The 72089-nt window shown below is 31.6% G+C and overlaps 1 protein-coding gene across 1 annotated transcript; it reads right to left on the reverse strand.

Annotated features, from left to right (window-relative positions):
* Nucleotides 1–18442: 18442 nt before the first annotated feature.
* m (zona pellucida domain-containing protein miniature) lies at nt 18443–57817 on the reverse strand. The gene is made up of 9 exons (XM_085945583.1): nt 57779–57817; nt 57210–57357; nt 44986–45084; nt 35105–35281; nt 27939–28061; nt 26606–26714; nt 21735–21980; nt 20139–20370; nt 18443–19090 (listed from the first exon to the last, which is right to left on the reverse strand). Exons 1-9 carry the CDS (start codon nt 57815–57817, stop codon nt 18446–18448), a joined length of 1818 nt encoding a protein of 605 aa, XP_085801709.1. The 3' UTR covers nt 18443–18445.
* Between the last annotated feature and the right edge of the window lie 14272 nt (nt 57818–72089).

The raw sequence follows: 72089 nt of genomic DNA on the forward strand, positions 1-72089 counted from the left end.
ATTGTAATGTCGTTTAATATTTTAATATACTAGATATGTTCACCGTTAGCTACTAACACTAGACGACCATTTTCCTATACAACACCTCATGATGAACAACACAAACATGGACCCTCTAAAAAAATCCGCCCTGCATTACACTTGATTTTAATAGAGCGTATCACGAGGTACTACGTTTGTATGTGAATCATTAGCAGTTGTTTACGCGTGGGAATGTTTTAGGAGTATATATCCAAGACTGAGGTCACCACGCACTTAAGTGTATTTTGACTGAGTTTATAGTTTCATAATTTAATTTTAAAAAGTGCCCGTGGGAGAGAGGAGAACGGTGAACTAACAAAAGTAAATGATTTTTATTAATTAAATAGGTACATATATTTAGGGATCGGAGATCCTGAGGGAGTGGTGATGAGGTGATATAAGCAGCAGCGATGTAGATAGATATAGATGTGTATTGTCTTGATGCAGAGTACAGAGAGGTACAATGGTCAAAGTAAGTTAACGGCGTAGAGTGATCGGGGTGAGCTCGTGCTCAGACCGAGCCGCGATCTGGTAGCGACGACTACCTATCTACTGTTAAGCAGATGACTGTGTCGAGTAACGAGTCAGGAGTGGAGTAGTGGTGGAGTGACGGACTCGAGATGAGTGGTGATGAGTTATAGATCGTCCTTGCTATTTATACAAATGAACTCAATACATTAGAAGAGTCAATGTCGCAATTAAATAAATCGTAATAGATACTGTTGATCTAGGTTATGATTGAGAAAATGCTGACAATCGCTTCTGCCACTCTGTTTTTGTTTTGACAGCAAAATATAAATATCGAAGTATGTCACCCTTGTAATGTTATTGCTACTTTTATAATATTTTTTTTTTATACTTTTATAATACTTAATAATATTTAACATTAACTTTTAACTGAACTGTGATACTGCCGGCCAACTGCATATGTATTAATAAATTACCAAGCACATAAAAAATTACACACATCCCTAAAGTAATAGTCTAAACTATTTTAATAATACTGTCGACTGAAGGTACTTGAAAGAATTTGAATTCTAATGGATTTAAGTTTTGCGATCCGAATTTCGCCTTTCGGCATCTTCAGGCACTATGTACACTCACCAAAAGTCAAATACACACTGACAACGAATACAATTAACTCTAATTTATACCAAATCAATACAATAAAGTAGGTAAAAACTTTATCACCTACCTACCTATTAAGTCAAGGATTACAATAAAAAAATATATAACAAACAAATCTGTGTGCGAAAGGAAGAGGGCGATGAGTCTGAAATTTGGTAAAATGAGTTGAGTATGCAAAACTAACCTTAATGCATATATGCGTAAAGCAGAAAAGGGACCAGTCGAATTAACGCCGCTATGTAAGTAAATTTTGTATATTAACAATATGCGATGATTTATTTTTCGTAATATTTCGAAAGCATAAATGCGTTGAATGTAATCATCTCGCAGGGAAACTTTAGTTTTTGTCACACGCCGAAAGGAAGACAGCGTTGAGTCGCGACAACGCCGTATTGCTTTCGACCATTGGCTCTGTTCACACCAGTTCGAGTTAAACGTCATCGAGTCATCGCTATTTGCTGTTCCCGCTTTTAGGCTGTCAAACGTTAAAGTTGGTTATTGTTCTATCTACAGTTCATTTTTGATAGTAATAATATACTTATTACTATGTCTCGTGAAAGAATCGAATTAATCATGAGGCTCGCGAAGGAAATGTCTCAAAATAATACAGGTAAGTAAACGTCATAACATAACCTCGATATTATTGCAATCATTAAAGTGATGATAATTCTTTAAACCAACAATTTCAACGAATATTTCAATTTACTCAACAGTGCTGCACATATTATCATTAGCATTATTTTATAGTTTCAAATTACATTATCATCTTCCATTAGTACAGTCATAATGAATTGATTTTTGAAGTGATAGTATTACGGAAGGTTATTTTAGGTACCTATATTTATCTTTGTTTACTATTGATTATGTTTGTGTTATTGCAGTTACTAAATTGGCTACTAATTATGATATACTGAATGCTTCTCGGACCAGTAGTCTTACTGAAGAACAGTTGAAAGTAGCCCACGAAATAGAAGCTACGATGCCATTTTCTGATTCAGGAGATAATAATTTAGCATTATTATATTGTTTTAAATTACAATATTATATTCCATTAGTAGTAAATGACATGCAATGGGTGAAAGGAATTGATTTTTTAAGTACCTGTCTAATAATATTTCGAGGAAGAATGCTTTATATATCTTTATTTACATTGATTGTAAATTGCAGGTACAGAATTGGGTACTAATTATTATGATATTATAATGAATGCTTCTCGGAGAGAAGAACAGTGGAAAATAGCCCAAGAAATAGAAGCCATGATGCCATTTTCTGATTCAAAAGATAATATTGAAGATAAATTTAATGGTATTAAACAACTATGCTATTTTAGAGAAATATCAAGACTACTCGAGGATTATTCAATTGTTTAAGTTGCGGAGATTTGTATTCACTATCAATAGATAAATGATTTCTTAGTACATCAACCAAAACACAAGCACTTCTACTTAATGAAAGTTCGAGAGACCGAGAGACTAGTACAATCTAGTTAAAAATTGTACGAAAAAAGATAATAATTTTGTAGTTAAAGTAATGTACAACGACATGTTTTTAGATTTTGCCTGTCTCTTGAAGGGTCCATCCAGCAGGTGAAGTGGTTTCAATTTTTAAAAAAAAGTGCCGAGGCTAATAACATCCTCTTTAAAAATTGCCTGGATGATTTGCAACAATTCCAGTCAATATCTTTTAGTCGCCGAGGAAGGCATGTTATCCTTGAACCTCCTAAATGTTACAGTGGTCCAGTGCAAATTAATAAGGAGAAGAAAAAAGATCTCAGTATTCTACATATTTAATCGATAAAAACTCATGAGTTTTGCTTGTCAATCCCCGATAAATGTACCATATATAAATCCGGATAATTTTCATGAAAGACTTGACAAGTAGTAGGTATTATGTCTAACTGTGTCAAATACGTAACTATAATTTACAATATAAAGTAAAAAATAATATAAAATCATATGTCCTAGTTATTATTTCTAACTGCTGTCAAATATGTAATGCCGCAAAAGAGTGCGACACGTCGTACCCTTGTGGCACAGCCTCAAGAGTTCCGTCGTCGTGGCCGGTCCTCCCTCACCCTGCAGCGGTGCTAGAAAAGCGATCTACGCGCTGCAGGTCTGGAATGGCGGGAGGCGCAAGAGTTGGCGATGGATCGAGAGAAGTGGCGCGATCTTGTGCTTGCCTTATTCCCCAACGCTGGGTCGTGACAGGTTGAAAGAAGAAGAAGAAGATTTACTATGTAAATGTATTAAAATAAAATGATATGTCCTTTGGTTTTATTTTTAACTATCTATCAAATTTATACATATTGTTTCAAATATAAATGTATTAAAATAAACCTATTTTTTTTATTAAATAATAACTTTAATCCAGCTACGTATATTCTATGAAAGTACTAAACTATTACATCTTACACCTGCAATAATAAATGCCAGATTACATTATTGACATTATAATAATCCATATGCTCCGTCTGGAGGGGGAAAATAATTTAAATTGTCACTAAATGATAAAAAAATAATAAAATCACACCTTTTGTACCTACATGTCAAAAGAGATAAGTTGTCAATTTATATTCTTTGTTAAAAAATACGAAAGGAAGAAAGGGATATGTCAAAAAAATATAGTAAAATCCATAACTATTGAAAATCTGATAAATTTATGCCATAGTATATCAATTTTAATAGACAAGTGCAAAAAAAAATTTCCAAAAAATTAATATTTTCGGTTTAATTACAATTTTAAGAATATTTTCAAAGACGCAAATTTTGTTTTGCCTCTCCTGAAAAGTACCGATTTTCGACTCATCGCCCTCTTCCTTTCGCACACAGAAATAGTTATGAATAGTTGAAGTGTTTGTAAAAAACTCCGTACTTTACCAATAATAATACAACTCGATAAGCGTAAAATAAATTGTCAAAATCTAATAATAGATCATTACTAAATTATAAACAATAAAAATACTAGACTAAAGATTTTTATTGTTTATGCCGAAAGGCGAAACCCGGGTCGCAAAAAACGACTCAAATAGAATAGTAAAAAACTTAAATCCATTAGAATATAAACTATTTTGGGCACTGTTCGGTTAAAGCGGATACAGCGGAAAACGCATTTTGAAAATAGCCGATAAACTGGATTATTTGTTAGTTTGGGTTAGTTTAGGTTTGGTTAGGTTGGGTTAGGTTAGGTTAGGTTAAGTTAGGTTTGGTTAGGTTAATCTAACAAATAATCCAGTTATCGGCTATTTTTAAAATGCGTTTTCCGCTGTATCCGCTTTAACCGAACAGTACCTTATTTTGTGTTAAAATCCATGACAAAAACGAATCTCAAAAAAGCATGTCTCAAATTCAAGCGATCAATTTCGTATGAGAAAAAATACATCGATAGTTGAAATAATAACATAATGACTTACGGGTACGGTATGTAGTATGTAGCCCGTACAGAGTCAATTACCGAAAAGATGATGTCGGTTTCCTAGCCACGTTTGACCTTCATTGATTTGGTTCCAATAATTATGCAAATTGTGAGTAACGGCTTTGAAGCATCAACCTCTCATGAAGGAGGTGTCAACAATTTGATGGTAACCATGAATTCATATCAATTTAAAAATACTTATTATTATGAATTACTTCGGAAAACGTCGGAAACATTAGAAAAATCATAACGAAAAAAATTAACCAAGTAGAGTTCGACCCACAGAACAGATTAGGGATGCACCAAGGTTAGCTGCCGCCCGGTCCCAGATTTAGATTCCCAAATCCCAGATTTAGATCCACATATAATATCAGGATCTCTCCAAGTTTTGACGCCCTGCGAGGCTATTCTAACATATCACTTAACATCCAAAAAGAGCTACATGTGATAAATATATCAGATTTATCACTTTCCGTATTCAGCCGGTTAATTATGTAAATAAGTTAACCGTTTAAACCTAAACTGTCAAAAAGTGTTATCTTTTAAGGGGGGACATGCTCGTCGTAGGTCAAAATTGAGTTTTTATTGTATTTTCAAACCATGATCCTGACACTCCTTAAACGTTGTAGATAATCTATTTATATAATTTCGAAGCCTTATAATCCTTTATATTTATTTTAAACATTTGATGACTGCATAAAGTATTTTTGTTATATAAAATAGTATTCTTTTAAACCTCTCGCTCTAATGTTTTAGAATATAGTCATATTTAGGTACATGAATGTGCAGTGGTGTTAAGATTTTTTACATTTATTAATTTTTAATCGCATTTATAAAACCATTAGTATAATTTATGACGAGATAATTTTAGTAAAATATTTACGATAAAACATTATATTGATAATCTCTGTGATCCCAAATTTGACAAGAATTAGGCATTTATTATTCAAAAAATCGGCAAGATTAACACGTCATTTGAAGATGATTCTAAAAATACTTATTATAAGCTATGTCTTTAACCATTCAAGTGTGATAAACATCTTATGAATAATGATTGCTTTATAATAATTATCGACCTAAGAATAAGGTAGTGTTTTTTTGAAATACGCCATTTCTTTTGTCATTCCCCAGTGGTTAAGGTACAACATATGGCCGTAGCTATAAATTGACAAACTATAATTGAAGTAGGGAGTAAAATGATATTGAGCAATCATTATCCATAAGATGTTTATCACACTTGAATGGTTAAAGACATAGCTTGAAATATGATTACGTCACGGCCGGCGTCTTAATTAAATTTACAGTTCCCCGCGAGCTGTCAAATATCGAGTGGCTAGTAGGTAGCAGCTAGTAGTAACCTAATATTTGTTTTACTGCAATTACATTTTGCGCTGCAATCTCAATGACATGACTAATAAAACTGTAATGTGCTGCGTATCCGCCAGCACGAATATATCCAAATTTGATCGACATGTCTACCAACCTAAATATTCCCCGTATTACAAATTTACCAACTATTGGAGATAACTGCTTTGTTTATGGAATGTGTTCCGTGTTAATTTGGACCAATGAAAATAACGAAAACGTGCTAAAGTTATAACTGTTAAAAGCAGCTGCGCTGGTACTTGTTAATAATTATTAAATTAATTAATTGTTGTTGAAGTTTAAGACACAAAATTTACGAATATAACATTCTTCATTGAACATACGTAGCTTAGTAATAGATTCCACTCGGTCCAAGATATTTTCTGTGGTTACTTAATTAATAAGCATATTTTTCTGAAGTTATTCCAGATTATGTAAGTTCAATAAAACATCTAACATTCTTTGATACATATTGAGTCTTGAATAGAAAAAATCTTTATATTTTCTTTTAAACTGCAAACATAATATTTTATACAGCCCCTTCAAAAATTTTCGCATATGCATGGTCACAATATGTCATTGTAACCGTTGTGGTGGCAATAATAAAAGTAGTAATGTGTAAAAAAAAAAAAAAAACGACCTGGTAGTGGATCACCAAGTTGGCACCAATGTAGTTCAAGGACGATAGTAGAAAGCTGTGGAATCTTGATTGGATTAACTGGATCAATAAGCTTAAAAATGCTAATTGTCTTCGTAATAAACGAGTTTCTCAGAGTTAGATAAATGCTACTTATAATAAATGGTTTAAGTTCTCCTAGGAGATCTCAAAGAAACCCTTCTTATTTATTCGCTTTATTAATTATCAATTTTGTACATCTATAAGCCTAAATACTATTCAAAATAGCAATATTATTTTTCAATGACCACCAACGTAGTGAAATACCTACCAGTGGCGAAGAGTGGAAGTAGGCTGTGGATCAGTGGTGAATAGTGGAGGTAGGCTCTTAACATCCGACATAAATAGTACACACTCAACTTTGTCAGTCAACTTATTTGATTTCATTGAACTAAGACTACATTGTGTCGATAGTGTTTGTTAGTTTTTAAAATTCAATGTAATCCTGCCTAATCCATGCCATAGTAGATAATAGTCAAAAAATATTCGTTTATCTATAAAATATCTAAAATTATCCAATCAACGCATACGTCATAAGAATATTTTTATCAATTATGGTTTGGTTCAAGCAAGGATTAATGAAATTAAAAAAACTAACCTACACCATCTGTAACATGTATTCTTAATTCAACGAAAATAAATAAGTATGACTGAAAAGATGTACATTTTGTCAGATCGCACATAGCATACCTATGGTTGGACTTAAGCAAGGTTTAATTGAATTTTAAAAACTAATCAGCACCATTTGCAAATTGTATTCTTGGTTCAATGAAAACTAATAAGTATAACTGACAAAGTTCCGTGTTCACTATGTATGTAGAATCTTAACAGTTTACCTCTATACCCTTTGCCACTGCTGTAGATACCGACATAAATAGTACACACTAAATTTGTCAGTCAGAAGTCTTGACTACATTTTCGCATCCGTTAGCTAGATGAACGCATCACAGTGCAAGCGTAGCGTGCGCATTGTCTTCCTCAAACCGGTTTCAAAATTGCCATTTTCGTGATGAAAGTATTGCCAACTGAATGATTCCGCAAAAATTGAATTATACTAAACTACTAGATATTTACGCCAAAAATGCCGAAAATACTATAATTTTTACATCATTGTATTAAAATCAGCATTAAAAAAGATGACAACATTATTTCCCGTAAAGAATTAAAAACTATTTTATGTACAAGTGTAGATAGTTGGCACACAGCGCTCTATACATTCAACTTCAAGCATGCGAAAAATTGCTCGCTCAGAATTAAAATTTTCAAGACAAGTGGAAGATGAAGTGATCAAATGGTAAACATTGCTTATTTATTTTCATTGAACTAAAAATACAAATTTCATATTGTGGTGTTCGTTAATTTTTTAAATTAAATTCAATATTACATAATTCAAACCATAATTGTAAAAATAAGCTGTGAAGATCGGCAAAAATAGTGCAAACTTTGTCTGTCATACTTATTTATTTGCATTGAACTAAGTTTACAAATTGCAAAAGGTGTTGAATAGTTTTTAAAATTCAATTAAAGAGATTTTCCAGGTGTGCCGCGAAAGAAGGAGAAAAGCATTACAATGTATAGGCAAATTTAAATATTTTGCGGACATTTAAAACTGTCGACCAAAAAAGTTAAAAACTCATAGCTTGGTTGCTTCTCAGGCGTACACGTTATCTTATATTAAACTAATTTAAAATCAGTGAAAAATACAATAGAAACCCTCTCTACTAATTTTATAAATATTTTCCATCAATTGAGTATCAAATGTACAAGTTGGCCATCAATTCTTTTGCAAGATGCAATGGTAAATATCTGACATTATTAACAGGGGAAGAAAATTTTACAAACTTGACAAATGATTTGGTGTACAATGCCTTATTTTCTGAGCTATAGTTGTCAACAAATTGAAATTCAATTTGGAGTCAATATCCTCAATTAGCTACTACATCCATTAAATTTCTGTTGACCTTTAATCGACATATCTTTGCGAATTAGGTTATCTGTCGGTAATGTCCGTAAATTTATCCAGAACTGTAGAAAACCTTTTTGCAGTATTTTCCGTCACTTGATTATTAAATGTACCTACTAGTGGGCCATCAATCCTTTCAGAAGATATGACGGCACATATTCTACATTAACAGTGAAAAAAAATTGAAAAACGGTCCTTTGCACAAATCCTCATTTTCTGAACTTTTACTGTATGATGTCCACGGTGACCGCGCGGCTTAAGCGTTGGACTATCACGCCGTGGGTACCAGGTTCGAATACTGGGTCTGGCAAGTACACATATTGTTTTTCAATTTGTGTGTGAGTCAGGGTATGGACCTAATAGGTTGAGCAAGTGGCTGACATCCATTTCTCGTTAAAACAAAATCTGTTAATACAAACCTCTACTCTGTGGAGGCTCATATGATCCTATTAGGATCGGATATGGTCGGATAACATAACTGTATGACGGCATTTGTCCAGCAGTTGTTTATTCGCCGAGCGTCATGTCCAGCCCATTACCATTTCATCTGCTTAGCGACCTATATCACATCGCGTACTAATATTTGCTTCCTTATCCATTTTTTTCGCGATCTTTACGGGTTAAGGTCAAAATGCACGTTTCATGCCACGTTGCGCTACAGCTTTGTTTATAATAAAATAATATATATTTAATTATTTTATAATGCTAGTCATTCGATTTTCATCCAGTAAAAATATTCCAAAGTTTTGCCAAGTAATCTTAGGTTTTCGGTTTTTTCACGTGAATATTCTGAAGTAATGAATAAAGTCACATGTTAATAATTTAGAATTATATGTACATATTCTTACATACAACATGTTTGTTTTGCTATTCGTTAGCGTTAGACCGGGGGTAGTCAACCTTTTTATACCTACCGCCCAATTTTGTATCAGCTGTTAGTAGTCAAATTTTCTAACCGCCCACCGGTTCCACAGTAATGGTGATTTATAAGGTAGGAAAGTAACTTTACTTTATTAAATTTATAAAGCAGAGTTACAGCAAGACGAGTTAAAGCATATAATAATAATTACTAACCAAATACTTTATGTCAGACTTTCGCTAAGTTTGGCAGAAAAAATCTTTATAAAACAACTTACTGTAGTTAAATCTATCTTTTTTATTTATACTTTGCATACATTGAAGCATGAAGTCTGATAAAATTATATTTAATTAATTAACTTATTAATGAGATCCCTGAGACTGATAGACTGATGCAGGCACACCTTAAAATTCAAAATATCTTGAAACATTTTCCATGTCCAATTTAAGTTCGTTGAGGCTGAATATGTCAATATCCTCTGGAGTTACATCATCTTTTATAGATGACAAAATTCAGGAAAGTGATGAAATTTTCTCTTCAATTAGATTATAGTGAAGTAGTTCAAGTTTGCCAATAATTAATGACAGAATACTTTGGCAACCTATAAGAGTTTTATAAGCTCCTTGAAGCTGCAAATTGACATAATGATAATGTTTTTAAAACCCATACCGCCCACTATGTAAGTTGAAACGCCCACTAGTGGGCGGTAGGGACCAGGTTAACTACCCTTGCGTTAGACAATCGATACATATTTATATCAGAACATCAAAATAGCGATATAACTATTCGTGACTAAACAAAACTCGAGACATAAAAAGTCTTAAAAGAATGTATTATTTTACAGTGTCATTTTAATGAATTCTATTTCTGAAGGCCCGAATATTATGTATTCTGCCTTGCTAAGTAAAAAGGCATGTCTTTGATTTTAGTGAAATGAGAACCCAAGTTTTTAAACTACTTTTTCTGTTATATTATGTAAAATTATTGGTTTGTTTTGACTTAATCTCTAATTCGACAGTGTCGCCTAGAATCATACTCACATTTTTCAATTTTGTCATTTTACAATTACAACGTTTTTATTAGATCGTATTCTTGTTTGTCCGGTGGTTATTTATCCAGTACAAATCTTAAAATCGATTTTTAACTAACTTCCCGACTGGCTAGACATTTGAAACTTTTAGAAAATATCATAACACGATACCAATGCATACTTTTAATACTTTTAGCCATCTTTAAGTAGAATTGAATTCATTTTCAGTTAATTCCGTTTTGTATGGAAAGTTATTTCGGAAGAAATCCGTAATCCAATCCACTATTATTGGTTGCTAAGGGGTTACTATGGAAATCAAAATGAAATGTCAAAATGACATTAGAGTATTCTATATTTGTGTGTTTGATTGTTTTTTTTATTTACGTCATATCAAGTACAAGTTTGAGCATATTGAGCATAATAATTCAACAGAAATTTTAAAAACGTTCTTTTTCTCTTTCTAATTAATCTTAATTATTTTAGTTAAATATACCAAGTGATTCTAAATGCATTAATATATAATAATATAAAAATCAAAAGTCACTTGAAATTGTGTGAAAATCGTTGATAAAGTTAACTGTTGGTATCACAACTCAAGCTTTTCAATTATTAATAATGTGAGTTCTATCATCATGGCCTTTCTAACCAATCAAGGAACTTTATTTCTCATAGTGTGCTTTGTATCTGCAGCCTTAAGAGTATTATATATATTTGAAAAAAAAATTAAATCGATTCACTCACTCATTAATATTCAAGGGAGTTCAATACTTTTCTTATAATTAAATATAATTACATTGCTTTCTTTGTGACATTTTTTTATTGATGATAAAATCAAATAGGCAAACAATTTATATAATAATATAAACTCAATAAGAATAAACTAATCGAAAAAACTGTTACAATTAAATAAAAATAAATAAAACAAAAAAATAAATGAACGAAAACAATATTCCCGTTACCATTTTAATTAGATTTATCAGTTTATTTTTCGGTATTTAATATTAGTCTACATATTATTAACACTAATTGTAACATGTTTTATGAAATCAATTCGATTAATTGAAAATACACTTTTTAAATGTTCAAATACAACCATAAATAAATAATAATAATTATTAAGATTATTATATTATACTATTACGTTATACCGAATTTGTTAAATTGCATTATTCTTGAAATTTTAAGAATTAATATAAAAATACTAAAGGTTTTCTTTATGATGATTTTTAAGGCTAATTTCTCCAATATTATTATTTATCCTATTAACTACTTAACAATGTATCTGATTTTGATTTATTGCGAATCTCTTTATAATAATATAATAAAAGTGGAATACAATGAACTGAATTGTAGTAGAAAAAACGCATTAATTTACTTTATTATAACATAGATACGCCAAAAACGTATCTCAAATATTGTTTCTTTATATTTCTGATATTTAAAATTGTTTGGCGAATTATGGTTGCGCTAATACCACACAAAGTTCTTGCCTACCTGCCACAGTGATTTTAGTGCATCCAGACATGTTGTAAAGAATTCAGTTACCTCCAGACCATAAACGCGCCAATACTTGCCCTAGTTTGACCCTAGCGTCATCAAGTAATTCAATTACCAGTTACGGTTCGCACAATGTCGCGTTTATGGTTTGGAGGAAACTGACTAATTTATAACATGCATGGACGCACTACAATTATTTTGGGAGGTGGGTAAGAAATTTGTATTGGATTAGAGCTATCATAATTGGCCCAAACAAAAATTAATATTTCACAAATTATGTATTTTGACGAATTCGGCATGATATAATAATATATTACATATTATATGTAAATTTTAGTACAATATATAAATTAATATGCAACTTTTTTCTTACATAATATTTAATATGAACGATTTATAAAAGGAGGGAAAATAAATATAGGCGTAAGAATATAAATGGCAATCTTAAAACAAAATGGAAATGCATATTATTATTATCATTTAAGTTTTACTGCAAATCTATTATAATGATTCATTGTGACACATTGATTATATCCAATAATAATATATAATAATATATGAATTTAAAAAAAAATACATTTGAGTCATTGAGAATCAAAAATCGATTTTCGCGACTGTCAAATTTTAGGCATTTGACTATACTCATTTTTTTTTTAAATATTTTATATCATAACCAGTATAATGTTTCAGAATTTTGATAAATTTTGTAAATGGGCTTCAGCTTATGGATGAAAATAATTTATTTGATTATATTTTTAAAATATAAACAGAAAGTATGTTTATATTTCATTTATTATTTTGCATTAACAAATTTATTGAAAAATTAATAAATATTGTTTTTAGATAGAATGTGTGAAAATGTAATCAGTCATTTTATATTCTTGTAGAAATTATGGTTAGGTATATATTTTGGAATTAACAATTCATTTTTTATGACGCTTACAAAAATTAATATTTAAAATATGTTGTATGTAATCATAGATTGATTGTTCAAAATTACTAACAACCACCTTGTACGAAAAAACAAGGATATGGTTATTGATAATTCTAAAAAAAACATAGAGAGAGAGAAGAAACAAAAAATAATTTTAAATTTACTGTAGTTTCTGTACAGCCATTATTTTATAATAAATATTTTTTTATATGAGCACCATTATGTTCAGCTTTCAATAGGTAGTAGAAATTTTGAAGAAACTGAAATTATATTATTACTATAATGATCGAACATCTAAATAAAACATATTTTTGAGCAAATCAACAGGTGTTCAACAAAGATTCAAGCTTCATTGTAAAAACTAAAAACAAAAATTTCCTTAAAATAAATACAAAATATTTCAATCGACAAGCCACAAAAGTCGAAAATATCTTTGATATCCATTTTGTAAAATATCCTGGGAAAAACGAATAATTTATTTATAATATTTTCCAATAAATAATATAAAAAAACTTAAATAATTACATTAAATTGTTCGATATTTTAAATGCAAAAAAAAAAACACCGAAAGAACCTCTTTATTAAAAAATAAAATCCTTTCGCGAAATTCGTTTATCTATACTAATTTAAGCATTCAATTACAGTCACTTAATTTATTCTGACGTAATATTATGTACACAATTTTTGATGAGTAAAAATGTATTTGTTTGGTATAATACCAGCCTAAACGCAGTAGATGTCACGTGAAAATGTTAAATTAATAATTGTGTCTACGACATTAATCAAATACATATGTATTTCTCGGACTAACTACATTTTAATTATTTGTCCGTATGTATTTTAATACTTCGTGCAAACCAAGATAGATATTTTAAAAACATTGCACATAGGTACGCTCTGTTATAATCTGCCCCAATACAATATAATGTCCTTGCACAATTCGCTGTTTGACACTTTCGTAACTCAACTCAATCATTGCTAGAAAATTAAATGCAAATTGGATCAAAACGATATTGCAAACGAAACCAAGCATCATTATTTCCAATAAAACTTATTAAAACATTGCAATATTGTAAATACAATAATTAAAAAAAACAAAAACACAGATATTTGTATTCAAAACATTTAAATGTTAATTATTATACAAACTGAAGCAATCAGTTTGTATGCAATATTGCTTTGTTGACACACATACCTTAGTCTGTACTAGGCATGAAAAATACTAGATATTATGTCAAGTTGATAAAGTATCCACTGCATATAATATATTATTTAGTGTATGGTGTGGAGTAGGCCTTCGCGTACCCTAACATATTGTAGGTAAAATCTTTTATTACAATAATATTTTAATAGTCAAATTTACGTATTTCATTTGGCGTTATCCGTCATTCAAAATATTTGTCAGAATATAATATTATCAATGCTGACAACTGAATGTTTATATGTTAGTTAAATATATAATAATATGACATTTTTAAACATTTCATTTTCATCAAAATGTCTGCCCTGACGATGGAGTATTATTTAAAATTCTCCTTTAAATTTTAAGAACCACAACCGTTTAAATAAACACATATCATTAAAATATTACAATAATAATAATTAATGAAGAAATAAATAAAAAATCAATAATAATATTAATTCTACACTACTTTAAGCGTTGGAATATAATATTTTTAACGTTATAATGGATAGAAAATACTTATTGCTTTAAAAACCGCTTTTCTTTTGGCATTTTGCTATGCATATTGTTATGGAATATTACAACTTATATAACTATTAATGTTTTAAAAACTATTCACAATCAATAAATCTTGTTTTCAGACCAAAATCATAAATACTAGAACCTTTTATCAAGTAAATTTTCCATTGGGGCTTATGTTCCAACTTGTTCTATATTATGTAGTTATAGTAGTATTTATTAAACGAATTATTGTATAACTCTATCATTATTTAAACGCTGTAAAGGAAAGGGAACATTTTATAGACTGTTTTAAGTCACACAACACTTAGAGCCTTGTTACATCATAGTCTTGTTTTAAAGAAAATATCGTGGTGTTGCTGCCAAAAGTTAGTAGGTATGTTGATAATTTAGGTATTTAGAGTTAACAACGGATTATGTGTATATATATAAATCGGTGTCGTTTGGGCATAACCTGTTAACTGCAAAATGTTGAATTTATAGGAGAGGCATTCATCAACTTTGAATTGCCCACATAAATTTCAGTTCATTTTTTGTTTAAAATTGAAAAAAACATTTAAAAATAAATAACTGAAGAAGAATATGACAATACTTAGATTGTCAATTATTTCACTAATTAGAAAAATAAGGTCATTTATCACTGACCAAACTATGATAAGGTTCTTGCTCATGTTTTGACCAAACTAACCACTGTGTTTGTTCACATATCATCATATTATTACAATAGAGTTTTGAGCATTTTAAGTGAAATATAGATATCGGGTTATTACCAAATGGAAGATAATACTATAGTGACCCAATTTTTACTCTTAACATAAAATGACCAAAACAACGGTTATCATGCTATGCCCAAAAGCCACCGAAATATATATACTAGGAAAAATTCAAGACCATCCAATATAATTATAGAACACGCACATAAAGCACAGAGAAATTAGCATTATGCCTGATTTTATAGGGCATGTCAAACTTTAAAATTGCAATTATTACTCCATAACATGATGTCGAGACTTACCACGTTTTGGCAGTAACCCTACGATATGAAGATTAAAGATATTATATTGACTTATTTTTTCCTCACCTATGAATTCACAATAATGATAAAGCGGTATAAAAATATGGTTATAATAATAACCGTGACGTTTCAAATTATTTAAAAAAAATATTAAAAAATTTAGTTGGAAGTATGAATTTAATGTAGCTATGTTTTATATTTTCATTGTTTCATATCGTTTTCTGAAATTCAATTTTATTAATAGAATTATATATTGGTACATTAAATTATTTATGATTGAATTTTTTAACTACAATACATACATTACACATTATAATAAAAGATATTTTAAATAAGATTTATGTATCGTGTTATTAAACAATCAATATTATTATATAAACACGTATAAATCTATAAATAAATAATTATAACACTTAGAACAATGTTACTTCTAATTTAAAAGTAATAAAAAACTCAATATTTCATTAACTGTTTTCATAACATGAGAGTCACGCGCAAAATCGCCTTTTCAATCGCACAAGGTTGTATGTGACAATTCTGTTTTTTAGATTAACAAAGTTATAGCGAAATAATAACATATTGATTACTATTACTGACAGTATGACCAAACATATACTGGGGTAGATAGTACGTTATACTATTTAAAAAGCCTTTACTGAAAAATTGGATGGACGATTATAAAAAACCATGACTGGAGCAAACAGTTGAAGCCTATTTCCTGTGATAAAAGGTGATAAACGGCTGAAATGTTAATGGCAGTGAAGAATTTTAATACTCCCATCAACTACAAGAGTCTATATGCCAATCTGCATTGATAAAAATATTTTTGTATCTTAGTGGAAATCTTTTTATATAAACAATGTAGCATATAACCTTGTTACATTGAAATTCGTTAAATTAATAATAATTGTTTCATTGTATAACATAAGAAAAAAACTATAATCATAGTATTTTTTGATAAATTAAATATGAGTTACCTTTTTCTATAAGTAATTAAATAAGCTTTTTAGTAAAACCGATAACAACAACCTTCAATATTTTACTAAATACCTAAGTATATAATTTACGAATTAATTTTCAGGTCATAATATAATAGTCATGGTTTTCAAATTAATAATAATAAAAGTTTATTGCATTCAAATTAAACTGATATAATCAGATAGCTATTTCCAATTATTGTTATGGTGTCAACTGTCAATTATTGGCGAAAAATTATAATATTAATTTAAATAAAATACGTGTATAGTAATTATTTTAAACAATTTCATAATGATCAAGACGAGTTTCATCCGTTTCTATGTATTCTTCAGTCAAGAATGTCACACTGATGCGGACGAAACCGGTCCTATCATATTGAATTATTTTAAATAAATAAATATGTACTACAAATTTGTTTAATTTTTTTATGTAAAAGCCTAAATAACTCCTAAAAATCAACTATTATGAAATATTGTGAAATGGATTTTAAATATGAATTAAACAAAATTTTAAAAATCATTTTGAAAAACTAAAGTTAAAAAATGTTTAAAAGAACAAAGTAATATGCCGTTTATTTTTATAATATTATATAATTATAAATAGCATTAAAAAATATCTACCTACTTATTTATACCTAGCAAAGTATCTAGCGTACCTATAGTTATAATATTTATTGCAAATTTGCCCAGATTTAATGTTAAGAACTAAAAAAAAATCCGGAATGTTTTTTTTTTATTCATCACAAAACGTCACACAAGTTTAGTTTAATTTTATTAAAATAATTATTCATTTCTTTTCACTTCACATCACTGTGTTTTTCAGTTTTTTTAAACATCATTGTTTGTGTCACTGTTTTAAATCCATTGTTTTATTACCATGCCTTATAATAAATGACTTCCTTTGAAACTACATCCTCAAACTCATTATGTTATTGATTTAAATAATACAATTCAGAAATGTTTTTTTAAATTTAGTTTTAAAACTTTTACGTTCAGCGATTTCAACAGTTCAAACAAACAAAAAATTAAATTTGAAAAATTAATGAATAAAGGTTGAAATAAAATTATTTCAATTATCACTCATATGTTTCGGAATCGCATAATTCATTGAATTTGTATTGTTTTAAAATACCCCCATGTTATAACTTATAGTTACGTCACTGGAGTAAATGTATCATATTAATATGACACTTTTTAAGAGGTGTATAGGACTTCTAAGTGTGGAATTACAGAACATGCTTTTAATAACCTTTGTTTAAAAAAAATATATAGGTACTTTGAAAATAATAAAAAAACTACTATTTTAAAGAAATGAAATGTAACTTAGATGTATTTTTAGATTTTATAGGACATAAAAACTGAAATATAAATTTCGGTTGTCATACTTAAAAAAACTCACCCAAAAAATATTTATTATTTAATATAATCTTTATAATGTTGCTATATTAAAACGGCAATATTTTTTACTTACTTCAAGTACAGACTTATGAATTATATTAATAGAGTTTTTATTTAGCAAAAATTCAAATTTTAATTGTGTAAAACAATAAATAATAATAAACTGTACTGGCAGAATATTTACTAAGCTTATTGTTCCTATTAGTTATAAATGTGTTAAAGGTTCCCTGAAATTTATTTAAATCCATGTAATATAATCCAACCACTAGGTGTCTCTAATACCAGTTATAATTACTCTTAAGTTATTGCTTTCCAATCATCAAATAAGATGTGCCAAATACTAACACCACACAATAATCATTGAGCTAGATTACTACACAAACACTCGCATTGTAAAAACACGGAAGAACTTGTTCAAGATCCGTTCTTTCAATGCATATTTTTATATTGCAATATATTTGCTTGCCAATCAATTTTCATCGCAGCGCACCGGAGTTGCTGGCTCGACGGGCCTAGACCTCAACAGGCGAAGAGCCATCCAAGAAGCCAGAGACTGTGCGGCCATTGCAGTGGGAGCGGTCCTGGCAGCCCTTTCCTTCTGCACCTGATACCGATACAGCAAAGCGCCAGCAACTAGCGCCGAAACAACCGCTGACACCGCCACCAAAACAAACAAGGCACTAAACCCTGGAACTGGGAGACAGATCCCATATACAACTTCTTCTCTTATTCTCCCTTGGAATACAGTAACAGCTTCTGCTTTACTGTCTGGACTAAACGCTAGATCTGCTTCAGATATAACTTCATAAATTCCACTGACCCCAACATCAGCGCTTCTTACTTTTCTATCTGACACTACAACAGATCTTCGTTTTCTTTGGGTCTTTGTCGTTTCGAATGGTGGCATTTCTGCGTCTAGGTCAAGATTTCTTGGTCCTGCTACTGCTGGTAATGGTGCAGGGAGTGGTGACGGATCTTCGTCGTCCTCTGCATTGATATCATCAGCATCTGTTTCGTTGTCTTCATCGTTTTCAGATCCATGTCTGGATTCCAGTTGGCGTGGGCCATGGGGGAAGCGTTCTTGGCCATCGCGATGACTGGGTCTTGGTTGGTCCTGGAATTATATAATGGTTTTTCTTAAATAAATATATTATCAAATAACTTCCTAGTCATCTTGTGCAGCAGTTAAATGTAAATAAAAGACCTTTTTCTTACTCATAGTACTGCAAAGTGTACTATAATCTAAATAGAAAGAATCAGACATTAAATTTAGAAAATCTACATTGCTAAAATATTGAGTAGAAATTTGTATAAAAGCAGAAACTATGGCATAAAAAGGGTCATTTTTAAGATGTTGAGCCACTTTCTCACTACCAAATTTACCCAGGAGCCTTTATATTTTTAAATGGTGGGAAACAATCAATTTTACATTTAAATATTTATCTTTAATATAAATGTTAACAACATTATTCCTGAATACTAATTTCAATTTAAACTTGCATTTCGAAGCCAATAAAATATTAATATGGTGGCCAAAATATAAATGTTCAATAATAATTACTGCCTGATTTGATTTATTTTCAGTTAAAACATGTGTTTTATGATGGTTTAACGTGTACTAATACTATTTTTAACTAAGAATATACTTGAAAAGCGATTTTAGATAGTACTCAGTAGGTATTAAAATTGGTAGATATGAAAATCTAAAATAATTCTCAGCGATGTCAGTAATTTAAGTATGTCTCTAGATTCAAAAAGGAAAATTGCAGCATATTGTTGACACCATGTTTTGATTACTTATTTAAATCCAAATTTAATGATGATCCATTATATAAATCACACATGGTTTAATCGAGTGTGACTATTACTTAATATGGTGAATTCGTAAAGCGAAATTGCAAATAATTTAATTTATATACTTTGATTTTTTTTTCCGAACCACTATCCTATAATATTATTATATAAATGCAATAGGTATCGTTATTCTTTTGTGAAAGCTCTGAAGAGTATCATAATATAATATTAATCTCTTCAAAATAAGCTCGAATTACAATAAATTTTCACAGGAGGCGTAAAAGAAGGTGTAAAATTAATGTAGGTAAATAATTTTACATATAATTTGAAACAACCTCAGATTGGTATGTTATTTTGTTAAAATTTACCGCAAACGGTCTTGTGAGCATTTCTGCGACAGCCTGTTCCGCTAAAGCTTCTTGGCTGATCTTCGACTTGGACTGTGGCGGAGGAGGAACCTTCCTCTGCGCTTGGACGCTGATCGGTGATGGCGGAGGACCACCGATGAGAGCCATCTCGTCTCCTTCCTGGACGATGTCATCATAGAGAACGGAGTCATCGTTGGAGTTCAGGTTTGTATTTTCGATGTTTTCTGTCGGCCTGGAATTATTAATGCAATTTTATAAGTAAACAAAAAGGAATCAAGGATTATTACGATATAAAGTTAACGTTTTTTCAATTATTCGACATTAGTACAAAATATAATTTTTAAACAAGAAGCACATAAAAATAGTTTAAGCAAAATACAGTATGATACTGGTGCCATTTTTGTATGCAAAAAGTAAATAACTATTTTATCAGGGGCTCTATGAAAATTAATAGTTCTTTTTGTCATCACTTTTCCATCCATCTCTCTAGAAGAAAGACTTCTACAACATCTTTCGATGAAACCAATAAAAGCTTTGTTTTATTTAACTATCCTGTAAATGTTTCAAATATTATTTTAGACTCAAAATCCATGTTTTTTTTCATAATTAATTATAAATTCTATTTTTATTTAATCATATATGATGATATTTTAGAAAATACGTTAATAAAACGATTAAAAATTAAGAAAATAAAATGTTTTGATATGGGAAATAAACCAATAAGATCAATAAGTACAATTTTTGACCGTGTAATATTTGAATAAAGAATAGATTCCATCTAAATGTTAACCGGTGACTTACCAATCGTAATTGTGTCATCGTCACAGATAAACGTTACTTTGTACATTCTAAACTTCTGTATACAAAACAAACACTCTTATTTCAGTACACCTAACAGAAGTTGAGTTTTGGACAACTTTAAATGTGATTTTTCGTCTATGTGGCCTTTTTTCTTTATACCGTATAGTACATTTTACATATTCGACTAATTTTAGTATTTTTAAGATGTACTGATATTTTTCTTTAGCTTACAGCATTGCTTGCTTCATATAATATTAGGTTATTCAATTCATAGTGTTTATTAAAATTTCAGTACAACTTTAAATATTTTTATTACAAAAAGTGCAAATGCAACGAAAACACAATGTTTAAAAATAACTCTAAATAAAAAAAGCTTAGACTAACTTAGCAATAAAGCAAAACAACGACATTTTCTTTAGATATATGTATACATCAATATCGCTTAGTCACTTTTTGGCAAAAAGGTGATTATTATAGATTCAATTGTTATCTTCGCCAAAAGAAGAATTCACCAGCAACACTAAATGTTGCGTGATAGTTACAACTATGTTTTTGTAGACTATTGAAAATATAATTCAAATTTCTCTTCTGTAATGTTTCACATTATTTGTTATATATAATAATATAGCTGTGGGTCTTTCTTACACCCTATTATCTTAAAAATATCGACATAATAATTATATTATAATAAAAAATATTAATGCATGCAGTTAAAAACTGTTTGTTAATTATTTTTGTGATGATTTTGAACGTTTGATTTAAAATAAATACAAATAAGTATCAATTATGCAATACCTCTCGTGGTTTCTATCCGAATCGTGGTCATCCTTCCTCTCTAGCGGTAGACCATAATGCGAATGAGGAGACGAAGAATGCGATGCTCCGATCTGAGCAGCCTGGCAGTGCTCCAAGCAGCCGTGCCTGCAGATCTCAACCTTACACTTGATGTGAACGCTGAGGGCGTCCGGGAACTTAAATGCGTGGAAGAAGGCGTAAGTTATCACCGAGGCTCTGTCATCTGCAGCCTTCGCCTTCAGGAACCTGAAATAATAACAACAAAATATAAGCTGCAACTCGCCAAATCGTCATAGCAGTTAAGAAATATCCTGACTGGAGTTGACAACATCTTTAAATCGGTAACACTGCTCTACTCACATTTTGGAGAAGCGATAAACTCAGTTTTTTCATGTTTTTCTTTCAGATTTGCAGATTAAAATTCAGTTAAAGTTTAAATACTTAGTTACCCCTGTTGCCGACGATAACGGTATTTTCAGTGAAATTATAGTCCGCGTGAGCATGGCGGAGTCTATATTCAGTCAACTGCATGAAGGTCAATGCTACATTTTGTAAGGACCAAATTCCGTTTCTTCAACACGTGCATGCTATAAAGACATGGCATCGTACCAGGCTCCAAATGACCTTACTTTTGAGCTTTAAGAATCAATGCCTCGTCTAAATTTTAGTCAAATTCGTGATCACATAATATACCAACAATCTGTAATTGAAGTAGTAGAGGTACGTCACGTAGCTTGAGCATGTGTCCCGGATGCTTCTAGACTCTAGAGAGTGCAACCCTCTATCTATCTATAGTATAGTGACACAACCTCAAAGATTCCATATTCGTGGCCGACCTTCCTTCACCCTACAGCGATGCTACAAAAATGATCTACGTGCTGCAGGTTTGTATCCATTATTTTGTGTGCCAATGAAATATTAGTTTCATTTTTTTTTTTGACCATGTCCAATCCTAATAAGGTCATATTATTATGAACCTCCACGTAAAGGTTTGTATTAAAAGATTTTGTTTTTACAAGAAGTGGATGTCAGCCACTTGCTCAACCTATTAGATCCATACTCTGACTCATACACAAATTGATAAACAATATGTGTACTTTCCAGACCCAGGATTCAAACTCGGGACTCACGACGTTATAGGCCGACGCTTATGCTGCGCGGCCATCGTGGGTGTTTTATACTGGGGGTTAATTTCACTACTTTTTACTACGGTTTTACTATTAGAGACTACGGTTTTACATTGAGTTACTTTACAAACTACTAGCTAGCGAATTTACAATCTGCTTGTAAACTCGCCCAGTGTCATCATCGAAATAGCTAACAAGCAGATTGTAAACAATCTACCGAGAAAAATTGAAAGCCGGACTACTTTGCTCGCTACTCGCTGGCGTGTGGGCCGATATGCGTCTGCGCAATAGAGCGATAGTGGCGACCTCCCGGTAAAAAATGAACTACTCAATATTTCTTGGCAAAATAGTACCAAAAATGATAGTTTCAACTCGCTAGCTTATTGGCTTCTGAGCGAGTGGAAAGTTTTGTGTGTCATCATCACAATCGCACTAGCTGACTTGTCCTCTTTTAAACTCGCCGACAAGAAGCTTGTAAAGTAACTCAATGTCATCGACGCTTTACTCTGTTAGCGCATTTACATACATATTTTCTCTATAATATATCTGTATAATTCAAACAAATTAATAATTACGTGGTAATATTACTATTCAAATCTCTCCCACTGAGTTCGTAATAATGTTTCCTTACAATTACCGTTCCGCGTATTCGAGTTAAACGCTTAAATGTTTAATTAATCGATTCAATAACAGGTGTTTTTCTCCTCTACGGTGAATAATGAACAGGCGATCATTCGCTCAAACCACTCAGGTAATGGCACTTAAAACGCACAAAAGAGAACCGTGGGAAAAACGTTCAAGTCTTTCGACAAACAAACGCCTCGCCGTTTGTTCTTTCCAACATCAATACGGAATCGTAAGAACCAGCTTTTTGTTATAACTTGTAACAGTTATACTACAACTATACTGTCTAACTAAATAATCAGTTTTACGGACTACACAGACCAATTCGAAACATTCACACCGTCATCGCTGGTAAAAACTCACAGCAAATTTCGCATGTCACAATATACCTGCGCATTAGTATTGTTGACGAATTTATAGGTTATAAAACGACAACTCTCAAATAATTAACTACCCATTGGAAACAATCGACGCTAATTCGACGCCGCTGTCGACCAGGTAATTATGGAAAATTTGCGTCAATTTGATGCCGCTTGTCATTAATAGAAATGTTTTATTTATTAAAAGTTAAAAAGTGGTCGCAGTTTTAGTAAATAAACCCTTGTCAAATTTATTAGAAAATTTGATCTGGCCATTGGTTGACATTTTCTCCATTCAAGTCTATATTCAGTGGGTTTAAATATGTTTTTACCATGTTTGATTCTATGATGATCATAATATGGGCCTTCACGTGGTGGAGGTTGTAGGTATTAACAAAATTAGGGCTTTCTTACGAATAATCTACATAATTCTTTTTTAACACTACAACAGGCCTAGAGGTCTAATAAGAGTTGTGTATTTATAGTAATATAAGTGAAACAATTACAAACACCCAGGGTTTGAAAAAATCACATAACTATACCTATTATGTCTTCACCGGGATCAAACCCAGAGCTTCCAGCAGAGCAGATGAAGTGCCAGCGCCTTATATACTACACCATGAGAGCGCTAATTGATGTTAGTCACTTGCTCGACATATTATTAGACCCATTCCAAAAACACATATTGAAGAACAACATAAATGAATTTTCCAAACCTGGGGTTCAAACTACGACATTATACATGATGCAAACGCTAACTAATCTATAATAATACATATAATCATAATCTATAAATAATAAACTAAAACAATAAAGTTTAAATTTTAATATTATAAATGTGAATTCTCTTAATTGAAACAACGATTTTTGACGACTACAAAAATTGCATTGTCGCAAACTGTCACAATCGACAGTGAGAAAAGATCACTAAGAATAATATTTGGCACACAACTGTACCTACATAACTAGGGATTCCAATCCCGGGATCCCGAATCCCGGGATCCCGGGATCCCGAGCTATTTTCGATACCTATGAATCCCGGGATTGATAAACATAATCCCGGGATTTCGGGATTGATTTTTTTATCAATTTTTATGGAAAATAAAATAAAAGCGAAAATATAACAGAAAAAAACACTTTTAATAAAAAATAACTACATTAGAAATAAACTGAGTTTGAATGAAGTTTGATTTATACCCATGTGTAGGTTGCCGATTCATTTTATTTTTTCACATATATTATTAAAAATGGAAAGATTGGAAAAACAATGCTTCGCACTTTTAAAAAAGTAATTCCACCATGATATCATACGTTTTACGGCAGTTTCATATTTTGCTGACTAATTAGATTTATGAAACGGAAAGGCCATAAGTACGCCATGATTATTTGCTTTACTATTTTAAATCTCGCTAATCCATTCATTAAGTCTTTACTATCAGAAACAGCAATCTCCTATTAAATTCACATTATTATTTATATTACAATATTATTTACTCCATTAAACTTGTGTATTTCCAAGATTGAACATATACAATATTAACAATAAATGTCTTAAATAGTATAAATTATACTATTTTTGACCGATTTTATCAATGTTATTTGTAAATATAAAAAATTTATATTAGCAATGGAAAAAATGCCAATCCCGGGACCAGTCCCGGAATCCCGGGATTGTCAAATTGTAATCCCGAAATCCCGGGATCAGAATTTTGGCTCGGGATTGGATTCCCTATACATAACATGTCATATTATATTATTTAATATCATATTTCAAACTATTTCTATTAAGTTGATTAAATTAATTAAAATTTGCACTGTATTTTATTTCGCAACGATTTTTAACGAAAATTACACGCTTGACGGAAGGCTGTCGCAGATATTTGATCGGTAACCGGACAAAACAGAATAGTGACAAAATAGAACATGATAAAACAGAAAATGACAAAACAGAACATGACAAAACAGAAAATGATAAAACAGAACAATGACAAAACAGAACAGACAGGGGAAATATGAAACATTAATTTTTGTGGAATCTATTCAGGTAAAGTTAGGTTAGGTCATTATTTCGTTGTACTTAGTCACCCAATCATTTTGAACATTATTATATTGATTAAGATGGGATATCCTAAGCTTGCCGGTAAAGTCCCGTTTATTTGAGGCTTTCTAGCGATTAGGAATACAGAAATTAGGTACATAATTTGATTTATTACGGCGTATTGAAAATCTGTGCTATTAAAAATCTATCAACATAATAGAGATAGGACAATTTTAATATTAAATTTATATTTTTCCTGAAAGGTCATAGTTATATTTATCGTTGTTCTGTTTTCTCACTGTTCTGTTTTGTCATGTTCTGTTTTGTCATGGAACTGTTTGATCTTGTCCGTAAGTCAATACAAACGTCACAGGAGTACTGCGAAACATTTGTAAATTATGCGAATAGATCGCATTGATCTGTGGCATCAGTCAACCATAACTACTATATACGTCCCTTAATAATATATAAATATTATATATAATCGAAAAATAGATACTATTATAATGATTAAAATATTCAATAATGATAAATTATTATAATTAAAAATATATCATTTTGATAATACCTCAGAACATAGACCCAGTGGAACTCGAACCTCACATCTTTTCACTAGTCTGCCTAAAAGGTAGATCAAGTATTGGATCGATATCTCAAGTACAAGACCAGTCACCCGAACAGTGAAAAGTGCAACGTGTAACTGAATTGGAAAAGTTTTATTACCTTGATATCATTTTGGGTCTTAAAACGCAACCAGCTTCATCGGACAGGTCTATGACATGACCAGCTCCGTCAGATGCAGCACATGACTTCACCCGCATGTCAAATTCACCTGAAAAATGTGGAAAAATTGTTTTAATATAATCGCGATATTCCATTTACGGTTGTCAATTCCATACAATTAATAAAATGAGTGACTTAGATGCATTTCATTGATGGATTTAAATGCATTTGTATCATTGAATAAATTATACCATTATAATAAACATATTATACATATTATATTAATTTAATTTAGTTTTTCGCTTAGCATTAAATTGCTGTGACCGCTTCATAGGTTACATGAATACGTTATAATGTCGCTGGATTTCAAAATCAGCTAGGTCCATAATGTATGAATAGGAGAAAAACAGCTTTTTTGTTTTCTCAAGTACACAGTCATGAGGGTGAACGTTTATATTATTTATATAAAGCAGTAGTTCTTCAGTAATGCACAAAAAAGTTTAAAAAAAAATACCTAAAGGTGGACTTGGCTCATTTTGAAATCCAGCGACATTAATTATTAAGACGGTACTTCAGTGAAACGGCGAAATTTCGGACTGGCTGGCAATCGGAGAACGAAAGTCGAGCTGTGAATACGTCAATTTGTTTTGTAATGGCGACGGGGGAATTAATTCTTAAATCGTGTAAAGATGACTAAATAACGTTACCCATTTACTTGAAAAAGAAAACATGTCAATAAATATATTATTATTATTAGTAATAAAACAATAAACATAACATTAAATGTACGCATGACTTATTATGACATACTTTTTATGACAAATTATGTTTTGTTCTGCACGCGGCATTTGCACAATCTTCGCGTCGCGTAGTCACGATCATTTTATACCGTGCCCCAGCTGAAGTATAGCCTTAATTAATTTGTACGCATGAATTTAACTTTAGTGTTGAAAATCAATGGGATCACCAGTATGGGATATTTTGACATGCTACAAAAGATGAGTTTTTCAAATCAAAACATTGAGTTCGCGTTTACATAATTTAAATTATTCCAAATAAAGCTAATAGTAATTTAGTTAACTTCAATACATTAATAATACGTGTAAGATCATAATATAACGTATTGCAAGTTAAGTAACTGAAATTGAGTCCAAAAATAAACACTAGATAATATCCTATAGAAATCTCGTCGTAAGAAACATTATGCTTGACTTTTATGAGCCTTATAAAATATTACGTTTATAAATTACAAAGCTCACCAACATAATATTATAGTAATAATGTATGTTTATTGTAGATATTTTATGTATTATTTTACGAAGCAAAATTTTACCTCTATAATCGTTGATGGCAACGACCAGCGTCAGGGTGGATCCCAGAGGAACAATACCGCTAACTGGCGGCGCCCATGGACCCTTTCCGTGCTGAATTTCCATCCAGCAATCAACGTTGTCTCCTAAATAAAACAAAACAAACAAGCCATCTTTAAAATAATTACAAGATAAAAAGAACTTTTTTATATACCTACCTACAACGTTTTTAAATTTGTTGTTGAAACATATAAACTTGACTTGACTAGCTTAAACGATCAAAAATATTGTACTTGATAGAAATAATACTGAAATGTCATTTTGACATTTCATATTAATTTCCATAGTAACGCACGTATATATTAATAATTTAGTTGCTAGGACCCCAGACACCTAGCAACCAATAATAGTGGATTGGATTACGGATTTCTTCCAAAATAACTTTTCATACAAAACAGAATTAACTGAAAATGAATTTAATTCTACTTGAATATGGCTAAAAGTATGTAAAAATGCATTGGCATCGTGTTCTGATATATTCTTAAAGTTTTAAATGTCTAGCTAGTCGGGAAGTTAGTTAAAAATCGATTGCAAGATTTGTACCGGATAAACAACCACTGGACAAATAAGAATACGACCTATTAAAAACGTTGTAAAATATGTTCAACTCAACCGAAAAATCTGTATATTATAAACAGTCAACAAAATTTTCGTTTACGCATGATGTTTGTGGGTACTTTAAAATCTCTTACTGATATTAGTATACATGATAATTATATATTATATTAGAAACGTTTTCATTTATAAAATACTGCAATACAATGAATGTCCTATTGAAAGCGTTATATTCCCTACGGTTGTAATATAATTAACAGTAATAAGAAGATGTCTCCGCATTAATGATAAATACGTAAAACAAAGTAAGTAGCTGTAAGCTATAAATATCTCTAAGCTTCGTGACTTAAGTGACGTCTTGAAAGGAACGAGCTTTTTGACGTGTCTAGGTCATCTATTATTACGCTAATAAACTTTACGCATAGACAAGCAGCTGCGATGACAACCTCGTTATGAATTATTATTATTATCATTTGCATGTCAGAGCACGACACAATTGTGCTTACACAAACCATAAACAAAGCTACACATTATAATGAAGACTAACTACTAAGCATGTAAAAAGATGTCAAAGAAAAACACGCATTGTGTGTTTGAATTGAAACGTTTTGTTATTTTTAAAGCGCGAATATATTTGGCGGTAGATGGTGTGGAGGAGATAAAGGTCATTGTTTTGTGGTTATTTGGAGGAGAGTTTATTTGTCGGTACAAGAATACAATAGTACTTTTACACTTTAATAAAGATAGTAAAGATAACAGTGTGAGATTATAATCGCGGGTAATGATGTACTGGTGAGATCAATGTATTCAAGAGATTGTTTGTGTTATTGAACTGAGAGACTTGATTTGAGTAGAGTGATGGTTAACAACGTCGCGTGGTGGACTCAATGAGTTGAGTGAGGATTTCTGCATTTTCCTTCCAATTTATACAAATACAGTACATATATTTATTACAAGAGATATTGTCGCAATTACCAATCGTAGCAAACCCCACTGATCTAGTAATGATTGAAGAAATGCTGATGAATATTATCGCTCTATTGTTTTGTTTTGGCAACAAAACATACATATTGAAGTGTGTCACTCATTTAATGCTGAGTGGTATTATTGCTACATAATATACCCTCATCCCAATTTGACAGACTCACAAAGTTTAAGCTAGATGGCATGGCATAATTGAACAAAATATATCTATTAAGGTCTGCCTCAACCAAATTGATTGCCAAAGTAGCTTGATTTGGAAGAACACTGATGAGTAGGTATTAAAAGTGACCAATAGTTAAAGTTTGTCGCTATTAGTATGTCACCTCGTAGCATAATGGTAATGCAGCGGATCAGGGCGTAAACCGGTGAGATACGGAGTTCGATTCCCCGTCGGGTTGGCTTATCTTTTTTCAAAAAAGATTTTTTCTATTGTTTATAATATATGCTCTCAGAAAGTGTTATTCTAAATTATATATGTTCAAACCTTAATAGATAAAAAATATTATTCCGTCTATAAAATATCTAAAATTATGCCATTAAATGCCATATAACTTTATAGATTTTAAAACTATATGCAATTTGTAGTCTAAGTTCAATAAAAACAAATAAGTATGACTGAAAAAGTTTGTATTATTTTTATTGGATCTCCACAACGTGTTTTGGTCTAAGCAAGGTTTAATTAAATTTTAAAAACTAACTAATTCCATCTGCAATTTGTATTCATAGTTCAATAAAAACAAAAATAACTATGACTGACAAATTGTGATGTGCTCTATTTGTGTCAAATCTCCAGGCTACCTCCACCCTTCATCGCTTCAGCTACGAATAAATCATTAATTAGAAAGAACTTGTGTTAATAGTTGTATATTAGCCTGCTCTCAATATTCACAATTATAATCAAAGTAAGTTGCAAGTTGTACCCATGCAATTTCTCAATCGTGGTAAAAACAGTGTTAACAACCAGATTCCGCGGACTGATTGATCATCCGACACTTTATGCGAAAGTAACTTCTTCACGAAGCCACTGATTGTATCTATCATATAACATAATAGTTAACTCCGCTTAGATATAAATCGATACAAAGTAAGCTGTCGTTATATAACTTGTAATTATTAGTCCGGTTAACTATCGACTACAAAAGTAGGAAAGCTCTCCGGCCTGATAACTTATTTAGTGAAAGAGATCCTCGAACTTTTAAATTATATATATTTATTGAACATACATATTTATTTTGAAAACACTTCTGAGAAAATATATTATAATCAATAGAAAAAATCTTTTTGATAAAAGTAAACACCAGCAGGAATCGAACTTGCATCTCTCAGGTATCGCGCACACGCACATTGACCACAATGCTAAAGGAATCATAATTAATTACGATTAAAGTAATACCTACTTAAAATACAAAAGCCGATCGCAAATGTAGCTCAATTTAGAAAGCGCTTCAGTGAGTATTAAAAGCCAGTAGTTAAAATTTGTCGTAATTAAGTATGACTCCTTTAGCGTTGTGGTCAATGTGCGTGAGCGCGATACCCGAGAGATGCAGGTTCGATTCCTGCGTAGTGTTTTACTTTTTTCAAAAAGATTTTTTCTATTGGTTATAATATATTTTCTCAGAAGTGTTTTCAAAATTATGTATGTTCAATAATTAGAATGTTACATTCTTAAATCTTGAGAATTATTCGTTGAATAAAAAAATATTTAATTAAAAAATATATATTTATATTTTTATGCACGTTTTAAATACTACAAGTGACTTATTGTGATTTAAAGAAATTCCACACGGTTTCATTTCGCGTCCTTCGCGTCTAAAAAAATACCCTTGGTATTATTCTTCTTCTTCTTATTTCACCCTGTCACGTCCCAACGTTGGGGCATAGGGCAAGCACAAGTTGGCGCCACTTTCCTCGGTCCATCGCCAACTCCTGCGCCTCCCGCCATGTCAGACCTGCAGCACGTAGGTCGCTTTTGTAGCATCGCTGCAGGGTGAGGGAGGGCCGGCCACGGCTGTGCCACAAGGGTACGAAGTGCCGCACTCTTTGGCGGCATCCGGAATACATGTCCCAGCCACGTAAATCTTCTCTTCGTGATAACTTCAATCACCGAAGGCTGTTGTATCTGCTCACGAACTCGGGTATTTGTAACGCGGTCGTACCAATGTACCCCTAAGATTCGGCGGAGACATCGATTCTCAAAGCTCAAAAGCCGAGATTCTTGAAGCTTAGTAAGATGCCATGTCTCACAGCCATACAGGAGCACAGGTAGCACGCACGCGTTAAACAAACGACATTTGGTGCTCACAGAATACAGCTTTGACCTCCATGCGACTCCAAGTTGGTTGAACGCAGAGCCCACCACACCCATGCGGATACCAAGCTCACTAGAAATACACCATCATCGGCAACCGTGGCACCCAAGTATTTAAATCTGGACACCAGCTCGACGGCCAGACCAGAAACCCGAAGAGGAGTTTCGGCGGCTTGGTATTATACCTAACAGTAATCCTTACTTACTTAATCTGTCACTACAGACCATTCAGATGATCTATGACCGACTACACAACCGTTCTTCAGAAATTTCTATCCTGATCTTTCTCTGTCTGCCTCTCTCCAGTCGATCACACATCACACATTCCCTGCATATCTCGTGATGTTATCCGGCCATTTCCACCAGTGGTAGCCTGTAGGGGTTCCTTCATAAACTTTATGGAGAGCACTAGATCCATCGCATCTAACAATGTGACCGTCCCATCTGAGTCTTCGGGCCTTCAAGACATGACTATATTTGACTAAAATTATTTCTCTCAAAACTCAGCATTCGTACGGATGTGCCTGCCACCTTTGATTTTCTTTAATCTGTAAAAGTGTTTTTTGAAGAATTTTGTTTTCGAATACTCAGATGGCCCTCTCGTGGTTCTCTATTAGGCTCCAGGTTTCATACCTATACAGACCGATTAGTTTCACGGTCACGTTGTATTGTATTTCAGGAATTTTGTATTTTTATACAATAGGTTAGACTTGAATCGACTCTTTAGTGTGAAGAACGCTGCATTCCTACTATTGAGTATGCTGGCAAGTTTGAGATTCATCTCGTTCTTTTGGGAGATGTTGGTTCCCCAGTACTTTAAAACAGCGGTGCTCTCAAATGCTGAGTTACCCATCAAAATGTTTTCTGGATGCCTCTTTTTCCTCAATACTCTCAATTACTTGATATACTCAATGTAAACCGTTAGATTTATTCTTAACCTAGCGGTAATACTTTGCTGAATACGGTAGCAAACCAGCAAACGCGCCCCAAGACAGACAAAATAGATTCGATTTTTAAAATAAAAACCAATACGGAAAATGGCACAATGTGACAGGGGCGCGGGCAGAACGGGTCGTCCGAAGGATGAAGTGTAGTCCGCCAAAATCTAGCTTTTTATAACGTATAATTATTTATAATAAATAAACATAGTATAATATCTAAGTTTAACGTTTAGAACTACCAATAATTATTACATTAGGTGAAAAATAACACAAGTGTAAACAACCTTTTACGCTTACGTTATATACCACGTAAGTAGTAGAATTAATTATCCGATCTTTATAAATGTATCTACATACCTAATGTGTTGTATCAAAATACTAGAGCAACTCCTCGTAGAGATGTGAAAATATAGAGCCCTGTTCTTTCTTGTTATTACTATTGAGTAACTGTATAATCCAAGTACTCATAAATTAACCTCTCCTTTGCTCAACTCAAATCCCAAAATAAAGAACTTCTGAACATCCTCACACTGGATCCAGCTTGGAGCAGTATGTATATAATATATTGTGACCAAGCTCTCCAAATCCTGAAACGGGCCCCCCTACCCATTATCAACGTTAAAGGCAACGTATTGCTTTCTAATTAAGGGTAAAAATTAAGGGTATTTTGTGTATTTTCAGCGATTTTTTGTGTTTTTTAATACATCTACTTGAACTTTCCGAAGGCGACTTTCTAACTATTAGAGCAAATTTGTGACGTGTGTTTATCTTACTTAGCTTGTCGAGCCACCATATTGGGCCCCGGTCCTCAGGCTAGACCCTGACAGCCCTCTCTCCCTTTGTGGGGGCAATGAGTGTGATCTTACATATAATTTGACCTGAAACTTCATGTATAAAAAGCCAGTGTCCTATGCATTGGACTACCAGGGGTGCCGAAATTTATTTCACTTAAAAGCTTACTTATCAACGATGATCATAACGGATTTTGAAACTAGTAACCTCACAATATATGTAATAAAGAATAATATAATATATAATATAATATATAATATATTATATATAATATAATATAGCAATTACATTTGAAAAGCACTGAAATACATCGATAAAATCCTTTCAGTTAACACGATAAAGATGCAATTTACAACGCTCTGGAAAGTAATTTTAAGTGGCCTAAGTGTTAACAACACTTAAATATAAATAGTGGATTATATTATATTTTATTATTTTTGTTGTATTTTGTTAACCTCATCACGTCAGAAAATATGTTTTGCTAACTGACAAAATGACGATACTTGTGTCACTGTACACTGATAGTTAAGATATTCCTTGTATTTAAATAAATTTAATTATGATAATTATCTACATTAAATAAATTTTAATAAATACTTACGGGCCGGAGTGCTATGTGAAGGTGGAAATTGAAGAATTTGGTGTATCTTTTTGAACTAAGTCTATATATTATAATAAGTAGACTTTGTAGGAAAAATGTGTATGACATTACAATATTTTTTTCTCCTCTTCTCATCTTAAAAATCAAATGAAATGTATTACTAATACCATAAAAAAGATATTATTGTAAATATCGTTGAGTTAAAATTGAGAATAACGACATATTTGGTACATAAGATTTCCGTGGTTCTAGCAATTTTTAAAATTACTATTTTGTCAATACAGGCATTATATTTTAACTCTAATTTGACAGATTATAATCAAATATATTCGATAAATTACTTAAAAGGGGTTATAATCGACTTTTAGAGAAATTTCATCATTTTGCGTTTCGTATTTACCTTGATATAAAATATAATTATATGAGTATAGTATACTATCACAGATTATATGATAAACTGGTCATAGTTAATTGTAATATAATATATTCAAAGACTCTGATTTGTAAGATTACAAATTAATGAATGATTCATCGTCATTGACAAAACCGGAAACGACGATGACTCTGATAACTAGATTGGGTGGAAAGAAATGTCTACACTCTTGTCATTTCATTGATTTTCTCGCTGTGTTATCGATAATTCACGAAACAGAATGAAATATATAACTTTTCCACAAATCGGAACGATAGTCTCGATAATTTCACAAACCGGAGCTGCGTTCCATTGCGCTTCGGTCCATTTCGAGCTTTGGTTGTTTGTTTTTGTTAGAAGTGGCCAATACCCACCTCGGCAGTAGTTTATTAACATTATATTATTAGGCAGTAGTAATTAACTTCTTTTATCCAGCTCTTGATTTACCGACGTATATATGTTTCAAATCTATCAATGATTATGTCACCAATTAATAGTATATGTACATATACGAAGATTTTAACTTTTGCAGTTACCTCTAAAATCTAATTGGATGACATCGAGGTCCGCAATGACCATCGGTGGCTTAGATGCAGTCTTCTCATAGTCGTTGAACCATTCACACCGCAGTCTCTTGGCTTCATCCCATACCTCCAGCAAGTCCTTGTCATACTGCACCACGACCGTGTTCTCGTAGAACTGCCCATGCAGATCTGAAATCATAATAAAAATCAATTAAATATTTTACCAAATAAACTTTCATCAGTTAAGATAATAAATTATAATCTTACAGTAGTGTATTGACTGGAATTGACTTCATTATACAACTGTCAACATAACTCGACTAACTTATTAAATTTTGTAAAAAACAATAAAATTTAATGACAGTGTTGCCATTTTAGTGAAGTTTTACTAAGTTATGTTAGGTAACGTTAATTGATACAATATATGCCATAATAAACTGTAACATATTTTATAAGATTGGCAACTTTTATATGTGCGTACATGCCTTTATATTCAAAGTTAAATGAGGAAGTGATTATTACTAAATACTATTTAAATACCTACCTACAAAAAAAAATACAAATTTATAACAACTATCAGAAATAAATCTATACATAATTTATGCAAATCATCGTCTATCCTACCTAAACATACATAAGGGCTAAAAGACACGACGCTGCAATCGCAAATTAACGCAAAATGTGTCGATTTTTGCTTGATTCTAATTAGATCCGTTTGGAAGCATGCAAGACCTGTGTTGTAACACCTTGTGTCTTTAGGTAGGAAAAAAGAGTCAAATAAAAAATGTGGAGGCCCTACGCACTGATTGAATTGATGCCCCCCCCCCATGATAAAGCATAAAATAAAAACAAAAACACTATTTTTATTTGTTTAAAGTATTGTTTTTGCAAAGTATGAAAAAAATAAGAATCTGTTTAATAGGTAAATATCATTCTTGAATAAACTTTAAAAGTATTTGTATAATTTTTGGTATAATTCAATAATGACTTGTTTGAACCGTTTCGAGGCTCCTTTTTAAAATTTTCTTACAAATCGATTGCATCATTTTTACCGAAGAACATCACCACCGAGTATGTAAGCTTGACCAAGGGAAAGTGGGTTAGATAAAGCTACGAATAGATGTCATATTCCAAGTCTTCATAATTATTATTTTACTCTAGTACGGAGACATTCATCTTTTTTACTGTACACCTTATCCCCATCATGCGTCTTCCATACAATATTATTTTAAAAGCAAACAACTAAATATTTTAAATTAAAAAAATCGGTGTGTGTACTTATGTACGCGCGTTTGAAGTTATACTTCTTTGGCGTAACAAAACAAAAAAAAAACTTGTGATAACCTAGATTCTTCGACTAGCTCTTAATTATCTTGTTAAATTACACACGTAAGAAAACGGGCCGCTTATTGAAGCGCCGTTGGTTTATTTCTATACACTTTAACTTATATTACTAAATTATATAATTATTTATCGCCGTTTTTATTTTTAAAGTAACAACTGCCACTGTAACGTTTAATAGTTTGTTTACGTAAGAAATTGCAAATGGCCGACAATAATAAATTCGCTGCCTAGGCAACGGAGTAATTCTAAACTGTAATATTATACTGTATAATCGTCACGATTGGAGTATCATACTGTGGCGTAATGGTAGTGCGTTCGGCTGATAACCGAACAATCATTGGTTCGAATCCAATCGAGTGCGTTTTTTTCGTGTGAAAATATAAATTATGTGTTACATGTCACACTCTGATCTGATTTCTCAAACGCGCCAAAAGAAGTATAACTTCAAAAAATATATAAGTATATTTAATTATGGCAGGCCTTTTAATTTATGTAAAAATATTCAATGAACCAATTTATATAAAATGAAAACAGATGTCTCGATTAATTATTATTATCGATTGGCTCTCTTTTCCCACGAGTGGCAACATTAAAATAAATTATCAATTTAGCCGACACCTGCCGCCGCGTCCTGCCTCATGAATATTTGTTACGCAGATAAATAAATAAATATTTAAATAATTAATCAATTCTGTTGTCTTACGTTTCGTTTTAACGATATCTGATTGTAAATTTATTCATTGTGTGCGGTGTCAGATAGCCATCTTCGGATTATCTAGCATTATTGTCCACTTAAACGTACTTACTAAAAAATCTCACGAGTATACCATATCGTTAAACTTGATTCGGCATTTGATTCAATAATAGAATAACCGCAAAATTAAATAAATTTAAACTCAAAATTTACCTTTACGTAAATTAATAATTATTATGATCACTGTAAATCATTGATGAATATCATATAATAAAAAATAAATAAGGGACGTATCAAGGGTTGCTGCCGTCTACGTGACAGACCAAATAAAAAAAATAGGTAAAATATAATAGAAGTCAAAGAAATGTTGTAACAATTATTTTATTATCATCTTAATATAGGTGTCGCTACATTTCAAAATCAGCCAAGTCCACCTTTAGGTATTTTTGACATTTTTGTGAATTGCTCAAGAACTACTACTTTCTAACATTTCTGCATTATCAAAATGTAGAATTTATTAATTTTATATATTCTATACTCTAAATAATATAAACATTCACCCTTGTGACTATATATTTGAGAAAACATAAAGCTGTTTTTCTCCTATTCATCTATTATGGACTTGGCTGATTTTGAAATGTAGTGACACAATAACACTGCCCTTTCAAGGAAGAAGGCAATAACTCGCAAAATTTGTAAAATTTAGTTATGAATGCCATCCTTTAGGTAATTTCGAAAGCTATTTATTCTGTTCAGTTTAAAATCAGAATTATCACTAAAATACCGTTAAAACCCTTAGTGAAAAAATGGACATCTGCTAAAATAATATAAATTTCTTAGCAAAAAGCCAGTAATTGCACCTATTTATTGCAATTATTGCTTGTTTATTATTACTTTATTTGTATTTTAACAACCTACTAATAAAAATTATCACCGTTTTTTATTAATTCACATTACTAAAGTTTGAAAAAAAACATATTATGTCATTTATCTCGAAAGTGTGTGAGAGTCAGTTACTGCCTTCTTCCTTAGAAGGGCAGAACAAACGTTATGACATATTTTACTCATTACATAATATAATATTTTGAATTACAATGTAGGTAACAATGATGTATGATACAATAATAAGTAAGTTAATCTATCAAAATTTATAAAAGAATATTCAATGATATGGAATAATTCGTCATAAATTTTATATTATGTATATATAATTAAAAATGTTTTTTGGACTTTTGCCGCCCGAGTGTTTCGCACCCTAGTACCGCTTGGCGCGTCGCAAAAGTGGATGACAGTTTTTATATATAAGTACAAAGATCATTGATACTACTAGTAATGTAATTATAATATGTACCTACTTTTCTTTATATGCTATGATTAACCTAGATATATACGAAGATAATCACTTGCATGTTGAAAACCCATGCAGATAGAGTTTAATATTCATAATATATTCAGTAGATATTGTTGTAACGTTCAATATGATACTAGAATGAATCACATTAATACATAAGCGAGCGTTTTGGGGATATTGAAACTAAAACAAGATTAATTATAAGTGAGTATTTTCACAGTACCCTCCTCGTAGTGAAATATTTTCAAGATCAATAACCAGAATTGAAATGTCGCCGTAATAGTGTCTAGTAGTAGTGATGTCAGTATTATGATTGATGTATATAACAATATTGATTATTTAGGTTACCATTACGTTTAATATAATACTCGAATGAAAAAAATATACAATATCTACTGGCGCACGTGTTAACGATATCAAGCCTACCGCTAAAGTAAGTTTGAGTGAGCATTGAAATAATACCCCCCTCGTAGTGAAATACTTTCACGATCAATAAACAATATGTACACCCAGAACACAACCCTCTTTCCAATATTGCTGTAAGATAGAGTGAATCGTGCCGCCTTACAACCACACCGAAAATGTTGGTCGGTTATGTTTGACACTTGAAAATACTCCGCGCCCTTTTGACACAGCCTCATGAATTTTATCATCATATACTCTCTCTTTCCCTCCATCGCTGTACAGTGATGATACAATTATGCCCTACGCAATATATGTCAGAAATGACAGGAGAAAATAACTCGACTATGCTCATCTTGTCCTTTGCCCTGATCCTCGAGTATGGCATAGTGGAAGTAGTTTCTGTTGTACTTAATTGATTTGACAGTCACCCTACATAGTTTTCAGAAAAGGTATAAATACGACTAAATTGTAAAAACACACGCTTGCAATAATAATACTCGCAACTTTGATTAGCAGTGACTCACACAGCCAGACAAAACACACCTTTTAACGGTACCATTAGCCATCGACGCGGATGTACCATAACATTCATTTAACACAGGTGAATGATGACTTTTGCGAAATGGCGTGTCTATATTACTTCGACATTATTCATTGCATTCGATACACGCTAATAATAAATATTTTACGAGTATTGCACTAATTTAATGATATTATTAATGTATAATATTTCAAAGTGATTGGTTTTAGCGACCCACGTTACGTATTTCAAACTTTATACCTGTGGTGTACGCTCCATAAATGCTGTAGAATTGTAGATGCAAGGCATCTCAGAAATAATCGATATAGTTGTCATAATAAAATTTATAATAAGTATTAAGCAACTCCAGGATAAATGCCGTCATACAGTGGTATCTAAGCGACACTAAACGCCCATAGTAATGCCCTAAAACCTACTGGATAAACGAACTCATAAATTTCAGTAGATATTTGTGGCAGCAAACGACTAGAGACCGAGAAGAGTGGAGGGAACTAACTGATGCCTTCATCCAGCTGTGGATTGACCCAGTTGATGATTATAATACATTATACAATGCATGTGAAACATGGACCCTAAGTAAAACAGAGATCCAGAAACTTAGAGTGGCACAACAAGGTACGGAGAGGTGCATGCTGGGCATAACGCGAAATGATAAAAAGAGAAATGAGTGTGTAAGAAAGCAGAAAAGGGTTTGCGATGTAATAGAGTTTATTCCGCCCATTCATAACGCCCACGGTGGCCGCGCGGCTTAGCGTTGGACTATAACGCCGTGGGTCCCTGGTTCGATTCCTGGGTCTAGCAAGTACACATATTGTTTTTCAATTTGTGTGTGTCAGGGTATGGACCTAATAGGTTGAGCAAGTGGCTGACATCTATTTCTCGTAAAAAACAAAATCTGTCAATACAAACCTCTACTCTGTGGAGGCCCATATGATCCTATTAGGATCGAACATGGTCGAAAGAAAAAAAAAGAAGAGTTCACTAAAAGCAAACTCAAATAGAGATGGGCTGGACACATAGCTAGAAGAAGAAACAATCTTTGGACAAATTTAGTCATCCAGTGGTATCCAAGAGGTAAAAAACGTCCGCAAGGTAGACCTAGAGGCCGCTGGATCAATGAAATGATAAATTTCTGTGTAAGTACGTGGCAACGCAACGCACAAGACCGAGAGAAGTGGAAGCAGCTTGAAGAGGCCTTCATCCAGCAGCGGATAGATTCAAGCTGATGATGATGATACAATGTGTAAATATGTTTTTAATATCTCAGAGCTGTACCAAACACCATACTACCTGATCTGCCAAAATAGCATCCCTACAAGCAAAGATCACCGCATGCCAGTAGCGGAGGGTGGATATAAGCTTTTAAGATCCGCCATTAAAATGCACATTAAACTTTGTTAGTCATACGTATTTGTTTCTATTGAACTAAGACTACAATTTACAGATGGTATTGGTTAGTTTTTAAAAATCAATTAAGCCCTGCTTGAACCAAACCATTATAGTTTTAGTATATTTTGAGCGATACAACAAAATCGTGCACACTTTTTCATTCACACTTATAAGTTTTCGTTGGATTAAGAATACAGATATTACACGTCATATTGTTGGCTCATTTTTTTAATTCATTAAGTTCTGCCTAAATCAAACTATAATAGACAAAAAATATTATTGTATCAATAAAATATCCAAAATTATGTATAGTTAAATTGCATAACTTTATATACCTATTTTAAAGATAGGCGAGTATTTTTTGACTATTATCTGTTATGGCTTGGTTTTTGCATGGTTTAATTGAATTTTAAAAACTAACCAACACGATCTACACTAACAAAGTTTAATGTGCACTATTTATGGCGGATCTTAACAGCCTACCTCCACCCTTCGCCACTGCCGCATGTTTCTGATTAATACCCACTTACATACTGTATGTATACTTTATAGATATTAATAATACTATGTACAGTTGTGATTAGATAATAACGTCATGAAAAGATAAAAGCTTCAATATTTATTTAAAGTTTTAATGCACAACATTCAACTTTCGTTCGCACGTGTACGTTGAATGTCACCATACAATCAGAATTCTTTTGAGATGTTGAAATGTCGAAAGATTTTTTTGTTTGTCATGCGACAAGTGTCGCGGTAATTTAATCAATCGTTTTATCTCGTCCGTAAACAGTTACCTCAGTTTCTTTAAAAGAATTTGGAATTCTAGCATCCTATTTACCTGGTTTATTTACTATACTTTTTTGTACGTATGCAGTTGGACATATTACACTTCACCGTGAGATATTGTATGGGAAATATGATCGTATAGTATTGAAATCAAATTAATGTTAAATAAAACAGTAAAAATACGTCATAAAACCCACCGGAATACAAGGAAACGACAGAAGAAAATAGATGAATAATTAATAATATTAGAAATGCATTTATGTCGTATAATTTGGTGGCGTTTGGGCATAACCTGATAACTGCTTTTTTGGTCATTTTATGTTAAGAGTAAAAATTGGGTCACTATAGTATTATCTTCCATTTGGTAATAACCCGATATCTATATTTCACTTAAAATGCTCAAAACGCTATTGTAATAATATGATGATATGTGAACAAACACAGTGGTTAGTTTGGTCAAAACATGACCAATGACCTTATCATAGTTTGATCACTGATAAGTGACCTTATTTTCCTAATTAGTGAAATAATTGACAATCTAAATATTGTCATATTCTTCTTCAGTTATTTATTTTAAAATGTTTTTTTTTTCAATTTTAAACAAAAAAATGAACTGAAATTTATGTGGGCAATTCAAAGTTGATGAATGCCTCTCCTATAAATTCAACATTTTGCAGTTAACAGGTTATGCCCAAACGACACCGATTTATATATATACACATAATCCGTTGTTAACTCTAAATACCTAAATTATCAACATACCTACTAACTTTTGGCAGCAACACCACGATATTTTCTTAAAAGCTTAAAAGGGCTCTCCTGTAAATTCAACATTTTGCAGTTAACAGGTTATGCCCAAACGCCACCGAATTAATATAAAATTCTGGTAGTTGCTCGTAAGTATCGTTATTTTTAGATATCTGATACAAAACAATATCAGATTAATTAAATGTTCTTATTAAATCTAATAAAATTGAAAAACCACAGTCTGTGTATTTGCCTATATCTACGCATTACCTTTTTTTTTTTTTTTTTGACTTTTTAGGTTTGTCGCTTAACCAACCGTTGATGTCTTATCATATCGAATCATGTTGAATGACATAATAATAATAATATTTATAATATTTATTTTTGGTTACTTGTACGCGGTGTAAATGAGAGCTCTATCACTATCGGTAGTGTTGACCTGTGTGTCTCTGATAACTATCTTGGAAATCGGGAACATCAGTTGTTTATTCTCCCAAGTTGCACAACTAAACCATCATTGATATTACATATTATGTTTAACCAAATCGCTTCAGATTTTGATATATTCCATCTGCGTGGGGATGACTTTAGGTGGACGTCAATTATGAATTCTTAAAATTGGTCTAGGTACTTTCGCTGTATTTCCATATATGTACTTACTTTATGATTTTTATATTTACTCTTTATACCAGCTTTATACCTACTGCTTATATGTGTGTTTTTAAATTATATATTTCTAATATTTCATGTCATGTGTATATTTTGAAATTATATTTTTCTAGTTTTCAATCTTTAAATAGTTACAAAAACATTTAGAATTTACATAAGATGACTCTAAAGGTCTTTAATATAATTATATTCACCTTAGGAGGCAAAATGAACATTTATTTTTTCAGACATCTGGTAAAATTAAGATTAGTTACATTATTGACTATGTGAAATATGCTAGTTATATTATAAATAAACATTTTTTTCAATTATTCACAATACACATAACAAACATAATTTGAGAACAATATTAGCGAAATCTGTAAAGTCAGTTGCATGACTTAGTTAATTTCGTCCCAATTAGGTAGGATCATTGATATACTACTAGACGAGGAGTTCCCAAAAAAATGTACCACAAAAGAAGATATTACGAATACCGTCTTATAATATTTCCTTGTAGGTATAATGCGTTAAAACCGTTAACATGGATTCCCTAATTTCACCCGTATTGCCCTGGCTGTAAAACTAAATTTGCGTTCTTGGAATAGTGACCCTAAGGGTTCTGCAACCCAAAGCTTGCAAGCTACCAAAAATTCATGTCTGAGCGGACAGAGCAAGTCGTCATGCGCTTACTATTAGTTAGAGTAAGATGCAAGCTAGATCGGGCTTACTCATAATTATTGCCAGGTCGTTTTCGAGACAAATGTTAAGTGAGCTTATATCGATTTAAGTCCGCTGATATTAAAACAGTAAGTTTTAACACTGGCCGAGTCGCTGAAAATCGGGCGTCATTTTAAGAAGCATATGATTCATCCAGTAGTATATCAATGGGTAGGATGCATGCACAGCAATGCACGTTAGTCGGAATCCGATCAATACAGATTTAAGTCCTGGCTGGCGTGGTATTTTTTCAAGATTTTATGTATTATATAATATTTCTGACGTGTTTCAAATTATCTACTTAATTTTTTTTTATTTTATTCAATAGTAAGTTATTACATATTGAAAATTAATTAAATAATGTTCTTTATTATAGTTAAGATTACAAACTCAATTATTTGATAGTAGTTATTTCAAGATGGCCATAATTATTTTCTCACATAAATTCATAGCACATAAGGTACTTACAGGTGGAATAGTAAATTAATGTAAGTAGGTATCAATTTCTCGTATATATTTGAATAATAGTTATACATAAAAGTAATTGCTAATAATAATTAATAAGTATTTAATAATATTGAGAATAAAATCCTAAGCAAGAATAGCAAACTGCTTATCTACAAAACAGTTATTCGACCAGTAGCTACCTATGGCTGTGAGACATGGTGCCTCATTCAAAGGGAAGAACATAAACTGGCCATATTCGAAAGAAAGATCCTCAGGAGAATTTTCGGGCCCACATTGGAAAATGGAAGTTACAGGATAAAAATGAACCAAGAGCTAGAAGAGTTAATAAAACATGAAACGGTGGTGAATTTCTGTCGATCCCAAAGACTAAGGTTGGCTGGACACGTTGAGAGAATGCCAGAGCACAGGACGCCAAAAATCATGACCAAGTGGATCCCACAGTGAAAACGGTCTAGGGGCAGACCAAAGAAGAGGTGGACTGACTGTATCGAAGAGGACTGGAGAAAGATGGGGAAAGCTGGAGACTGGAGAGGAGCAGCCAGGGAAAGGAGCGTGTGGAGGACAATTGTAGAGGAGGCCAAATCCCGCCCCGGGATGTAGTGCCGAGAAAGAAGAAGAATATTGAGTTATAAAGAAAGGTATACTATTAATATATCACTCTGGCGGCCGAGCGTTGAAGTTTTACTTAATAAATAACACGCTTTGTCACTAGATGGCAAAACAAAAATTTTTCTCAAACTTTTTTCAAACCTTTTTTTCAAACCTCGATGAACACCCGTAAAATTAAAATTACATCTCACCTGGTTTTGTTCCACATCTGGCATAGGCAATCCTGAATGAAAAGAAAGTCTGCCCTGTTGATGGTGGAACGTAGACGCATCTTGGATCGCCATGTTGACCTGGAAATTATAAATCAAAATTAAATACACTGTATGTTCAATGAAGTACCCAGTCACTAGTAGCATGCTGTCCATAGATGCTATGAATATGGCGCATGCTTTCATTTTTCAATCTATTCATATTATGTTAGTAGGTATACTTACGTATCCATAAAACCAACACATAAATTTAATGATATACTAGCTGATCAAACTACTCCCTACTGGATCAAATGTGATATGATGTGGGACCTGCTATTTTATGGTATCTTTTTTAAGCTTTACAAATAGTTTCTCATTATTTAAAATTAGCTACTTTCAAAATTTGTTTAAATAAATAATATTCATTCTTATTTTTTTTTAAATTATTCGTTTAATAAAAAGATGTTTTATTCAATTATTAGCAAGTGCGAGTACAGTAATACTAAAATTAAGAGGGATTACTGGCACTGACTAATAATCGAAGTAAGTACCTAATAGCTACTATCTATTATATTATTTTGTGTATTAAATCAAGGAATATTAATTACCTTAATTACTAACCGATAGTCGATAATAACGCAATTTGTTAAGCATTTAATGTATGACCTACTAGTTTAAATTGTCGCAATTAGATAGGACGCTCGTAGCATAATTGGTCAATGCACAGTTGGCGCGATACCAGTGGTTATACGGGTGCAAATTCCGTCGATCATCGTATTTTTGTTCAAATATGATTTTTTCTAGTTAGTATAAATATCTGATATGTTTTCAAGTTATGTATGTTCAATATATGGAATGTTACATTGACAAAATCTTGTGAATTATTCGTCGAATAAAATAAATGTTTTATTAAATATTATAATATTAATATTGACTCTCCATATAATTTATTAATTATTCTCTATTTAATATAATATGTAACTGTTTGTTTGCAATAATAATTCTGTAGATACAAACAATACACCCATGATGGCCGCGTGACTTAAGCGCTGGTCTATAGTGTCGAGGGTACCAGGTTAGAATCCTGGGTCTGGCAAGTACACATATTGTTTTTCAATGTGTGTATGAGTCAGAGTATGGACCTAATAAGTTGAGCAAGTGGCTGACATCCATTTCTCGTAAAAATAAAATGTATTAATAGAAACCTCCACTCTGTGGAGCCCCATATGATCCTATTAAGATCGGACATGGTCGAAAGAAAGAAAAAGATACAAAAAAACTTACTGAGTATTTCATTTATTAATACAACACTTGTTTCAAACTTAAGCTATATTTATTTTCTAAGCGAAGTATTTATTGTGTGAATTAGATTAATAAATCATATTACAGAGTTGTTGAAATCAGACGTGGTTACGACTGTTATGAGATACAACAATAATTTAAAGTAAGGTCAAATGTCATCGAGATCTCAAAGACTCGCGGTTTGTTTTTAATACGGGAATCAACGAGTGTAGATAATTCATTTGATTGCTATCTGAAGGTAAGATTTTCAACTAGTGAGCATTGGATCAATTTTAATGATTAATTCGTTAGATTTTTAAGTACAAAGTAACGAATTAGATCTACTTAATATGCTTTATAATCTAAAATTGCAATCTCAGTATTGGTAACGCTCAAATATATAGATATCGAAATTGACTTTCTTATCATCTTTATGAACTAAATCGCTTTTAAAATGTATATATTTTTTTTTAAATTACTTATACCAGTGTTTTAAAACTTTTCTAGTAAAGCAGCATACATGGCGAAAAAAATGGTCGCACATTATGAGGACACATACAGCACACTAGTTTTCTTAGATAAAGATCCGGTTGAGAAGCAATGCCAAACATTATTTTCTTTAAATTATCTATCCCAGAAATTTACAATTTCTTATATTTTACAAATCAGTAATTAAAATAAATAGGTTAGTACAAGATTCACTATTTTCTATTTTAAATATAGTATATACGATTCTTGTGATATAATGTGACGCAGTCTATATAATTTAAATCTTGGCTAAAAATTTATACTCTATACAGTTTAAAAAAAAACAGTAAATGGTGTTTTAGTACCCAAATTGTCGATATCTTGCATGTGGATTAGAAAATATTAAGGATAAGATGACAAACCGGCTGGGACTTTGGGACCTATTATCTTGATGAGACGTGTTGTCAAACCCTAATTACTACTAGAAAACATGAAAAAGGTTTATGTGCCTACATTGATATTGCTTTTGACAACCACATTTTAATGTCTGACATACAGACTACAGTAAAGTTCCAAAACCTTTTTATCGGATATTAGTATATCGTAGTAACCCTTGGTTTGAACTCTGTAATGTGCTCATACCACTCCTATAGAATGTAATACCAAATCCTACTCACTCTCAACTAGGGATTGCAATACCGAATGAAAATGTCAATACCGGTTATTCGGTATTTCTTATTAAATACCGGTATTTCTTAAACATTAAAAAAATAGAAGTAGGCGCTTATCAATAATTAATATAGCTATTAAATTTTTTTAAACATTATTCTTTAGCAAAAACTTATATACTACTACTACATTTATTATGTTGACATTTAAAAATATGACGTACCTATTGATCATAATTGTAGAACAAGTGATTTTTTACAAACAATTTGAATATATTGATAATTTTAACTAAAGCCCTCAAAAGTTCATCAAGTGCAAATAAGTCCGACTGCAGGAAAAGCTTCATAAATTCAACGCTTGTACAGTCATTAATAATTATAGAATAATTGAACATCTTCATATCACAGAAATCATTATGAGCGCGTGGTAGCAGTGGTGAGGGGTGGAGGTAGGCTGTTAAAATTTTACATAAAAACTGCATAATAAACTTTATTAGTAGTTATACTAATTATTTGTTTGTATTGAACTAAAAATACAATTTCAAAATGGTGATGGTTTGCTTTTAATATTCATTTAAACCCTTCCTAAAACAAACCATAATAGTATAGGTATGCTATTAGCGATTCGACAAAAATAGTGTACACTTATTCAGACATACTTATTTTTTTTACAAATGTGTTGATTAGTTTTTTTTAATTCATTAAGCCCTGCCTAACCAAACCATAATCGATAAAAAATATTCTTTTATCTCTAAAATATCTAAAATTAGATTATTTTTGTATTATTATCTAATATGGTTTGACTTAGGTAGGTGCAGGTTTTAATTGAATTTTAAAAACTAACGAACACACCTACACGTTGTAGTTTTTGTTCAATGGAAACCAATACGTTTGACTGACAATTATTAAATGCACTATTTATGTGAGATCTTAACAGCCTACCTCCACCCTTTACCACTACGTGGTAGTGTTCGCGCCAAAGGTTACTGCGATATACTGAGTTTCGAAAAGGTTGGGCTTGGAACTGTACTCTGTATGGCTATCGTTTAAATACGGTTGCCAAAAGCTACATAAATATAGACGCAAAAATTTTATCTGACTTGAGTAGGGTTTGGCAAGATGCAGTCGGGACAATCCCAGTAAAATGGAGATTTATGATCAACTTATATATACCACAATAAAACATTTAATCAATGTTGGTGATGTAATAAGATATCACACGTAAATCACATGCAGCGCTCACAAGTAACAAAAGTTTCAAAATGATATTTAAAAGCTTAGATATCCATAAACTACAATGCATCTAGTTAGACTGAAATCGCGTGCAGAATTCTTTAGATTACACTAATTGTGTATCTCACGAGAATTTAGTCAGTGGCAGCTTCAAATTGTTTATAACTTTGACTTAATAAATATAATATGTTAACTCCACCATTTGCCTGGGGACATTGACTTATATGAAGACTTGTCTCTCAAATAATATTGAATCTGATGCTGCCTCTTTACAATGGCCCAAGTAAGGCAAATGTACGTGGTCATATTATGATGGTTACCATTGTGAAGAAGGCGAAATACACGTTGTGTGGCCCATGACCGGAGAATTTATATCGAGACAGTGTCACTATTTCAACACGCATCAAAGGGCGCCAATATACACGTTGCTTAGGCCATTATAAAGAAGAAGCATTAAGACGATACTTCAGTGAAACGGCAAATGATTTTCAACAATAGGCGCGACGAAATTTTGGACTCGCTGGCATTCGGAGAACGAAGGTCGAGGTGTGAATACGTCAATTTGTTTCGTGATGGCGACGGGGGTATTAATTCTTAAATCGTGTAAAGATGACTAAAAACGTTACCCATTTACTTGAAAAAGAAAACATGTTAATGAATATATTATTATTGTTACTAATATAACAATAAACGGAACATTAAATGGACGTATGTTGGATCTATATGACAAATCGACCGCGAATCGATCGAAGTGAAAAAAGCGACCCGCAATCCGCGCATCGCCTAGCCACGATCTTTTTAGACCATGCCTCTGAGGTATAGCCTTAATATTAAAGTTAACAGAAGAATTACTCTTATTGAAAATAATATACAGAGTTGATTTTTCAACCACAGTTATCTGAATTTTTAGTTTACAAAAGAATCACAATGTTTGTTGGGTTGTTTACGAGAGTTGTGTTGCATTTAATCAGTTAATCAATTATTTAACCACATTATCTGTAACTTTCCATATTCAATTAAGCCATGTGAACCAGGTTCCTTCGATATCTTTTTAAATATGTTAATTGTATATACTTAATAATAAAATAGGTAATAAATTTATATTTTTTTCATTCGCTCTATAAGTCTCCGAGAATCTTAGTCGCCTCACGAAGATATTTTTAAACAGGTTTTTAGGACAACTGGACGTTAGCCACTTGGTCAATGGATTAGGTCCATTCACTGAAGACAAATTAATGACATATTGTCATATTTTAATTACAAAAACCCCTACAAACCAACCCGCACTCGCACACTCGGTCTTAATCGAGCGTATCACAAGGCCCTACATTTGTATCTGCAGTATCACCAGTTTTTTTATGCCTGGTAATGTCTAATGAGCAGATACCCAAGACTAAGGTCAACTCAATTTATTACGTCCATATTCAAAACACAAATTGAAAAACAATATGTGTATTTTCCAGATCCTAGATTCGAACCAGGGATCCAAGACGTTATAAGCCAACGCGTAATCCGCTCAACCACCGTGGGTGTAGGACTTCATTTGGCCAAGTAATATTATTAAATTGATTCAGGCGCCTATCGGTTTTTGAAAATAAGCTCTTGTTATATACTTTTATTACCCATCATAATTAAAATAAAAAAAAATCTCAGACAATAGGGAGCAACGGACATTTAATCAAAAATAATTTGTTTATGATATTAGAGTGTTTAAATTTTCATTTTTGGGTTCCAAAAAATGCTTCAGGGAGAATAATCATTATATATTATGACAAAATAACCTAAAACTATTTTGTTGTATGAAGATTAATAAAAGATGTAAGATGACGAATTTAATAAAGTTCTTAATTCAAATAGTTTCTATTAAACTTACATATTGTCGAACATACATAATTTTTGAAAAACACTTTCTGAAAGAATATATTATAACCAATAGAAAAAATCTTTTTGAAAAAATTAAGCCACCCCGGCAGGGAATCGAACACTGCATCTCCTGGGTTTACGCCCCGTCCGTGTATTACCTCTATGCTACAAGGTGACGTACCAATTGCGACAAATTCTAACTTTTGGCCTTTTTAATACTCACTCATCAGCGTTCTTCTAAATCAAGCCACTTTGGCAATCGATTTTTGTTTATTAAATCAAAGTAGATCGTACAGACGTCGTGGATTCCTCCAATTTCTCCCGGAAAGTGTTTTTAAAAAAGTATGGATGTTCAATAATTAGAATGGTACATTCTTAAATCTTGTGAATTATTCGTTGAATAAAAGAAATAGTTAATTTCATATTGTCACTTACGTCTTTTTGGCTTAACAATTTGGATATATTTTTCAAATCACGTAAATCAAAAAGGGCGTATTTCTTTCGTCGGTTTTCCATGGCGTAAGTAATAACTTAAATTTTATAATTAATCACGCGCGCAGATAAATCTTTTTATTAGAGGGCGCCATTGGTTGCAGTATCGCCGCCATCAGACGAAGTGTCGGTAAAACGACGTATGCATGCATATTATAACAGTCACGCGAACTATTTGGCTCGCGAGCTGCACATGGCTTAAAATCAATATAATACAAAACAAATTTTATCATAATATTGTATCAATATAATACAATACAAAATGAGCATCTAGCTTGTGGCGTTTTTACTAGCATTTTTTTATGCCTTCGACAGCTTTAAATGTGCTGAAAATAAACTACATTTTTATTTTATTTTATTTCATGCGCATCAAATTTCTGACTGCAGGTAGTTCGTTACTTATTATAGTACCGTGATAAACAAAACTAACTTTTTACGGATTTCTTCCGAAATAAATTTTCATACAAAACAGAATTAACTGAAAATGAATTCAATTCTATTTAAAGATGGCTTAAAAGAATGCATTGGCATCGTGTTCTGACATATTCTGAAAGTTTCAAATGTCTAGCTAGTTGGGAAGTTAGTTAAAAATCGATTGCAAGATTTGTACTGGATAAATAACCACCGGACAAACAAGAATATGAGCTAAGAGAAACGTGGTTAAAAGTATTATGTGAAACCTTGTAATATAAAGTGTAATGTAATTAATGTGCTACTAAATATAAGTCCTACCACAAAGCCAAACAAGTGTATCATTAATGTTGCAGAATTCAATATGTCTCACACATACACGCCAAAAACAACATTCTGTTCAAATAATAAATGATGTGTACTTAACACCAAGTAACCTAGGAAAATCGTCTATAGTCTGTATGTGCGATATCGAAATGCAGTCACTTGCATTTCTCAATTCTCTCATTAAATCTATAAATATGACGAAGTATCTTATCCTTAGTTAGATTAATTTAGCGGCAAAATCTCTGAATATAAATCCTTTTATGCAACGCTCGAGTGACAGTTATTTATATGTTTACTCTTTTTGTTTGACGTAGAATAATAGCAATTTGCATGTTTACCACGACTGCCATATAATATCACAAAAGCTACGGGAAAGATCGCATCACAGTTACGCGAGGTAAATTATTACCTCTTTAACCTTCCTCTTACTGTGCTTATAAAATAAGTATATCTTGTACCGTCGCATTGCGTTACTATACTAGTTTTACATTTTAATTCTTATTTATGGTGACAGAATGTAGATGACCACATATAAATATAATTATACAGATGTAAAACCACTCAAGAAGAGCCTTAATCCATCCAAATGCGTTTTCATCAACTTTCCGAATGGCAAAAAGTCTTCTAGAAGAGGTACCTGTATATAATGCAAGCCTCAACAACATACTCGATAATTTGGGTTTCATCACACTCACACATATGATAAAAATTAATCGCCAGTAATGCATACTATACGACCATCGAATACGTTCATAGTGGGGTAGTTTTTGAACGCTACTATAGAGTATTTTTTTTTCTTTTATTTTTTTAACTGTCAATTCATGGTGGAACTGCATTGTATTGTTGTTTTTATTTAATATAATGAATTTTTTTTATAGTACTTATTCCATTTTTAATTAATATATTAGGACCGGTTTCGTCCGCCTCAGTGGGACATTTTCAACTGAAAAGCCCGTTGAAAATGTCATGTTTCAGATGAAATTTTCCCACTGAGGCGGACAAAACCGGTCCTAATATATTAAGTAAAAGTGGAATAAGTACTATAAAAAAATTGCGTTTTATTAAATAAAAACAACAATATAGAGTCTTTTACCAGATGAGAGTTCCTCACCCCAGATGCCGTTCACAACACTAAACTTCACCAAACTTACCGTTCCTTTGAACCAGTTCCTCTTCCACTATCAACGTAAAAATACCAGTTTCGCATAAAATTTAACGCCCCCCCCCCCCCGAATATGTTGCCAATATAATAATAAATAATATAATTATTATGAATTTGATCCACCAGATAGCACACAAAAACTATTCGGCGAACTTCAATCTGTCAACATTTTATTCGATGCATAAGCAAATATTTGAAAATCACGGCATATCTGGGTCGTTTGAATCGATCATAATTACTTATTACAGGATGTAAACGTATAAAAAAAACTTAATTAATTAATATTATTTCATAGCCGGCTAACGACCTTCATTCGATATAGTAAATTATAACATGTTAGATGCTTAGCTCTAGGGTAAAAATCAATAACTAAACATATGACATAATATCGTCACTGTTTTGGCAGAAGACACTATTTCGAAAAAATTACATACTGAGTTAGTTATACCAAAATGTTCCTTATTTCAAACTTTACCGTCTGGAAACCTTCTTAATAAATAAACAGTCTTTATTTTAAAGTCATCCTTTTTACGATTACTTAATAAACTCACATGATAGACCATTTCAAACATTTTAACAACTTCAAAGTCAAATTACTCAAAACTAGTATTCTCCAGTTAGTATGTTCTGCCAGAACAGATACGATATTATATACCTACTTAAACACATTTATAAATGAAATGTTCAAAAACAAACGGGCTTCTCTCCATCACGTAGGTATACATTGAGATATGAGCATAAAAATAATGCCATCATTTTGGGGTATTTTTATAGAAAAAAATTAAGAAATATAAACGTAAAAGTGGTGGAGCAATATTTTGAAGTAGGGTATCTTATGACAGTTAGGCCGTAAAACCCAAAAACAAACCATGCCGACGGCACTTGATGTTGGATGCACGTTACATTTACGTAACAAACTGCAATGCATTTATTATTATCATATAGACGTAACTATTGAAAATAACATATTATTGTAACACGTGTTTAAGTTTATCCCACATTTTCCACACTCTAAATCCGTTGCCTGTTATTATACCACACCCAGTAAGTTAAGCCAGCTCCCATTCATTTTGTGTTTACTGGGTTTTAGGTACACTATACGTGTAATATTATATTGTTTAAACAGTTTACTGAGCTAAATGCACCATTGTTTAAATTAAAAATATTTTTTTTTGTCTAATTTGAAAATTTTAAACGGTGACTTTGTGAATTTCAAAAATGGAGAGAAAGCCCATGCCCCCCCCCCCCACAAGCTAAGCGGCACTAATTTACTTCAAATGTTAATGTTCATTATGGTTTTAAAACATGTAGTTATACGATGTGTCTATACTCGATAATTCATTAATTCAAGTGGATGTATTAAAAAATACTAAAAATCGCTAAAAATATAGTAAATACTGTTATTTTTACCTGGAACACCATTTGGATAAAGTTACTGTAGAGCGCCATACTGTCTTTAATTTTGATGATAGGTAGGGGGGCCTACCAAAGATCCAGGCCTAGGGACCCGCTTCAGGAGGGTATGAACGCCATGTTTAGCCCCTTTTTAGCTACTTAAATATTATGTACCTATCCATCATGACTTGGTTAGATGTTTTAGCAATAGGTAATTTTTAAATTTATATACTCGTGCAACCTGATTTGACTCCACAGATAAGGGAAGGTTAATAATTCTAATAGACGTGTGTTTTTTAATGAAATTCAGTCAGTATTAATTCAGTGCTCATATTAAAATTACACTGCACGCTTCCGATCGGTGATCGCTAGACGCAACTGCATCTCGTACGTATATCCGTGACGACACGATTAGTGTAATCATTCAGAAAAACCGTGATATTTACTGAGTTATAAAATAATGTCTGTTCCTGAGAACCAATATCCCTTTACTCCACATAGATCACTTTTGGGTAAACGTTAAATATGAATTTTCAATGGTATGAATATTAATATACATCGGCTTCATAGTTTTAAGAATTTCGGTTTACCCATTCTTGGTGCATGACCCGCCAATTTAAAGTCTACCAAGTTAATAAATCGTCACTGTTCTGGCAGAAGACACTAATTCGAAAAAATGACATATTGAGTTAGTTATACCAAAATATTCGTTATTTCAAACTTTACCGTCTGGAAACCTCCTTAATAAATAAACAGTCTTTATTTTAAAGTCATCCTTCTTACGATTACTCAATAAACTCATATGATAGACCATTTCAAACATTTTAACAACTTCAAAGTCAAATTACTCAAAGCTAGTATTCTCCAGTTAGTGTGTTCTGCCAGAACAGAGACGAAATATACTTCTAAAATGTGGAGATACAGTATTTTTTGAAAGTTGTAGAGCTCAAGGTTAGGTTAGGTTTGGTGACGTCAAAAAATATGTCGCATTATTTCACATTGATTTTTTTTGACAAAATAAAGTTTATTTATGACTTTAAGTCAGTGGCGAAGACTCCATACTAGGCGATTATTTAAAGCCTACCTTCTTAAGAAAAATAAGTTTTATGTTCATATTGACGTATTTATATAATCACAAATAATAATATATTCAATATGCCGAAAGACATCTATCGTATAATTGTCATAATTTTTCGATCTTTTCCCATATTTCAATAAGCACCGCACCATCTATGGTATCTCTCGAAAGTTTAAAAAAATAAAACACCACCGCGTTTCGCTTCACATATTGTATAGGATTATTTTGGCGTGAATCGTCGGGTTTATCAATATGAAGTTTTTTTCTCATGATTTAAAAATGTTTGGCGTTCCACATACGAATCAACAAATTGTTTCGCTAGCGCTTACATCGCTAGAGCACATTTATTCAAAATAATTAATAAGAAGATAATTAAAAAAAAAAAAATTCTACGGGATTCAATCACATAAATATATATTGATTGTTGTTGTTAAAAATATAAAATAATTTATCTCGTGATTTTTATTTATCTATAAGTTCACTCATTAGACAATTTATATATCTGATATTGTACCTACCTAAGTCTGTGTTTTAAATATATAAGTATTTTAAAATGTCTAGTTTTACGAGTTAAATTATAAATTGTTATGGAACATAATATATACACAATATATAATAGTTAATAATAGTTAATATATTTTGACCGTATGTTACGTTTATAAATGTTTAGGAAAATACATAAGTAATTCAAAACAATTGCTTATTTTTATAAACTAATTATAACAAACCAATTAAGCTTTTGAAATTTCATCGATTTAGCGTACCTATTCATTAGTAATATTGGGTTATCTTCTTATTTCCCGTAAATATATCTGACAAACATGGTTACTCCCACAGCCTACCTCTTTCAAAAAGTCACCCTTAGCCACTGCTTTAAGTAAATTGACGATAGTCAAAAAATAGCTATTTTGGTAAGTCGTTTTATCCAATGCAGAAAACTGTAAGATCTTAAATAAAATTTCAAAAAACTTTTAATTTATTATTTTGTCGAAAAGTAATATCGTGTAGTTAAGAATTGCTCATTTTAGACAAAATCAACGAATATACATAATATATTATATCGTGAGGTTACTGCTAAAAGTTGGTAAGTCAATAATTTAGTTATTTAGTTAGTAACGGAGTATGTGTATATTATGTAAATAATATGTTTGCTCAAGTCAAAAAATCAAGGTCCATAGAACATACATAATATAAAGCATACAGAAATCAAAATTGTAATTACTCCATAGCAATGATTTCTTATTATCCCATTGCCAGTTACAAAAACTGCAACCATTAAAAAAAACTACCTATGGGCACCCCGATAAAATTGTCCGGACATTGCCACCAAAACAAATCCGCCCGTACCAATACTCGTCAATACCGAACACACAAAAAATCCGCCCGCAAAAAAAAATCAAAAATATATAAAACAAGTGCTTTTTTGGTTTTTGGAATTGCGTATCGATAGAAATTTACATACTTACGATAATCAGTGTAATTTGAGATTTAATCTGTGGCAATTGTCAGTAGAGTTATTAACTTAAAATCATCAGCTTTTAACACTTACAACTAAAAACCGAAAAAATTCGATAATACGTATTTAATCCAATGCAGCTCAATAGCTTATACCTGAATTCCCTAATGGAATACGTGGAATATCTACTATTTTTTATATCTTTATTCATACGTTTTTTTTTATTTGTGTATCTAAAATATTACAATATTATGTAAATTTAAAAATTGTCTCATTTTTAATTTGTTTTGGCGACAATATCCGGGTGGTTTTTGTTCGGGTGGTTTTGTCGAGACCCCCTACCAATGTATTAATTTGAATAAACATAATCTTATGGGAGATTCTAGATACCTTTAGACGAGACGATCCCTTCAAATGGATGCGAAAACGACAAGTGGACATCCATGTGATCCTTCCCACACATTACTTCTAACGATTGTATGACCGGCATCCCATCAGGTCGCTCCAGTGGCCACAGGTCTCCGCCACATGATGCTATCTGCAAAGATAAGATAATAATAACATGAGAACAAGCGATTATGTTACAAAATGGGAACGACTGACATGGGGTACCTAGAGAAAGTACTGTCTTCATACTTTGATGATTTCCACTGGTAGTTGTTACATACAATGCTTATCGAATTGCGTTTTATTATTGGCTATCGGTTTTAATATATTAAATTAAGGTAGTTATCAATGAATTCCTTAATTACTAACCGACGTCGCTGATTACTCCATTATTTAGTTTTTATAACGTACTTAGACTTGCTAATAATTAAATAAACATTTTTTTTATTCAACGAATAATTCTCAAAATTTAAGAATGTAACATTCTTTTATTGAATATGCATTAGGTTTTTGAAAAAAACTAAATAATATATAACTACTAAAAAACATTTTTGAAAAATAATATGACGCACAGGAGAATTCGAACTCGAGTCTCTGGGGTTTGCGCCCATATGCTCTACCAACTCTTTTTTATTATAATATAAAAATTCAATATTCTGTGACCAACACTTCAACTTTGTAGACTACAACGTTGTTAAATATTATTTAATAAATAAATACACTACAGTAGGCCATGATGTCCAATGACATTAGTGTAGTAAAGCAGAAGTGTATTTAGTAATAAAAAAAAAAATCATAATCACCCAGGCTTTGAAAAAATCATATATATATATAATTATTGTGACCTCACCGAGAATCGCACATGAAGCCACCAAAAGAAAAGCCAGCGCCTTACGTACATCACTACAAGGGCCGCCTTATGGATAAATTGTTTTAGGTATAGTATCTATATTTTTTTAGTTTTTAAATACCTAGTATAAACATAATATCAATATTCGACATCCAGAGTATTGTATGTAAAAAGCTTTTGATGTCTATAAGCTTTCAGTTTTTTGATTTTAGGAACTTCATAATATTGTCTGTTATGAAAAGGCTAGATGAATAATTTGTCTCTGAATGATAATATTATGATACTTTAGGTATAACATACAAAATATTTAGTTAGTTATTTTTCTGCAAAATCGTACATAAGGTACACAGGCTTTGAGGTACGGATATAGTTTTTCAAAAGCAGGTGGTATTATAATTTTTATTTCACAGGTGTCATAAATAAAACTCATAAATATTTTTTTAATTAATTCAACGCTAAGTTTTATCTCACGGTATTCGATGGAATACTACGGCCATACCTTTCATTGGGTACATTAATAAATTATGGTGCATTAATAATCTAACAGTTTAATTTGATTCACGTGTTATGTTTTATAATACCGTGCCGTTTTTTTTAATTTAGATGATCGCATTAATTCTAGCTCGGGTCACCATTTCATTGATAAAATAATTCGTAAACCGGTTAGGAGGCTGTAGAATTAGGATGTTATAAACCTTAATGCTAACACAGGGCAAAAAATAACACGTAAACAGAAATGTATAATATCAAACAACACAACATGTACTTTTATTAAAATTAAAAATACACAGATAAGTAATATAAACAGTAAAACACAGTGGCAGGAATATGATAGTAAACTTATAATTTAAACGTATTTTTGTTAAATTCTTATCATCGATAACGTCATTTTAATCGTGTTAACTATGTATAGTTCTAAGTGGAAAGGGACTACAATAATTTAAATTAAATTATATAAGTAAGTATATAAGACTTATTACACATAATTTAATAATGATAAGAACCGATTTCGTTTGCTATTTATACGAACAATTAATTATAATTAATTAAGGGTAAAAATAAAATTATCACACAAAACATAGAAACTATACTGATACAATATTCAAATGGTAAATTCGGTACTGTGATGGCAAACGTTTATAACTGCTGTTCACACAATTTTACAGGAAAACTAAAAGAAAGTTTTGTAATCAGTTTGACAAGTTAGTTTATAACATATTTTGAAGTAATTTTTATCAAAATAAGCGGAATTACTAACCTAACGCAACACAAACCTTTTAATCATTTCTTTTAAAAAGATTAAAGTTTTACTGTTATCTTGCATTTTAAGCAAAAAAAAAATTCACATTTTTAGTCAGATGCAGATATTTTTTAGCATTCCTTTATGGCCAATAAAGTTGCAGCACTAATATTTTCAAATATCAAATAATATACAATTTAAAACATATTATATTATATTATGGAAGAAAACTTAAAAAGTGAAAAAACTACAGTTATAACTGTCTGCCATTACAGTACCGAATTATTTTTAAAAAATCTTCCCATCACACATTTGGATTACTTATTAAGATATCCAAAAGTATATTGGTTGCTATTGCCCTACCAATCAGTATTACTAATAAAAGGTTAGTTCAACCCGTTACTATAACAAATTACTGATGATTCCGATTCCAAATAACGATAACATGATTATGAAATTTCGTGAAATTATTATACATAATATTATATAAGTTATTAAAAAAATGTCATTTTAAATCGATCAAACGCCTGATGCATGGAATGTGGCAAATCGCTATTAGCAATTTAGATATGTATCAACTACCTAATAGATCCCTGCAAACCAACTCACCACACTCGGGTTTAATCGAACGTATTATGACGCCCTACGTTTGGATGTGAAGCATCACCAGTTGTTTACGCCTGGGAATGTTTCAGGATCAGATGCCCAATACTAAGGTCGCCACGCACTCAATTAGTATGCTTTGACTGAGTTTATATAAACTTTCTGATAAAAGTTATCATGGGAGGAGAGGAGAACGGATAAATAATAAAAATAAATGATTCTAATTAATTTACATTATATATAAAAACGAAGCTAAAACAATACGGACATACAAAAAACTGTGTGAAGAGATCTCGCATAGAATAAGACGCCGCAAATTTTGTGTATCGGCTGTTTAACAAATGGAAAAACAAATTTAAATAAATCATGTTTGTGCTAAGGTACCTAGATAGGTAGGTACTTTGCATTATGCTACTGACGTTTGCATCCACCTGGTAACCTAAAAAACCTAAGGCCCTTTTGTCGATTTTAACTAAAAATTAAATAATTAGTTTTTATGGCATTTACTTGTTTCTGACAAAATATAATTGGTAATTGTGCCGCAGAGGTGGATACGAGCTTTTATAAAAAAAATTACGAAAACAGTTTATTCCATGTAGACAATTATACTTAATCAATACTTTTTTCTGTCGGCGCATCGGCTTTTCGATCCAATAATCGTTAATTGAAAATTTGAAATTTTCATACATTTTGATACACCATTATCACAAACTAAGATTATATCAGGTAATATTGGGTCTAGGACGATTTGGCTCCGGACAACTGGACGCCACGGAATTCGAAAATAAATAGACGTTATGTACTTATAGGTACTTAAAAAAAATATTCAGTATTAGTATTTATATTTCAATGATTATATTATGATTTAATAGTTGGTGAAAATGTAAATATGCCGACGTAAACAATGATTTAATCGTGCATGCGTTCCAACGAAAAAAGAGTTTTTTATTTTATATAAAGCCTTGGGCATGGTAATTCTCAATCCGCGATAAAGAATACATTATGTTAGAGGAAAATGAATTCAAACTACTAGGTAGTAGATAGAAAATGATTAAAATACCTCGTCTACACGTGTCTACGACAGTGCGGCGTCCAATTGTCCGGAGGCCAGTCGTCACATTCCCGTAATATTAGGTTAGGTTAGGTTTGATCTAAAAAGAAAGTTGTAAAATCTCATGTCAACCTCTGCGGCACATTTACCATATAATTTAGTTATACTGAAAATCTAATAGTATTATATACTGTTCAATGTGATAATATATAAGTCTTAAAAAGAGAGGCCATTTTGGAAAAGTATTACCATGTAATTAAAAAATGAACTATGTCCTATCTTACTAGGTATACTAGATCCACAATATGTTAATTAATTCGGTTAACCATCGATAAAACAACCATTTAAATATTTTAAGTTTATATTATAACTATTAATTAATATTTATTCAATTTATATTGTGCGTTTTTTATTATTTTATGACAACTAAAAATATTTTAATAATAATTATCTGGAAATCATCATTTTAAAATATGACAATGATAATGATGACAAAAGGCGATGCAATAACAGTAATTTGCAGCTGTTTTTGTATGTTGGTCTATGCATGATTTACATCACTTATCTGAAGAATGGCATGGGGGAGCCACTGTCAAAAACTACCCAACCGGACAAAATCTGATTACTAATTACATTTTCAAAATGGCGTCCTATAGTAGTTTGTAGTTCCATTTTTGGCCATTCTCCAGTTAAGTTTGTAGGTCTGTATTTCGATTGAACGTAACTTGAGCATAGACAATATCTAGAGCTTAATATTTTGTTATTAATAATGCATAAAAAAAATATGTTGACATCTTTCAGAAGTTTTTAATGAATTTTGTAACGTCATTTGGCAATATTGAATCATCAATTCGGCAATAAACGAAAATATATTGATGCCGAGTATAAATGGATTCCATATCCTACGATTGAATTTTAATTAAAGATCGGACTGTATCAGGGCTGCCACAATGACTTATCGATCCCGCTAACGTAATTAATAAGGTCTGTTAATACTATGAGAAAACGACAAGCACCAAGGATGCGATGTATAAATCTTGCCATCTGTAATTGATTGCCCTGCTCGGATTAAAAACGGACCGTAATCAGGGCTACGTTCTAAGAGGTCGAATAAACTTTTAAACCATGAATGGAGAACCTATACAATATAATATGAAGGTAAATCGACAAATCATTTAGCATCACAATATTATTTATTACTTTGCACTTTGGTCTGATATTTATTGGATTTTACTAATATGTAATTTAAAGTCAGTATTTTAACTTCGCTGATGGTATTAATTAAAATAAAACAGAATAATAATATGTAGTAGGTACTATCATTTCCCTCCATTTTGGTAAGTGAAAACAAACTGTCACTTTTATTTTGTTGTCTGGTTTTTCGTCTGGGTTCAGGATGTGGAGGTGAACAAATAACGCACCGGAATTGTTTTGGAAACGGCAAGGTATATTTACGTTAATATTATATAAAAGTTACATTTTTAATAATTTAATTTTACGGAGGACGAAATCGGCGTGTTCGCGATTTAGCTGTCTGTAGCGTTCTGCGCGCCATCTTGTATTTTTTTCCAACGAAAGCCGTCGTCGAAAAAAAGTGACGTTGCAAATTTTCAACGGTTATAATCTACTCTACGGCATTGCCGGCTCGGCTCTGTTATTACTATTTATTTTCGTAATCAGCGCTTTACTATTTGTTGGGTTTGATACCGATTCGGGCCTCTCCAGATACACAGAGACATCCCCAAATGGGGTCCATACGGGGGTGCCACAGTACTTATTCCACTTCAGTCAGACATCGCCAACCAATAAAAACATAAATAATATCACAGATATTTATGTATTTTAACAAATTTTAAAGGAAAAATTATATTTATTTTTTTGATTATACGAAAGTTATTATATTTATTTATTTATAAAAGAATATTATGGCATTACAGCGATTGGCCAATGCGCCATAATACATAATAAATACGAATTATGTCCTAATTACAAATAACAACTTATGTAACAAGAAAGTAGAAGTAAGTCTAACCTATGTAACTATTCCAAAAATATGATATAATTAATAAAAAATTACAAGATAAAAATAACTTTTTATATACAACGTTTTTAAATTATGTTGAACCATATAAACTTGACTTGACTAGCTTAAACGATCAAAAAAAATGTACTTGATATGTCATATTGATTTCCATAGTAACGCACGTTATATATTAATAATTTAGTTGCTAGGACCTTAGACCCCTAGCAACCAATAATGGCGTCGAAATAACTTTTCGCACAAAATATAATTAACTGAAAATGAATTCAATTCTACTTAAAGATGGCTAAAAGTATTTTAAAAAAATGCATTGGCATCGTGTTCTGATGTATTCTAAATGTTTCAAATGTCTAGCTAGTCGGGAAGTTAGTTAAAAATCTATTACAAGATTTGTACCGAACAAAAAACCACCGGACAAATAAGAATAGGAGCTAAGAAAAACGTTGTAAAAATAAATCAAACTTTATGGTGCCATCAAATAAGTTAATCGCACGATACACAGTATTATGAAATATCACATCCATTTTGCGACGGGTTATCATGAAGACCGTATAGTTACGAGTGATATTGGTGGGAACATGAAAATTAAGACAATAATTAAATTAAATTCTATAGAACTCTGTTAAAAGATAAATCAAATAAATTTACCTAACTTCTCAGTAAAATATTGGTACAATTAAGTATTTAAATTCTAGTTGATTTAAAGTTTTTACTATTCCATTTGAGTCTTTTTTTGCGAACCGGGTTTCGCCTTTCGGCATCTTCAGGCACTGTGTACACTCACCAAAAGGCAAATAAACACTGATATTTTCCTAGTTTGTATTTGTATTCTTTTCATGTGCTGTCATCATTTACCTCTTGCCAACAGAGCTATATTACTATAATACCCACAAGATAACTTGTTACTTAGCAAATACGAATATCATTGTCGTTTTTCCTCCACGGATTGTTCAGCATAACTTTTATGGACGTAGAATATACGATAATATATTATTTGAAAGAACCGTATTAGAGTATTTTATTATGTACAGATGCTCTCATTATAAACGAGAGATATTATATTCGTTTTGATAAGCGACATGCTATACAAAATTTACTATTGTACGTATATATATAGAAAGTTGGCAACCCTTCTACTGTTAACAATTTCATTCATGTCAGTATATTTTTTTTTATTATGTGGTTTTATTGTTAAAACAACACAAATTTATACTTAAAACTTTTTTTAATCCATCCACTGCATGATATGGCGGTTATAAAGTTATCCAATTTTTATTTTATTACGTTTATTATCATTTTTATATAAATTTTACGACTAATAAAATTGACCCATAAAGATTGTCTTTGAATCTCCCGGATTTGATACAACGTATTATAACTTTATTCAATGAATCAATAAAATATCTTAAAATAGATTAAACATGATTTTTGTTATTAGTTATTCTCACAGAACAGATTAATAAATAGAATTCAGATAACTATACCTACACTACATTTTAAAGCAGAGCTTCGAATGTGTGAGTATCCTACGAAAATAAAACACATATTATTATAGACTTATCATATTTAGTAGAACGTGGTACCGTTTCACAAGTCTGTTGATGCTGAAGCTTTCGCCACTAGCCATAGTAGATTATAATATTTATTTTGTCTTGCTTCTGTGCCTGAACCCTACCAAATGTACAAATAACTATTTTTATCGTAAATTACATCAGAAAAAAGTATAATAGGAAAACTTATTAAAACTATTTATTTTCTGATTTTTTAGAGGTTCCAAAGTAAAAATTCAAAAAAGAGCACCCCAAAATAAGTATCAAAACTCCCGCTAAACTTTCTACGTAAACCTCCCTTTTGGCAGACAATGCCTGAAGTATGAAGGCTGATAACGAAAAGCCTTTAACTCTAGTGTAATTTTCCGATCTGATTCGATAATTTTCTGGCAGATGTCATAATATAATATACAAAATCATAATAAATTTACGTACAGATTGTTACAACCTTTGAACGCATGAATGGTATATATACTTACAACACAGCGCATATGTAGGTAAATAGGTATAATATATTTACATTACATTATATTATTACAGACAAATATTACATTATATTACTTCTTATGAATGTTGAATAAAATAAAAATCTACTGCAAATAGCTAATCTGGTAATTTAATATTGCTGCTGACAAAAATATAGCAGAACAGCAATAAATTGAAAGCGACAAGTTAATGTTATAATATAATTTTTATTCTAACTATATTTCCATATAGCATTAGAGTATTTTAGTTACAACATATTTTGTTACTATAATCTGTAGATAGAATTATAGGTAATAAAATAATGTCACTGCCTCTTATGTAAACACTTCCTATGGTATAATCGACCAAAATCAAGTTATAATTTACAATATTAAATGATGTTGCATTCTTTATTGGACCAATACAATTTGGAAATACCTCGTAAACATACATATCGGAAAAAATCTTGAAAAAATAGTTGTACTTATCAGATTTCAGTCAAAGTGCATTACCACAGAACAGATTAATATATATATATATAATTCAGATAGGCTATACCCAATACATTACATTTTGAAGCAGCGTTTTCCTACAAAAATGAAATATATATTATAGACGTACAATAGTGTGTGTTGGAACCTTCAAATATACTAATATTGAATGAGCGTCAGTGCATAAACTGAAAGCAGTTTTCAGACGAAGGACAAGCTTAGAATCAAGTATTCTTGACACGTTTTAAGTTTATCCCATATCATTCCACACTCGAGATCGGTTGCCTGTTATTCCACACCCGTTAGGTATTTCAGTTCTCATTAATTCTTTGTTCCCTGGTTATTCTTAATTCGTCCAGGACGATTCGACAGCGTCTAATGGATACAAGGAAAACTGGGAGACTGTACAACTGGTGGGTCCCCTATAAATTAATGGAATACGCGAGCGAGTTGACAATCAATTCTAATAGAAAATATTCACCAAAAAGCAACATACATAGATAGTTGTTTATTAAGCTTACTTCGATGGTGTGCTTTTGCATTACAATATTACACTTAACTTAACCATACAAATATTCAACAATTTTTTTAATGTATTAATTGTGTGTACTTACATGTATTGCACAAATATTTAAAATATGAATTGTTAATACGATTGTACAATATCCAAGATACCCAAAGTCCACTATAGTTAGGCCGTAACTGTAAACTTTGATAATACTGCCAGTTATCGATTATCTTCGAATACAATGCGGTAACATGTTCGCAATAAGTTAAGATGTTCGATTGCATATTACTACCATTCATTTCAATATGCAACAATAATCATTTTCTATAAACAGTTTACGATATTGCATTCTAATTATAAGCAATAACTAGCATTACCCAATGAATTATACAGTTTCATATCGAACTGGCAATAGTGGGCTTTGATCCATTGAAGTTAATGGCCCCACCAAACCACACCCGGTCTTAGTCGGGTATATAACGGAACCCCACGTTTGGATGTGAAGCATCATTTTTATTTTTATGACTGGGAATGTCTCAGGAGCAGTTACCCAAGACTAAGGTTGCAATGCACTCAAATGATACACTTCATAAAACGCTTCCAAGAATCTTTCCAAGACATACCAGCACCCCTTAGCAGCCGTGTCAGGAAATATGTACGTATGCAGTTCGCCGTATCACCCTTCACCGTAAAATGTTGTATCGCAAATATATGGCCATATATTAATGACCGTCCAACTTCTTTGGGTCGTATAGTACTAAGATACAATTCATGTCTAAATAAAACACGATTCTTGTCGGTTTTCCCGAAGCCAGCGGTAAAAATTTTTTGAAAATAGCCTATATACTGGATTATTTGTTAGGTTAGGTTAAGTTAGGTTATGTTAGTTTGGGTTCTCATTATTGAAGGAACGTTATTGTCTGCATTGCTCCACGAACACACGTATTTTTTTAATCTCGGAACTATATATATACCCGATAAGAAATCTCACGGCGAACTGTGCTATGGTGAAATGTAATACGTACAATTTACATGGAACCCTTAGTACCACCATATACATAAACCCTATTAATGATATTCAGCGTTTTTATAGTAACTACACTGGTATAATGGTTGGCAGAAATAAATGGCCGGTTAGGTCGATACTTTCTTAAGCCACCCTTAGTATGCAGGAGAGCCGTGGGACCAGATATAATAAAAAACTGCATAAGCTCCATACATTTTGTATTGATTTGAAAGTAACTGTAACCACTTTCATTCGAATCGGAAGTTTCATCTCAGACAATATATATTTTTTAATCACCTGACTGTATCAATAACACAATAAAAAATTAATTGTGTGTAATATATACGTTGTATACTTAGTAAAAACATATTTCATTTCTTTTTTCAAAAACATGACCGCTTTTATACGTATTTTCTTCAAACACATTTTAAAAGCTCAGATAGTAGCTTTTTTACCTTAAAAGCAGTCGTAATACAATTTATCTTTTATTTTTATCGTAAATGTATTTTCTACTGAGAAAATCTACAATTAAAATTTCATCAGACACTTTGAACAACATTAATAATTATTTATAGTTGGTATATGTCTATTCGATGTTTCTCAAAGTTTCTTCATAGAATTAACTCTGGGGCATAATACTAGAAGTGCATGTATCAAATTTTGGCCATTTTGGTTTGGATATTGGAATGAATCTTCTATGTCGTTAGCCAGTGTAATATGAATTAAACAGAAGCACATTCAAAGCCTGAACAAAAATGAACTATAAGTGCGAGTGAGAAAGCATTTGGCATGCTTATACCTCCCCAATATAGAATTCAACGGCTGAATTAAATATATTTGTACACGTCACCGATGTCTACAGACTATGTGATGACTACAGTAATTTAAAAACTGCGAGCACGTGTTGCTCAAATCTATTGCTTTTGTGTTAAATATAAAGTTAGTGGTAATTATTTTTAGTTAATTTAATATACAATATGGTTAACTATGTTGTGTTTAACTTTGGTATTTGTACTGAAGAGCAACATGATGGTATAACGTTTCATGGTTAAGTTAATAATAATAAAATTGAGGTTCTACTGTGCGTTATACGCAAGAAACACTGCTTCATTTTGCCGAACAATGCCCACTTTCTTTATATTATTACTCTCTAAGGTATAAGTAGTACTTTTAGTATCTGTTACCAATAGTGTGTAAATTAAATAATCGCGATAATAATTGTTTTCACGTAAAAGTGCTGACTATCTCGCAAATTTTATTCTTCAAGCGTAAGAGAGGCGCGTTGCAGTCATTGTATGGTGCTCTTTGACAGGTTCTCAAAATTGGTAAACGTCAATAACGCTCTGCGCGGTGTAGTTTATATTTTTCCATCATGTTCGCCACTATCATTCTACAACATGCAAGTTGCAACTAAATTCAGATTTATATTGATCCAGTCATGCAATCTTGCAACGTGCACGACAATACGTGTTTACATTTGCATTTATCGTTATGGTCGCGACAATGCGTACAGCCGCCAGTAAATCCGTGCACGTGTAAACGGGCTAATATTTTAACTTTGATAGTTATAGCACGAAAATTTGTCAGTGTATATTATGTCCCATTGATGAGTGAGCATAATGCCAGAAGATGTCGAAAAGCAAAACCCAGATTACAAAAAAATACTCAAATTGAATAGTATAAAACTTAAATTAATTAGAATTTATAGATTTTTTATTTTTATATGACGGGTTTTTTTTCCGGGGGATAATAATTGTCCAAAAATCCCCTGATTATTATGAGTAACTTGACGGTATTCATGATTACCCGTCGCAAGACAAATGTGCTGTTTAATGATGCTGTGTATCGTGCGATTAACTTATTTGATTGCACCATAAAGGTTGATTTATTTTTTTATTATTACTTTGGACGCTGAAGACGCACCTGGCGCGTAATGAGCAGGCGGCCGATCGATGTAATTAACGTGCATTTTAAAGGTGGTAATTAAAAAATCATTATCTAGTCAGCAGCGAATGGGTATGGCTGTATCATGTTTGTGGACGTGTTAAATACGTTAAATTTATAATTGTATTTATCATTTTACTTTAATATCTACATTAGCACATACTTTCTTGTTAAATTGATTGTTATTTGTAATTAAGTCATTTTTATAATTTGTATTTATTATGTATTATGGCGCATTGGCCAATCGCTGTAATGCCATAATACTCTTTTCTAAATAAATATACTAATGAAAATATTGTTAATAAAACTACCTACTGAATGTATTTATTATTAAGTTTTCTAATACCTACTCAATAATTTTCTTTGCCTATTTTCTAACTAAAGGCAGACGCCTTATCCCATATGCAGTAATATGTCACCGCGACACACGCTTTGGCAATCCTCGCCGTTTCGCAAAGAATTCAAAATCGTTCCCAGTATCGTACAAAAGGAGCGCGTTCAAATTTACGACATCCAGTCCTACGGATTAGGCAAAAGGGTTCTGGATCTCGCGCACGTCCAGGTTCCCGGTACGGTCCCGCGGTACCATGTCGCAATTACCGGGAACTGATTCCCGTGGAATCCTTAATTACCGGGTACGTCCGATAAGTCGCCGAGATTAATTGCCAGCCGTAGTTTTAATCGAATTCTTGCTGAGGCCAGGAGTTGGATTCTTACATCGGTGCGGTCATTACGTGAGACAATTACAAGATGTGACTACCTGTGACTGATGATTTGTCCACGGAAGATGAACGCTCGTCCACGCGATTGCTCGATATTGACAAATCAATATAATACAGTAATATTCTCCCAAATAACTACAATAATTTTTATTATTGAACATACATAATTTGAAAACACTTCTGATAATATAAATAGAATTCCAATTGAAAAATCATTAAAAAAAACACCCAGTAGGATTCAAACCTGCCCCACCACCCCCCCGGGATTTGCGTCCACTAAGCTATACGTATTCTTTTTTTTCTTCTCTTGGTTATATATTTCTCAGAAGTTTTATCGAAATATGTATGTTCTATTAAAAAATGTTACATTCTTGAATATTTTAAGTTATTCAAAAATTATTAAAAAAAATAATGTCATATTACATCGACGTATACTTCAATAATAATTATGAGCTGTTTTACGGAATTAGGTGGCCGTATAGCATTGAGATAATAAAAAAAATACGCGTTATTTGTAGAGCATTGCAGATAATAACGTTCCAATTTACCTTAGATTCAATAAGAACATCAATTTGATATTGATTGGTATCAAATATCTGACAATAACGCTGCCATTATTATCAAATATTGATAGGTACGACTTAATACTTATACCCACATACAAGAATTTTGTATGAATATATACGATATCATTGTATTTCTAATTCATTTATCTACATATTTCCATCTGTCTTTCTGATGTAGGTATTACAGTGGTTTTATGATGTATATTATATGACATGAGTTTGATATCACGTCATCTTACAATGAAGTGTGATACGGCCATCTAAATACGTACAATGCTGTGTACAAGGTTGAAAATGAAGAATTTAGCGCATTTTTGCAAGCTCAGCCTAGATAATATGTAGACGTCATATTAAAGACGTACAATGTCATTATCATACCATGTCGTTTCTTACCTTATAAATGAATACTTGATGACGACATAAAATATAATATTAATACCATTAAATAGTATTATTGTGAACATTATCGAGTTAAAATTAAGAATAAAGCCATATTTGATTCACCTTTTAGCAAATTATTATTTTCATTAAATTTAAATTATTATAGTCAAGTATAGTCATTAATTCAATTGAATTTTGTAATTTTATGAATTTATAACAGTTTATTATATTGTTATCTGTGCATTTTTGTTATTGTTATGTCACTCATCCCCAGACGATTCAAGTTGATTTTTTGATTGTTGATTTGATCCAATAAATATCTGATTGAGACGAGTCAAGTTTATTTTTTATTTTTAAGTTTTTTTATATTCAATAAATAATTCTTATTTTACAACGTTTTTATTGGGTCGTATTCTTATTTGTCCGGTGGTTGTTTGTCCGGTACAAATCTTGCAATCGATTTTTAACTAACTTCCCGACTAGCTAGACATTTGAAACTTTTAGAATATATCAGAACACGATTTTTTTTAATACTTTCAGCCATTTTTAAGTAGAATTAAATTCATTTTCAGTTAATTCTGTTTCGTATGAAAAGTTATTTCGGAAAAAATCCGTAATCCAATCCACTATTACTGGTATCCTAACAACAAAATATTAATATATACGTGCGTTACTATGGAAATCAATATGAGTGTCAAAATGACATTTCAGTATTATTTCTACCCAATACAATTTTTTTGATCGTTTAAGCTAGTCAAGTCAAGTTGATATAATTCAACAGAAAATTTAAAAACGTTTTATATAAAACGTTCTTTTTATCTTGTAATTATTTTTTTTTTTTTAAATTTTACTTCGTCCCGGTTTGTGAAAAAATAATTACCTATAGTAAATTCATAGAGTAGATTTAATATTAACATACTTTTCCGGAAATGGTTGTTAGTCATTCACCCAAACCACTAGGTCATTGTCCTGCTTTAAAAACACATTAATATATAGTATGTACACATGACTTTGTAGGTGGGCATTATATCAATTACTTCAGCGCAGATCCATATTCATTCAAAATACTCAAAAATTGCATGTTTCGTAATACTAAGAAAGAATATTAAATGCCTATCGACTGTCTCAATCAAAATTCAAGACGTTTACAACATGAAATATTGAACAAAAACTCTGACAATACTTAAACCAAAAACAATTTTATAAAAAAAGTGAATACTAAAATGAAAAATCACAAAAAACTATATTTTAGTACATCCAGTGAGCTAAGCTATTTTAATAATGCATAAAATAACGACCACTTTTACTCACTCGTGTAAATGGAATATAACAATATCCGGAGCAATTTGGTTGAACGCAATTATTGCGTTCCCCATTAGGATTACTAATTTTAGGCTACTTCTTCACCACATTAAAACTTCATGTCTGTATAAAACGTTTTCCAGTTCTTTGTGGGTTATAAAAA

This window comes from Rhyacophila brunnea, unplaced genomic scaffold (genome assembly GCF_057557595.1).
Source record: "Rhyacophila brunnea isolate RB1 unplaced genomic scaffold, BYU_Rbru_1.0 scaffold_18, whole genome shotgun sequence".
Taxonomy (NCBI): domain Eukaryota; kingdom Metazoa; phylum Arthropoda; class Insecta; order Trichoptera; family Rhyacophilidae; genus Rhyacophila; species Rhyacophila brunnea.

What these genes read in the sequence shown, in the direction of transcription:
- m (XM_085945583.1), bottom strand. Translation starts at nt 57,817, where the DNA reads ATGGGCGCAAACCCCAGAGACTCGAGTTCGAATTCTCCT. An exon ending in CAGATGTGGAACAAAACCAG is followed by an intron (nt 35,282 to 44,985) that starts GTGAGATGTAAT and finishes TTATGATTTCAG; the next exon opens with ATCTGCATGGGCAGTTCTAC. An exon ending in AGACCCAAAATGATATCAAG is followed by an intron (nt 21,981 to 26,605) that starts GTAATAAAACTT and finishes TTATTATTTCAG; the next exon opens with GTTCCTGAAGGCGAAGGCTG.